The following is a 72,089-nucleotide window of genomic DNA, read 5'->3' on the forward strand; positions in this document are numbered from 1 at the left end:
TCATCAACATCATCATCAACAACGACCGATTGTGTCCCATTAAACTCATTGTGCGAATCGTCATTAAAACATGCTCGGTCAATGTCTAACATATCATCAACTGTCACGAAAATGTTATCTGGCCCGGTTATGTCAACAAGCGGTATGAAATGGTTTGGTTTGAAAGCGCGTACATCAAAGCGGGACATTGTCCACATGAGTGTTAAATCGGTATGCATATCCGTTACTCCCCTACCAACGATTCTAAGATTATAGGGTTGGGAAGATGTGTATGAATCAACCTGTGGCGGATAGTACGAATTTAAAGTTTTTCCCAATACCGCACTAAGAGCGTAAATGTGTGCCAGCTCACATGAAGAATAAATTGTGAGTGCATCCTGAAGTAAAGACTTAAAATTGGCTTGAAACAAGCGTGAATCCTTGAAAAAGTTCTCATTACTGTAATAGTCCGAATGTTCAATTAAGTCTAAAGCAACAAGCAGTCTCAAGAGAATGTGATTGTATTACTTATTTGAAACTAACATACTAACAGTACGAAAAAGACAGTTGCCATCGCCTATTGATTTTAACGGACATTTTTGTGTTAACACTACTGGATGACTGACTGACTGACTGACTGACTGACTGACTGACTGACTCATTTTGACAAAGTTTTCGTTTCAAAAATCTATGAACTCGTTCAATATCATCGGTATTTGCAAAAAACTATCAACCTCACATGCATAACAAAGTAATGGCGTAACATACGAATCAAAAAGATTCAACATTATTTTTACGAGAACATGCATAAAGTAAAATACCTAACAGCGGTCGAGCGCAGATTCATGAACTTGGCCGCTAGATGAATAATGTTATGCAGTTAATCTGGGCAAATTTATAATTTCAAAACATTTTTAGTTCATGATTTTTTTCATGTTCAATAAATACATAAGTTCTTTTATCAGCCTGCTACTGTTTCTTATCATAATAGTATATATTACAATAACTCATCAGCGGCCGATCGTATTACACAAAACTGCTCTTTTATAAATATGTCAAGCACGTCCACTTAACAAAAACAATGCGATATTTCTTTATTAAATGTAGCATTTTGCAAAAGTAAAGCGCTTTATATATAACAAATAATCTATTTTTGGTTGGGTAAAAAACAATAACAATTTATAACATGTATAATTGTACATAATTTATAAAAAGCAATAGAATTAAACATGCTTTTATAATTGTGATAAGTGTGCGTGCCATTGAACGTTGAGTGAAGCGAGAGATCCGAATTAAATTAAACATAATTAAAAACTGATACTATTCTGTCAGCTTGTTCCATCGCGCCAATACATTCATTGTTTCATAAATTGTGTAAAAAACAAAACGATTGAAATTATGTCAGAAACCCTATTTTCACATTAAATGACCTTTATAATAACACCAGCAGACCCGAATGAATACACTATAGAAATACAATAATAAAACAGGGGAAGTCTACAGCGTGTATTAGCAACCTGCTGGGGCGATCCGTATCTTATTAGTTCATATCGCTCAACTACCGAATAAAATAGTGGGAGTCTACGTTGTGTATTAGCAACCTGCTGTGATGATCTCTATTTTATCAGTCAATACACGGGCAACTAAAAATGTATTCGAAAAATAGGTTTACTGCCTAAAGGACTGATGCTATATTGTTATGTCCATTAATAATTAGAAACCTGATACAGAATTATTTTTATTCAGGAATAGCAATAGCCATCACTGAAACTACATCACAAAACGAGCCGATATTTCTTTATTTCCGATTCGCATCTCCCGCTTCCGTCAGTTTAGAAATGATGTTTCTAATATGATGTTTACAATACACCATTAGCGGCCGAGCGCAGAATACTGAATTTTGTCGCCCAAAAAATTGGATTGCATGAAGTATAAGGTCAAAATCCTATTGTATTCCAAAAAAATGCCAAGAACGTCCACTTAACAAAAAAACTATTTCTTTATTTAATGTAGCATTTTGCAAAAGTAAAGCGCTTTATATGTAACAAAGTTTTATTATTTCTTTCTTGTTGATTAAAAAAACAAAACAAACGATCAATGTATAACATAATACTTGTACATAATTTATATTAAAAACTAAATGAATCATTGTTTTATATTTTTGTTAAGTGCGCGTGCCATTGAACGTTGAGTAAAGCGAGAGATGCGAATTAAATTACACATTATTAAAAAATGATACTATTATGTCAGCTTGATTTAGAAATCATGTTCCAGCGCGCCAATATATTCATTGTTTCATAAATTGTGCATAAAAAAACTATTATAATTATGTCAGACACCCAGCTTTTCACATCAAATGACCTTTCTCATAACGCCAGCAGACCCGAATGAATACACTGTATTTATTCCAAACAGGTACATAACAAATACAATAATAAAACATAATCAAAGTGTGAATGTGGATATTAAGAAATAAAACCTAAATTTAACAAATGTATGCCTTAGACACTTATCATTTTATTTTTAAGTGGGACATTATGGAATATTAAATACAGATTATTTATTATTATTTAATTATTATTATTTATTACACAGATTATTCGGAACTGCTGGTTATCCGGAACTGGTTTACAAACTGTAGTAATTATAGCTAGCAATAGTGGCAATAATTTGGTTATGTTCGCGTGCCAGTGAACGTTGCGAGAGGTTCGATATACATTACACATTATTAAAATCTGATACGAATCTGTCATTTGATTGTGCTAAAATCATTATTTCTAATAGTGTCAAATAATATAAAATGCGCGTGCCATTACACGTTGAGTGAATACTGCATAAGCGAGGTGTGCATTAAAACTCATATTATTACACTATCATTATTATAAATGTCAGTTTGAAGTGTGCTGACATCTTTATCCCTATTGTATCAACTATAGTAACGTCTACGTTTCTTTGTGAAGATACACTGTCAAAACCAAAACAGAGTGTGGGAAGAATAACCGACATTGGCAATGAAATACATCACATTGGCTGTTAGCACGTGTACTAAGTAACTAAATTGAAATCGAATGATTTCACGCAAATATTTCGCAAATATTTTTCGCGCAATGTCAGTCAAACTCGTTTAATGATGAGCGTTTTAAATGTTCTTGATTATTATAAGTTTACTGTATGTCACCACATCTAAGACCACCATCGCCATAACTTTATATGTCTTTTTCTGACAAAATTGGGCTTAATGCATGTGCGTAAAGTGTCTTCCCAGATTAGATTGTGCAGTCCGCACAGGCTAATTAGGGACGACACTTGCCGCTTTTATGGTATTTTTAGTTTCAAGGAAGTCCCTCCTTACCAATAAGTTTACGCGGAAAGTGTCGTCCCTGATTAGCCTGTGCGGACTGCACAGTCTAATCTGGGACGACTCTTTACGTACATGCATCATATAATCGCTCATGAATATAATTATACATATGACAAGGCTCATATAATCGCCGACAAAAACAAAAAAGGGGTGGATTATATTGACATTGTAATAATAAACACAATTTTAAAACTAACATTACTAGGAATTTTCGTTGATACACGTATAAAGTTTTCGTCTTTTCCATGTCAATGTAAAAATCAGACCGGCCCTACTGAACAACGAACGTGTACCGTGTGCAATACCTGATCCAAGCAACAACGTGTCAGAACAGGGATTTCGGTAATTCAACCTGTTTTAAATGCGCTCGCTCGGATATCGAAATCACCGTTACTCCGATAAACGATCATAATTTATCATGGTTATGTACAAAGTAAAATCAGTTGAATGTTTCCGATTTTTGAACAAGAAGTCAATTGCTGCATCGAATCCATTTAAGTATGAGTAAGAAACGGGATCTAGGAAATCTAAGTTATTCTACATTTTATAATTACCGAAATCCCCGCTAAGAGGCAGCGTATTGTGTCAAGAGTGCTTAAAAATTAATATTTATATCATTATTTGTACATCAACAGTTATGCAATGTCAAGAAAAATCATACCGATGACATATTGACCCTGTAAGACGTGAATATGGGGGATTTCGGTACTCGGCAGGCGAATGTAGAATTACCGAAATCCCCCCTAAGAGGCAACTTATGCTGTCAAGTGTTCTTAATAATTAACATTACTATTATTTTTTGCACGTAAACATTCAAGCAAATCCAAAAACCAAGAATACAAATAATATTGTTGACACTTTCAGATGTAAATATGGGGGATTTCGGTACTCGGTGGGCGAATGTAGAATTACCGAAATCCCTGGCCTAAGTGAAATTTTTTCAACCTAGGTCACCAAAGGGGATATTGTTGATAGTGTTTTTGTCTTTCTGACTGATTTCCACAATAAGTAAGCAATATAATGATTCTTTTGACTCTTGCAGGTTTGTACGGCGGGGATTTCGGTACCGGCGCGTGTCTATGATCTTGTGTAGAATTACCGAAATCCCCGCTAAGAAGCAGCGTACGGTGTCAAGAGTGCTTAAAAAAATATATTAATATCATTATTTGTACATCAAAAGTTATGCGATGCCAAGAAACAATCATATCAATGACATATTGACCCTGTAAGGCGTGAATATGGGGGATTTCGGTACTCGGCGGGCTAATGTAGATTTACCGAAATCCCCGCTAAGAGGCAGCGTATGGTGTCAAGAGTGCTTAAAAATTAATATTAATATCATTATTTGTACATCAACAGTTATGCGATGCCAAGAAACAATCATACCAATGACATATTGACCATATAAGGCGTGAATATGGGGGATTTCGGTACTCGGCGGGCGAATGTAGAATTACCGAAATCCCTGGCCTAAGTGATAATTTTTCAACCTAGGTCACCAAAGGGGATATTGTTGATAGTTGTTTGTCTTTCTGACTGATTTCTACAATGAGTAAGCAATATAATGATTCTTTTGACTCTTGCAGGTTAGTACAGCGGGGATTTCGGTACCGGCGCGTGTCTATGCTCTTGTGTAGAATTACCGAAATCCCTGGCCTAAGTGATACTTTTTCAACCTAGGTCACCAAAGGGGATATTGTTGATAGTTTTTTTTGTCTTTCTGACTGATTTCTACAATAAGTAAGCAATATAATGATTCTTTTGACTCTTGCAGGTTTGTACAGCGGGGATATCGGTACCGGCGCGTGTCTATGCTCTTGTGTAGAATTACCGAAATCCCCGCTAAGAGGCAGCGTACGGTGTCAAGAGTGCTTAAAAATTCATATTAATATCATTATTTGTACATTAACAGTTATGCGATGGCAAGAAACAATGATACCGATGACATAGTGACCCTGTAAGGCGTGAATATGGGGGATTTCGGTACTCGGCGGGCAAATGTAGAATTACCGAAATCCCCCCTAAGCGGCAACTTATGCTGTCAAGTGTGCTTAATAATTAACATTAATATTATTTTTTGCACGTAAACATTCAAGCAAAGCCAAAAACCAAGAATACAAATGATATTTTTGACACTTTCAGATGTAAATATGGGGGATTTCGGTACTCTGTGGGCGAATGTCGAATTACCGAAATCCCCGCTACAAGTCCATATTTTTTAAAAGAAGTGAGATATTGTTGTTAAGTTTTTGTCTGTACCTCTTCTTTCTAATATCAAAAAGCCACCCAGATGATTTTTTGACACCTGAAGAGCTTTACAGCGGGGATTTCTGTTCCTGATCGTGCTTGTGAAAACATGCACTATGGATTCATACTCGGAATCCCAATAATTATGTATATATTTTAGTTTTTCACAACCAAAAATGGATAAAAACAATTTTTTATCGGTGAATTGATTGTATTTTGCAATATTCTATCTTAATATCCGCCGTATTTTGATAAATAATAAATATTATTGGGGATTTCTGGGGATTTCTGGGGATTTCGGGCTCGGAATCCCAATAATTATGTATATATTTTAGTTTTTTCACTACCAAACATGGATAAAAACAATTTTTCATCAGTGAATTGATTGTATTTTGCAATATTCTATCTTAATATCCGCAGTATTTTGATAATTAATAAATAGTATTGGGGATTATTGGGGATTTCTGGGGATTTCTGTGGATTTCTGGCTCGGAATCCCAATAATTATGTATATATTTTAGTTTTTCACTTCCAAACATGGATAATAACTATTTTTCATCAGTGCATTGATTGTATTTTGCAATATTCTATCTTAATATCCGCAGTATTTTGATAAATAATAAATACTATTGGGGATTTCGGGGGATTTCGGGGGATTTCGGTAATTACGGGGATCTCGGTATTTCTACACACCGCGCAAAAATGATTACATTGACGATACCGATTTTCGATAGAAGTCGAAAAATCATGCTCTACAGTTTTACGACACTGCAGAAAATCATTAATATTCAAGACAACTTGAATATTATTATTTCCTGCAGAAACAAGCAATTTCTGCAGGAAGCTCTCCTTTGCGTCTAAAAAAAGCGATGAATCATGTGAATGCTCCGCGTTTATTTAAATATACTAGTTTTGTTTTAATGTAAATAACGGATACAAGAGTAATTTTACACATTAAAAGTAAAGGTTTTCACAGCAGTAATTTATAGTTTTATGAATCAGTATAGATTTTTTTTAAATTTATGTACGACCAGTCGGACAAGCTAGCCTGCAGTTTTACTAGCCCGACCACCGATCTTGCTAGACAATGTCTGTCGGACGTGCCTTAGTGTCGAACCCTGATGTAAGTGTAAAGCATGTAAACTACGCTATGAAACATAGCTGGTGCAATACATGACATTTCACGGCTAGTTTAGTTCGTTGAGGATAAAGTGTGAAATAACGAATGCGTTCCAACTTTCACATTAAAACATCTTAACTTTCCTATTACTTAAACTTTTTCTTTACTTGTATTTTTGATTCCATATATACAAACTGGTTTTGCGATTGGCAAAGTCGGTGGTTTTCAAAGCCGCAAGTAGTGTGTCGTTTGCTTTGTCATGCATTCACTCCAATCAACAGAAAAATAACCGTGACTGCCACATTGCTTGTATAACATTTCGTCAATGTTGGTTCGATCAGTGAAATTCATAAAATTTCCCATGCATATGCGTCAGCGCCCTTTCGTCTGTACGAAATGCCAAACAACGGAACAAACAGCTCACACTACAAACATGTGACGAACACAATGTTATTTTGCCTATATTGTATATACATGTACAATATTAGCGAACAACTTAAAGTTTCAGTGGTGTAGTTGATCGGAGATCGTTCTTATTACGTTCCTAACAATACGTCTCTACACAGAAGTGTTCCAATAACGTGGGGATTTCTTCACAGTTTACTAAACGGGTTCAAGTAAAAAATAATCATCATCTGTCGTCTATTATAATGTGCTATCGTTTAATCTGTATATGTTGTATTTCATCCGGGTTTTTATCACTTTCGTCTTGATCATAACCTTAAACTACCGCACTGAATCAATATATAAATAAAACTATTTATAAAATTATTTTATATCTTTAAAGTATCTTTACGCTTATATTATTAACTAACAAATAATGGATATTGCTCTTGACATGTTTCCTCTTTTGAAGAGCGAGCTAAGGTGTCATTGTTTTATAATTATTACTAATTATATGCCACGACGTTTTGAAAATGTGTTAAAAACTTTTGCGACATCAAGTGGTTTACTTGATATGGTGTCTGCCTAGGGGTCAATATGTTTTGAGTTCAACCCCGACCAATTTACATGTTTTGCGGTGAGATAAAATTTCTCAAAAAGACGACTAGTTCTAGTTATTCTTGAACTTGAATGCGTCTCAATACACGCGCTCTTTTGACGCAGTCAATCTTTAATAAGTATATTTATACTTTATTCTGCATGGCCTAGGCTTGAGAATTCCCAGTTATAAACACTCCCTTTTCCCGATGTGAGATAAGAGTAGAAAAAGCTCTAATTGTATAGAACATAATTCGATTGTCCAATTAATACAGAACGTATTTTATCCACAACATATTTTCAAGCCTTAGCTAATATATGCGTAACTAATAATTATTTATTTAATTTTCATTTATCAGGATTCTGAGATGTCGCAGAGGGGTAATGGCGTCATCCATACGATATTGAGGTCGTGAGTTCGATCCATACGAAATTAAGCGCTTGAAGGGTCTTTGTCAACACTTAGTTATTGTTACGCACAGAAAAGAAACCTTTTTCTTTTGGCTCAATGTATCGGTAGTCAGTACGTTTACTCTTAAACTTACGGTTAATACTTGAGACGCTAGAAAGGACGTCATACTTTGGAAGTAAGGAGAGATATAAAATCTTGAAAAAATTTATGTGGCACTTCAATAACGAAAAAAGTGTGTTCCAAATTTACCGGTATCCAGTAGCAATTGGCCTCGTTTCCGCAGCAATCGATTTTAAAGACGTACGCCGGCGAAGCGAGATACAGTCTGCACGAGATCCACTAGAACGGTCATATTGGCGACCAAAAATCTCAAAACGGACAAAAATGTCGATAGGAGACGGATCAAGGCTGTATTTTTAGTCAGCTTCATTCATGCATTTGGGGTTAAATAACAGATACATCAACAAGAACAGCATGTATCTTTATTTGCTCACTGTTAAACACACAAATCTTTAAACACCGATATGCGGTCATACAATTTGTGAATGTATGTGAAATAGAATCAGCTATATCAATTAGATCAAATATCGCGGATGATTGTTTTCCCTGCGCAGTTTTTAACTGCATAAAATCCATATCAAAGAGTCCTAAATAAAATGGTGAAGTTGATGGAATAATTGTAATTTAATCAATACCAAACGTTATCGTTCATTGTAAACACATTAAGACTGTATTATGTACTCGCCATGTTATTGGATACGACAAATATCTTTTTTCAATAGATATATGGTCAAGACATATTTAAAGTTTCGCCTTAACACGAAAGCGTTCAAATGACGATTTCCTAACAGGCTGCCCCGCGCATTGATAGTGATTTCGTGCGTGATGCAATGCAATGCATTTTAAGAGAGATCATGATGGTATTGCTGAAATCACGGCTTATGTAAAACTCAATTCGTTACAGGAACTTATTCACAGAGCAGTGAGTGTTTTAAGTGTTAGTCAATTCGCTCAATTGCTGACTTTTAAACACAGGACTGTAGAGCTACGTTTAAACGAAACAAACGAACATAATTTAAGAACAAAAAAGACAGAATAAGATTGACCGTGGCGGGAACAAGAACATAATCAGTCACACTTATTACTCGTTACTATGGTTTCAAGTTTGTAAGGCTTTATAATTTTATCAATATTTATTGATTTATATTCATTAACGATGTTGTCGATGAGGCCTACCGACATTTGCCAGTTTGCTAAAAATAACACCGTATGACCTCAATTTTCTACCTAGAAGTATCGTTGTTTGATGTACAATTTACAAGACGCAATTATATTTTTAAAGACCTGCGTTTTGCAAACATGGGTCTTATGCACTATGCTGCATGCGTTGCTCCAGTTCAGCCTGTGCATAAGCACAGTCTTGTCAGGACATGCACACAGGATAGGCTTCTCCAGAGATACCACGAAACCGTCTGTGTGTTTTATAGCGGAAAGCGTAGCCCCTGACACGACTGCACAAGTACACATGCTTGACTTGAGCTACGTTGGCTGCTTATGCCATACGACCAAATTTCGTATGACGCTGATGTAACAGTGTTATTTGAATGTATGGAAATAAAACGGTGTCGTCATCAAACATTAACATGTTTTGATTACAAAGGAATATATTTATAATTAACCATGTGAGGACACATATGATGTGATCTCCTGTAGTAAAATCTCTATCTACGAACACTGTTTTCTGATGTAATATACCTGCACTTCAAACATTTCATGCGTGGATATGCGACTTTAAAGTGAATAGAAAACACAAAAATACATAAACCTTTGTTTTTAATTAAATAACACACACACACGTCAATTTTCTACCTGCATTTCAAAGTTAGGATATACGCCGAATTTCTTTTTAAATGATATGTCTTGTTTATCGATATAGTCTGAATGTACTTTTAAGTTTTGTTATAGACGTTTATTAAGCTTAAATTCCTATGCAAACAACTACGTCATCCAATAAATGGTATTGGCTGTTTAAGAGAAAAGAAATTGCAAAACTAAAATATTTAGTATACTGTAACTTCTACGGACAAAACACTGGTTATAAAAATAGTGAACCAAAACAAACATGAGTAGTGGAAAGTGCTTTGTTTTTATCACAACAACCACAATGCGACAATTTGCACAATATTTAATTTAATAAGCCGGACAATATAAACACATCTCAATAAATTAAACAGACACCCGGTTACAGTTTAGAGAAACATTTACACTTTAACTATAAACATACCATTAACAATAATGTTACATATTGAATATATTTACAAAAGCAATTAAAATTCATTGGGGGCAGTTTCAATAGAGTTTATACAACCAATATCTACTAATGAAAAATGTTTACTTAAAGTAGATGAACAAATCAAGACGTGATTTAAACATTTCATCTTACAGTATCATATAGTCCAATACTTATATGCTTGTATGATAACATTTTTTGGGCTAAACATGCATACCAATTATTGCACATTTTGTATTTTGTTTTCTATGTATCAATTTGATATATCTAAAAATGAAACACAATGAACACATTTAAAGCTATCTTCAGTTGTTCAACAACAGAACAAACATGTTTTATGCATTCAATACAAATTCAAGATAAACAACCACACTGTTATGTAAATCTGGATTTAAGACATACATGTATGCTGCAATTTTAAATCGGAAGATTTACAGAAACTGGCCCCAGTGAATTCACTCCACTGACAGCTTATGTTGAACGGTCAACGTTACACAAACTGGAATAGGACTAGTACAATTACACAATTCTTTATCAGCAATACATCAAAACTATTCAAGTACTTTGCATACAAGTATACCATTATTATTGAAATATACACATTTCGTATAGAGGTATTTTTTGCAGAATATTCACTTATAATCGTCACAATTACAAAACTCAAAGCACTGAGTAGTCATGTAAATTTAAGGAATTTTAATAAAGGTCATTACTGATGCATTTTGTTATTACACATTGTGTTTGTGTAACAATAAGTACCACATTTTACCTTAACTATTACTTCACGAAACAAGCAAATAATTTGCAAATTGTTTATTCCACAAAATCCTTTTAGACTTTCACTTATTGCCGAGTATATATTGCGAAATAATTTGAAATTCTGTATGTATTTACTCGTTATATCGAGTTGTAAACACAATTATTATCTAACAAAAAAAGACATCTTAATTTGTATTGTTTAAGCAAATAATATTGCTCTGTTATATTACCAATAGAGGCAATTGCTATGCCTGACAATTGTTAACATATGACATCACTCTCCCTTATTTTGTAATTGACTCATTTCTAATTTCAAGGTACTATCGTTGTATTTAGTTAAATTTAAAGAAGAAATAAATTCATTTTAATAGTTGCTCAAATTCATTCGCTGAAAAGCATAGCATATAACAAGGTGTTTCTATTGCCGTAAATATCCTTTGCTCTTCAGAATATTTAATGCTGCATTATTAAACAGTTTTTATACATATATGTGCATTTACACAAGCAATGTTGTTTTATAACAATGGTGTGTACAAATAAATGTAAACAGTGAGTTTATCTTAAACAATTGCAACACTAAATGAATGATTTACATCGAAAATACAATCGCTTTGCAGTTGCTCTATGTATAAATGGCAAAATATACCTATAAACAGTTATCAAGAAATCTGGGTTAAATTACTCACTGATTTAAGAAGGTGCAATCTGGTTGTGTAAATCTACATATGCATATATAAAGCATTATAAACTTTAACATCCAAAATCGAATGTTAACACTTATGAGCATGTAAGTCTATGATCTTACTACACAAATTAACAAACATAAAAATGTGCCATTTTTCATAAAACTCATCTTTTTTTTTAAATATTGTTTTTAATTCTGAGTTTTATTAAAAGCTTTCCAAATAAAACAACAGTCATGCTTTAATTATTTAGCAAACCATAGCAATTGAAATCAACAAAGTACTGGTGGTAAACAAAGAATCAATTAATTTAAGTAGATTAAACACTTTTTCCCAAAATTAATTTATATTCCCTTGAAATAGTATGCTACTTAACAAGATTTTGGATCAAATACCGACCGAATGAGCAAATTGACAAGTATTGTGTTCAGAAAGATTGATATACAGAAAAGCTGAAGTTTCATAACTCTCAACCTCTTTGAAGAATTATTTTAATGAGCACATCTATATTACTGGTAAAACAGAAAACTGAAACATGGACAATACGCCAATATATTTTCAATTGTGTCCAAGTTACCATAAACTTTTAAACAGCTTTGACAATCTTAAAATAACTTTGTTATGATTGTATTTCCCTTAAATTTACCATATCCAGATCAAAATCTGAAGTGAAAGGTTCATGATACAGACACAGACATTGGATATACCTGCAATATGTGTGCTTCAAATTATACATTTTGTAACATACTATATTTAACTAAAACGTCCAACATAACATGACTGACAGCATTATAATTCCCATAAAACATAAACTATTGTTTTTCATTAAATACAACTTGGTTGGTCACAAGAAAATATAAAGTAAACTATTGTGTCTCTTTGAATACAACTTTGCTGGTCACATAACAAATGTGGCTGTTGATATGACTTTTTGGCATTTGAATTATCAATTGTTATTCTGACATTTCGACTTGAACAAGGTCATTTATTTTCCACCAGTCAAACAATTATAAGATGAAACCTGTCAGAGTACGTGCTCAACATACCACAAGGTATGTAGAGACTAGAACACCATAAACAGTATTTATCTCTGAGCTTCTTTTGTTTGACTGGGGTCAATATGGTAATAACTGCTGCAACAGGATGTGTTTCTGATTGGATGGTTTGATTTCGTCATTGGCGTCTGAAAAACAAGAAAAATGCATACGAGTAAATTTTGGTTTTTCATATTTTTTTTTATACCAATGACAAAAAGAACATGAACCGCACGGTCATAGAGTGTTACAACTTTTCTGATTTGAATCCACAGAGGAAATAATGGTCCTGAAACTATTGATGAAATAAGCATCGATAATACATATTAAAGGTGAAATATAACCTCTTTATCTACTAATACGTTGGGATTGGATTTAATAAAGATTCGTTTTTGGCATTGGAAAAGTAGTACCTAATGATTAATGAAAATAGGCAAGGGTTTACTAGCTGATGGCCTCTAAAACATTCATTGGGCAAGAGTTTTTCTAAGAAAACTCATATCTCTTTGGTGAAGTAGGAAAATGTTGGTGACCATTGTCACGGATGCACCCACATTTTTCTTGTGTCACAAAACTCGACTGACGCCAAACAAAAATGAACCAAAATACACAGCAAGGCAAGTTCATATGATGGTACATATGTTTGGTTTCATCACACAGGAAGCAATAATTTTCGAGGTTACAGTAGACAAAAAATACGAGAGTTGCAGCGAACGACATATGGACGGACAAGGGTAAATCTATATTTACCCACCTAACTCTTAAATTGGGGCCATGCAAAAAGCATGCGCATGACTCGTCAACTCACCGAAGGTTCCCTGTGTTCACAGACTGAGGGTCCTGCACCATAGAGATGATATAAACTGAAGACGATGACTGCAGCGGGTTCATGTTCTGTGTCTGCAAATGCTTCCGGAGCAGACTCTGCATTTTGCAATCAGGGTTTTCTGGAAAAAAAGTCAGTCATGTGTCAAACAAGACACATTTTTGAAGACAATGCTAGCTTGACTTTGACATTCTTCAAGACTCCCAGGAATGGTTCAACTTTTTCAACAGGTCACACTTGTGAGTCCCTTAATGAGTCATACACGTAAAATAATCAGGCTTATCTAAAGTCCACGATGTTCTAGAGTTGGAAGCCTCTTAAAACTTAACATACAGTCAATGCTATCAAGACTTAATATTATAAATTAGTATTTTATATGTTGGTAATGACCAAATCGTCTCCAAAGTATTTATATAAAAACAATTTACAAGTGGCGCAGACACAGGTTGAATATACTTTTTTGTGACAAAAGTTGTATACATAGTTGATGATTCACGAAATGCAACACAATTTGAGAAAGTTGATTGACAGAAGTTTGGGACAATCAAACAGAGGGGATAATTACTTGATAGTCAAGATGGTTGTGTCCGGGCTGAGTAATAGGCGTTATTTTGTATTAATACTCGCTCTATATCTCTACTCACTACAAAATGTTTTAGCGGGGACACAACATTACAGATCATGCTAAACAAGTTTGTAGAGAGTGAAGTCGAGATATATGTGTATATCAATACGAAACAAACGATCATCACTTTCTTACGGCATTTCAGAATTAATAAAAGTAATAATTAGTATAAAACAGCGAACCATACCAGTCTCGTCATGGACGTCGCCTTCTTGACTTGCATGTTATAACCCCCTCTGATCACTTCTTCTTTGCCATTGATGCCATATTGTGCAGTCATGTTGTTAACTGCAAATGGTTGAGAAATTTCAACGATAATGTTAAAAGATACATTCCTGTTCTGTAATAAATCCGTTTGCAGTAAAAACATAGTAAGCAATCTTTATAGAGACAAAGTTTTTCTTTCTGCATACATTTTGTTCACTGAGAAAGATTGAGCAATACTTAAAGGAAAATGTTCAAAGATGTTCTTGTAAATGCCTGTTTTGTAGTCATTTTGTTTATTGTTAATTTTACACATTTAAAGGGGAAAGTATGTAGATTTTCTTATGATGCCCTGTATTGCAGTCATTTCCTTTAAAGATACATTTGGAACAATATTAAATAACTTGGTCATCAAGTTGGTTAACAAGTCCCTTTATTATCTTAAATTTTCTTACTACCATGACCATATATGCTGATTTTAGCCTTTAAACCTATTGTGACCTTAAACCTGACTCCCACGTGAGTACAATAACCAGGTCAAGTTGGTAGCAGAAAAAATTATCGCTAGGCACCAAGTGGTTTTGGGTGATCCTCGACCTGTTTACGAGAAGAGAAATCATTGGGAAAATAAATCAAAGCGAAGTCTAAAACATCAATATGTTTAGATATATTTTGAAACACATATTGTTCAGATATATTTTGAAACAAACTTAATAAGTTCTTCATACATTTTTTGAAGAAAAATATAAAGAAATTTATGTTTTGATTTTTGGCATTAATAATTCTATTAGTTATCATGCATATGCATTTGTGGTGTTGATGTATTGTGCTATAAAACATTTCTATGTTAAACAGAAATCAAAAAATATTTTCAATAACTACATTAGTTTTTTTTTAAAACAATCCGCATTGAGCAAAAGACTGCGGCCCTTAGTACTCTTAAATGTTGAAGACAACTTACTTGACTGCTATTATTACTGCTTTGCTGGCGTGGCTTGGTCATTAGACTACTGTTAGACACTGAACAGGAACCGCTGAAAGAAAAATATATTCTGGTAAATGTGTCATAATAAAACATACTAATTCACAATGGTTCCTGCATTGACAATGTTTTATCTCAAGTGACTCTAGTGACTATGCTTCCTTTGTTTTAAACAAAGCTATTTACACAGTTCTGTGGTCAAAATTCCCATGTTTGGTGAGAGATACAGTGTCAGTACATTAATATTGTGCAAGAGAGTGACTTGGCCAATGATAAGTTAGAGCTTTGTCACAAAATGATTACCATACCCCAACCCGCACTTCATGGGGTTCACACAATTGAAGATATAATAAAATCCCTTGAGAAATGTAGATTTGGTTTGATACAAATATGTTTACATTTTATGCAGACAAAAAGCCCCTCTGACTGACCAACTTACAGACATTGACTCCAATAAACTACATGTATCTCCAAAACTTGGTGTGTGGGGTTAAATTATCATTAGTTGTTATCCCCACCTTTCAGGTTATGTTGATCTACTGTTGCTGTGAGATTGAGAAGTTCATGGTGCTTCATTATCCTGTCCCCCATGGCTGAGGCTGCTGCTAGAGCCCCTGTCCCCCATGGCTGAGGCTGCTGCTAGAGGTCATGTTGATCTACTGTTGCTGTGAGATTGAGAAGTTCATGGTGCTTCATAAACCTGTCCCCCACGGCTGAGGCTGCTGCTAGAGCCCAGATTGCTGTCCCCCACGGCTGAGGCTGCTGCTGGAGCCCCTGTCCCCCACAGCTGAGGCTGCTGCTAGAGCCCCTGTCCCCCATGGCTGAGGCTGCTGCTAGAGGTCATGTTGATCTACTGTTGCTGTGAGATTGAGAAGTTCAGGGTGCTTCATAAACCTGTCCCCCATGGCTGAGGCTGCTGCTGGAGGTCATGTTGATCTTCTGTTGCTGTGAGATTGAGAAGTTCAGCGTGCTTCATAAACCTGTCCCCCATGGCTGAGGCTGCTGCTAGAGCCCAGATTGCTTCATAAACCTGTCCCCCATGGCTGAGGCTGCTGCTGGAGGTCATGTTGATCTACTGTTGCTGTGAGATTGAGAAGTGCAGGGTGCTTTATAAACCTGTCCCCCACGGCTGAGGCTGCTGCTAGAGCCCAGATTGCTTCATAAACCTGTCCCCCACGGCTGAGGCTGCTGCTAGAGGTCATGTTGATCAACTGTTGCTGTGAGATTGAGAAGTTCATGGTGCTTCATAAACCTGTCCCCCACGGCTGAGGCTGCTGCTAGAGCCCAGATTGCTGTTCCCCACGGCTGAGGCTGCTGCTGGAGCCCCTGTCCCCCACAGCTGAGGCTGCTGCTAGAGCCCCTGTCCCCCATGGCTGAGGCTGCTGCTAGAGGTCATGTTGATCTACTGTTGCTGTGAGATTGAGAAGTTCAGGGTGCTTCATAAACCTGTCCCCCATGGCTGAGGCTGCTGCTAGAGCCCAGATTGCTTCATAAACCTGTCCCCCATGGCTGAGGCTGCTGCTGGAGGTCATGTTGATCTACTGTTGCTTCGAGATTGTGAAGTTCAGGGTGCTTCATAAACCTGTCCCCCATGGCTAAGGCTGCTGCTAGAGCCCAGATTGCTTCATAAACCTGTCCGCCATGGCTGAGGCTGCTGCTGGAGGTCATGTTGATCTACTGTTGCTGTGAGATTGAGAAGTTCAGGGTGCTTCATAAACCTGTCCCCCATGGCTGAGGCTGTTGCTGGAGGTCATGTTGATCTACTGTTGCTGTGAGATTGAGAAGTTCAGCGTGCTTCATAAACCTGTCCCCCATGGCTGAGGCTGCTGCTAGAGCCCAGATTGCTTCATAAACCTGTCCCCCATGGCTGAGGCTGCTGCTGGAGGTCATGTTGATCTACTGTTGCTGTGAGATTGAGAAGTGCAGGGTGCTTCATAAACCTGTCCCCCATTGAGAAGTTCAGGGTGCTTAATAAATCTGTCCCCCACAGCTGAGGCTGCTGCTGGAGCCCTGCTTCATAAACCTGCCCCCCCCCATGGCTTAGGCTGCTGCTAGAGCCCAGATTGCTTCATAAACCTGTCCCCCACGGCTGAGGTTGCTGCTAGAGCTGTCCCCCACGGCTGAGGCTGCTGCTAAAGCCCAGACTGTCCCCCACGGCTGAGGCTGCTGCTGGAGCCCAAATTGGCACCGATTAGATATTTGGCTAGGAATTCCATTCTCTGAAGGGACACATATGGCACAGTTGCACTGTTCATTAGCTCGGCGAGGTTTTCAGAGAAAGGTGCCTTGTTCATTGACATGTTGTCCTGTGAAATAAAATATCAACAAATGTAACTTCAGTTGCATCAGCAGGAGATCATTCTATTTGTCACATCTACACAGTTTTCAGACAGTTCATTCACCGAATAAACAAGAATGCCAACAATACACCCGCTAACAAGACTGGGTTATATTGATTGTGAGTGAAATGGCGGACACGTTTAATTTGGTCATTTTTTCTTCATTAAACAAAAACATATGTTGGAGGTGCTACATGAGATCTGGTTGGTTACTAAATTTGGTCTAGATATTATGATCAAAAACATATTTCATGATGATCAGATGTTTTGAAATAGAGAGCAGACGCAATAGTGTGTGCAAACCTCTCGACAGCGCACTTACAGCTGCCATAGTCTTAAGTTTGGCGTAAAACAATAATGTGCTATGGCAACAAGGGAATGGAACAATAACAAGGCATAAACATTGATCAGTTAATTTGTAGATATAGTGGGCTCATCAAGTTATGAAAAGGTCACATGGACAGCATATCAATGTTATAATTATAACAATTCACAAAATTGTGTCTCACTCTGTGAAAATGGTTAAATGTATGTGTTTAAAGTATCGTCTCAAATAGGCCTGTGAAGTCCTTGCAGGCTAATCGCTGACGGCACTCCGCCTAAACTAGATTTTTTCCAAGAAGAGACTTTCTTTATACAAACATAAGAGCTGTGATTTAAACATCTCTTTCTTTCTCCCTCCAACTGACATATATCTTTGAACATAGAATGAAAACATAACATGCATTTTAGTCTGAATTTAAATGCGATACACATGTAAGTATTTTAAGTACACTGAACAAAAAAAAAACAATATTCCTTAAATGTAGTGATTTTCTTTAAATACAATCTATAAGTTCTTTAATTGAAACAATGCAAAATATCGTTCTTTGAAAAATATCTGCATCCTGCTTATTGTAACAAAAGGGTCAGTCAGGATGGCCCTGAAGACTTACCTTAGTTCGACTTAAAACTTTGGTAGAAGACTTGCCCTTTTTTACCTCACTTAAGCGAGTTTCGAAAATGGCATTGATTATAAGATGATATTGTCAAGATAAACATTATACCCCAGTTTAAACATGACTGAGTCATAAATGTGGCTTCTAGAGTGGTCTAAGACCTAGTTTATGGAAAGATGTGACCAAATTTCAAAATTTGTCTAGACAAAATAAAAAAAGATGAAGTTTTATCAAGATTGAGTCGTCAATGCAACCTCTAGAGCGGTAACATGATATTTAGAACATTTTACCTAGTTACCCAGTTTTTGAACGCACATGATGTGATTTCAATATCCAGCATTCAAGATCAACATTCTGACCAAGTTTGATTGATTTTGAGTGGGAAGAAAGATTGTACCTCATGACCTAGTTTTTGGGTACATGTGACATAGATTCAAATTCAGACTTGAAAATTGAAAGATAAGCATTTTGACCAAGTTTCATCAAATTGAGTCATAAATGTGTCCTCTGGAGTGGTAAGAAGGCTTTTCTAACTGTTGACCTAAATTCCAAATTGGCTTAGACATTGTCAAGATAAGCATTTTGACCAAGTTTCATCAAATTGAATCATAAATGTGTCCTCTTGAGTGGTAAGAAGGCTTTTCTAACTGTTGACCTAAATTCCAAATTGGCTTAGACATTGTCAAGATTAGCATTTTTTTATCGAGATTGAGTCATACATGTTGCCCCTATAGTGACATGGGGTTTTGAAAGATTTGATCCGGTGACATGGTTTCCTAGTTTTTGGCCAAGTTTCATGAAGATCGGATCAACAAATAAGGCATCTAGAGTGTTAACGAGCCAAAAGTTGACCACACGCACACAGCACATTGATTGACATAGGGTTATCACAATTTCTTACCAGAGCATTTTCTGCTCAAGTAAGCTTGAAAAAGATCTTTAAATGTGTAAATATGTACCACATATCACTAACAATTCTTCTGGGGGCTATAGCCATAAGGCACATTCCTGATGTAGTCAATACAACGCTTCTTATACTACTACTATAATTTGCATATAATTACAAACACAATCACAGTATTGGTGATTAAAATTGCTATCCAGATCTCCGCAAATATAACACCCATCTAACACAAAGGCACAAACAACATTGACCCCTTTGATACAGAAATGGCAGTTTCATTACGATCATTACATTTAATATAGAACGTGATTTTGGTAAAGAGTTAAAAAGTCAGTTTGGTTGGTACCTACAGATAATTTGCATGCTATTGACGTGTTTGAAATAAAGCTCTGGATGTTCAATATAACCCATAATAATAGGGTTGAGCGTGAAGCTGTCTATCTTATTATAATTTGTATCGAAGATGCACTAGTTTCACTTTTAACCCTTAAATTAGTAAGATATTCGTGTCAATTTATTGAAGAGCAGAAAACCCAGTTTTGTGTGCATTTTGGTTTTACCAATTTGTTAAAGCTTGATTGCATCAAAAATCTCAGGCTTATAAAAGCCGCATTTAGGGAAAATTTGGCTTAATGCATGTGCATAGGCACAGGCTAATCAGGGAAATTTTTTCGACCAAGACAGGATTTTCATTCAGAAGAGACTACCTTGGCATTTTAAGACAGGACATTGTGTTAGGTGCTCACAACTGTGCCACAGTTATCCCTTTTCCAATGATAAGGGAACTTACTTCAGTTTTATTTTTTTATTTTAATATTTTGGGCTGTTGTTCGGTTTCATTCCAAATGTAACAAAATATCCATTTTTCCAAAATGACAGATTGAAATTAACAAGTGAAGGTTTCCAAAACAAAGAAAAATATATGCCATTTTCAGTTCAAGTTAAACCATAGTAAATGTAATATTGAACAAACTTTTATCCTCAATATTAAAGTATTTGTTAGCAAAAACAACCACAACACCTATTTCTCAATTTTGCTTAAAACAAGCAAATTTGTTGAATTGATATCCCCCATCAAATAAATTTTGTTTATGGATGGGTGTAGAACAAAAAGAAAAGGTATAAATGAATTGTTGTGCCTTTTGTCAATTATTGTTTTTAACTCATTTGTACCTGTGATGGGTTTGCAGACAATTAAATGCAGATAGCATATTTTTCATGAATCAATTTACTATGGAAAGTTATTACAGAATTTGTTTAATGCATAGTAAAGGAATGACTAAATAATGAATAATTCATCAAGTTTGTGACCATTGACCTCAATGTATGACCTTGACCTTAACACCTAAGATTATGGGTGTTGAATGTGAAGCAACCCAGATGATTGAGAACAACATGGCAAGTTTTATGGCTCTGGCTCATGTGTTAATGGAGATAAAGCTCTAAGCTTATATTAAAAAGCATTTTTTTCAAGATACAAAGGGCCATAACTCCATTATTAACAGATGTTGTACAATGCCATTTGGCGTGCATCATCATCTTATCCATATATATACTCATACCAAGTTTCAATGAAATCCACCAAAGCACTTCCAAGATATGGCTCCGGACATAAAAGTGCCGGCCGGACAGATAGACGGACGGACTGACACCGCCAAAACAATATCCCTTCGCCTATGGCGGGGGATAATAACAACACAGTTTTTTTGGCGTAGCTGTTTAAAGCCACTTTTGAACTTACCTGACCTGACCGCGGCTAGACACAAATGAATACACGTCATTTATTCTATTGGCTGATTTTAACATACAACCAAAACATTGAAAACATGTCCACGTCTTTTTAACACTGTTTTACTGCGTGTTCAGCATGAAACAACTGTATCTCTAATGAAAAGGCTTGATAGATAGAAAAGTTTTACACTCAACTCTTGACATCAATACGGTTTGTGCATGCACCTTTTATTTCCAGAGGATTGTCAGCGCCATAGCATTTGTTTTTAAAGGCTGCGTTCTCATATTTAGTTATTACTACCGTATTGCATTCTGTGATCACATATATTTTAGATCATATAAATATTGTTGTTCCATATCCTGATATTTGCTTTGACCAAAATATGTTAAATTGTTTTCGAAACATCGAAAATAATATGTAAAAGTATAAAGCTTTAAACAAACCATCGTTCCGGCATTATAAAACGTGACCTCACTTTAACGCATTGCATTCCATCTCACAAGGTATAAAGTTCAGTTCGCGGTCAGTACAAGACTCATTATATAAACTCTATCGCGTTAACCCGGTGAACATGACCGGAAATATCTTCATTGCAGATATTCGGCGATATAATTATGGTATGTTAATAAAGGATTGTTTTTCAATAGTTCCATGATATGTACTAGCTTTGATTAATTTAATAAGAATTATTCCACCATAGCAACCAATTTACTAAGCATGAGCCCAATGATTCACGATACTATTAACAATCAAATCAAATAACTGTGTCCGAAAAACCACTACAACAATACCTGTCTGTTCGAAGAACGCGTGTATTAATATTTCAAATATGTACGGTTTGGCCATATACTCGTATATAATCATTTAATTTATATTCTTCTTGTATATTTTTGTTCTTTATCAATAGAATCGAGAGCGTTTATATAAGCCTAAGGCTTTCGATGCAATCAAGCTAAAATTAATAGGTTTAAACTATAGATATATGGTCAACAATATCTAATAATGCGAAGTAAGCCACAAAATCTGGCGCAAGGTTATTGATTTGCATGTGATGCTGCTATAGAACTGCGTAGAAAAAGGAATTTGCTGTCTCATTAATATAACTCTTTATCTTTCATCAACCACAAACACAATCAACGCCGTATATCTTTTTGAAAGATATTTCTTGTTCGAAATACAAAGAGTCCAAGCCCCATTCTAAAAGTGGTGAAACAAACTATTACTGTTGAGATGTAGTGGCTGGGTGCAGTTGAGAAGCATGGTTTCCTGGGCCTGAACTTGTGAGGATATGGACCCTATAAACATAAAGAAATATCTTAACAAATCCCAACAAGATGCGTTTATGAAACACAATGTCCCCGTATATGACGTTTGACCTTGAAGGATGACCTTGACCTTTCACCACTCAAAATGTGCAGCTCCATGAGATACAAACGCATTTCAAATATAAAATTGCTAGCTTCAATATTGCAGAAGTGACATTACATGAGCAATTTCGACCCATATATTTGACCTTGAAGGATGACCTTGACCTTTCACCACTCAAAATGTGCAGCTCCATGAGATACACATGCATGCCAAATATCAAGTTGCCATATTCAATATTGCAAAAGTATTCATAAAATGAGCGATTTTGGCCACATATATTTGACCTCTGACCTTGAAGGATGACATTGACCTTGACCTTTCACCACTCAAAATGTGCAGCTCCATGAGATACACATGCATGCCAAATATGAAGTTGCTATCTTCAATATAGCAAAAGTTATTGCAAAATGTTAAAGTTGGCGCAAACAGACCAACCAACAGACCAACCAACCAACAGACAGGGCAAAAAAGAATATGTCCCCCACTACTATAGCGGGGGACATAAAAATATATTCAATGAATTCAGAAATGTCATCATTTACATGGACCAAATATGAACCCTTGGGGCTTTGCTGTAAACACAATGTTTATATGACGGTTTTACCAGGATCAGTCAATGATCACTAGGACCTAGTTTATTAATAAAACAAACTGTGAAAGGGACCTCTATATTATGGTCCATATCAAATATAAAATCCTTGTAAAACTGGGAAATCCTGGGGGTAAGCCAGTTTTGACCAAAACACATTATTTGGAAACATTTGTCGATGACTCACTTTACACTGTTGCACACCAAACATTAAATCTCTTGGCTATGCAGTTTCAAACAAGAGATGTGTTCGTCAGAAACACAATGCTCTCTACTGCGCCGCTTTGAAATAAAATGTATATTTATCATTTGGCAGGTATAGAAATCATATCAATTTCAAGCTTTTTACTTCCCTTGGATTTTGTCCAATCCAACCTGGGGGGGGGGGGGGGTCTGTAGACTGTCACATATGACCAAGTCAGACATCACTGACAACCAAGGCTGTGTTTTATCAAAGAGACCATAGCCAGAGTTCATCATGTATCTTTGGACATAAGTCCACATGTATGTAATGAACCATACCATTCACACATAAGTACAGGAAAGACATGAAAATTATATCATTTAAAAAAACTTTGACAAATCAATCATTTAAGTTATAAATAATCAAAATAAAAAATCTGTACAGTAATTGTGAAAAGAACTTAAATTGTTGGTAAGGAAATATATAATCTGACATTTATAATTATATAAATTACTTCCCTTAAAAATAATTGTCTCTAACAAATCTCTATTTTAGTAGCAAATAATTAAAAGTCCCTACCATGACTGTAGATTCACCACTCAAAATGTGCAGCTCCATGAGATACACATGTATGCCAAATATCAAGTTGCTATGTTCAATATTGAATAATTATCTCCCTTTAAACCTTATTACTTCCCTTGGATTTGTTTGTTTGACCTTAGACCTTGAAGGATGACCTTGACCTTTTACCAAGATGTGTTTGCGCCGCTTTGATTTATTTAACAAAAATATATAAATTGGCAGGTCAGATAATTATGTCCATTTAAAGCTTATTACTTTCTTGAATTTGTTTTTTCGACCCCGTGACCTAGTTTTTGAGCCTGCATGACCCATATTCGAACTTGGCCTAGATATTGTCTACATACAACTTCTGACCAAGTTTGGTAAAGATCGGATGAAAACTATTTAAATTAGAGAGCGGACAGAAAAAGTGTGACAGACAGACTGATAGACGGACAGTGCTAAAACTATATACCCCCTTTTCTTCGAAAGGGGGCATAAAAAGATGAATAATTCGAACACCCAAGGATTATTCCTGTGAGGTTTCATTAAATTATGTTCAGTGGTTCAGGAGGAAATGTCCTTTAACGAAAACGTTGACAGACGAACACAAACACGTCGCCAACGGATGGACTGTGGATTCCAAAGTTTCCAAAATTCATCGAAAGTTTCAGGTCTCTAGTAGCGAAAAGTTTAAGTTAACCGCTACACGATTTAAAAAAGGGGGTTATCTCTCCAACTATGTCAGAAAAATCTAATAAAAATATGAACTTTCACAAGTTCACATGCATTGTTAAATAAATGCAAAGATTGAATCCCTTTAGCACAATACGTTTTTAGTTAGGGCGGCCACACAAGAGTATGGGATCAAAGAACGGATGAAAGGATGGACACAATCACGAATAAGGGTAAATCGTTATATCCTCCTTACCTCATATAGTTGAAACATCAATATATCCGTAGTCTACCAAAAATTATTTGAATGACTGTGAAACGTTTTGCATTACAACCTACCTTGTAGATTAGATAATCTCTGCCCCTGAGCAGGAAAGTGTGGAGCCCCAAGGTTAGAGTGGCTGTACCCTGGGGGTAGGACTCGTTGAGCTTTGCCCCGAATTCCTGGCCCAAGAGCTCGACACCTATACTCAGGTATTGTCCTTGGGCGTCCAGCTCCAGCTCACCAGAGAGCATGTAATTCAGCTGAGTACCAAACTGTGAGTGTATGGGGTCCTGTAAGAACTAGAAAAATTAGATTCCAGTAATGTTTTCAGTTTTTTATAGACCCCTACACATAAAAATACATTTCAGTCACAGTAATGGGGTCAGTTAGCTTAATGTTCCTGGCTTATTTAAGCGCATATACTGATGCCAGCAAATGACAACTGCCGTACCAGAATAAGAGAGAGAATGGTCATATAATTTTTTCATGACCATTCAATTAACAAGTTATGTGGATGACACAATCCCAAAATATGGGTTTTTCAAAATTCTAAAAAGAAAACAACATCTTCTAATCCTTTTAAAATAAATTGTAATTTACATATAACTGAAAATGCTTAATCATCTATAAAAAAGTGTAATTGCTGTCTAGTCAAACACGAATTTGTAACAATTGTGACGTAGGATATCCCCCAATGCCGCAAGTCAGAATATGTAGCATGATGTTATAGAATGTCTCAGTTTTGTAATTTTTAGTGTAGAATGATACAATGTATATACACAACCTCATATGAGAAGGAACAATACCTGAAAGTTTGAAAGCTGAACGTTAAATTGTTAAGTGAACGCCCACAGACAGATGGAAAGACAGACAGATAGACGTCCGTCCAAGGGGATTCCTTTATACCCCAATTAACAGGGGGTATAATTAATAAATATCTTCAGGGCATATCATCACTCCAGTTGCATATTTGTATACTGAAAACCTGGACAGGTGGTAAATTGTAGTTTATAGATATTCTTATTTAAAATAAATGCAGATAATTATTTCATAGAATGTTTACTGCATTTCAATAATTGTTTAACTTATCTTAAACAACATTTAATAAGTATCATGTTTAATTTATGAAAGGGGATTATTTGTAATATACAAGTGAAAACAAAGAAACAACTTTTGGTCTAGAGGCTGAATTTTGGCACAAAAATGTATGAAAATATGCCCCGACCTTTTATGATTAACACTGATATCAAATCAACACTTATAAGTATTTATTTACTCAGTTTGACCAGTTAAAAAAAAGAGTCGTTCCAGATTAGACTGTGCTGTCTGCACAAACAGCCACGACACCTTCCACTTTAATGGAATTTTTTGTTTTAAAGGCATATTCAGAACACGTGGTCACTATTAAGCCTGGGCAGACTTAACACGCTTATCTGGGACAACACTTTAGCACTGTTTTTCCTGAGCGCAGCTAATATACTACCTGTTTTTGTTGCTTATAGGCAGAGATTGTGTGAGTCCCGACAGTGAAGTCGCCAACCAAAATCTGGGAATGTTGGACAGCACTGTTCCTCGTGCGTCAGGTTCTCATTATTCGAGAGCAACGTATCGAGGTCAGTCAAGTTAACAGACGAGTCACTCAGCACCTGCTCTGTCTGTTAGATCCGATTATTTTATCTTGAGTGACTTGTCAAGACAGAAGTCAGACTCACCAAGCCACCATGCAAGATGTTCATAGGGGACACGCTGAATAGCTTGAGCGACTTGTAGTATTTGTGCAAGATGTTAATACCTGGAGTGCTGATTTTCTTGAGCGACTTATAGTATTTGTGAGATGTTCATAGGTGACGTGCTGAATTTGTTGAAGACTTGTAGTATTTCAAGGGGATGATCATACGTGGCGTGCTGAATGTCTTGAACAACTTGTATTATTTGTGGGAGATGTTCATAGGTGGCGTGCTGAATTTCTTGAGTGACTTGTAGTATTTGTGAGATGTTCATAGGTGGCGTGCTGAATTTCTTGAACGACTTGTAGTATTTGTGGGAGATGTTCATACGTGGCGCGCTGAATTTCTTGAACGACTTGTGGTATTTGTGGGAGATTTTCATAGGTGGCGTGCTGAATTTCTTGAGCGACTTGTAGTATTTGTGCGAGATGTTCATAGATGGCGTGCAGAATTTCTTGACCGACATGTAGTATTTGTGCGAGATGGTCATAGGTGGCATGCTAAATTTCTTGAGCGACTTGTAGTATTGGAAGATGTTCATAGGTGGCATGCTGAATTTCTTGAGCGACTTGTAGTATTTGTGGGAGATGTTTATAGGTGGCGTGCTGAATTTCTTGAGCGACTTGTAGTATTTGTGGGAGATGTTCATAGGTGGCATGCTGAATTTCTTGAGCGACTTGTAGTATTTGTGCGAGATGTTCATAGGTGGCGTGCTGAATCTTGAGCGACTTGTAGTATTTCTGGGAGATGTTCATACGTGGCCTGCCAAATTTTTAAACAACTTGTAGTATTTGTGCGAGATGTTCATACGTGGCGTGCTGAATTTCTTGAGCAACTTGTAGTATTTGTGGGAGATGTTCATAGGTGGCGTGCTGAAATTCTTGAACGACTTGTAGTATTTGTGGGAGATGTTCATAGGTGGCGTGCTGAATTTCTTGAGCGACTTGTAGTATTTGTTGGAGATGTTCATAGGTGGCGTGCTGAATTTCTTGAACGAGTTGTATTATTTGTGTGAGATGTTCATAGGTGGCGTGCTGAATTTCTTGAGCGACTTGTAGTATTTGTAGGAGATGTTCATAGGTGGCGTGCTGAATCTTGAGCGACTTGTAGTATTTGTGGGAGATGTTCATAGGTGGCGTGCTGAATTTCTTGAACAACTTGTTGTTTTTGTGCGAGATGTTCATAGGTGGCGTGCTGAATGTCTCGAGCGACTTGTAGTATTTGTGTGAGAAGGGGGTTTGGACTGTTTTCAACATTTACTTCAACAATGTTCTTCTTCTTGGATAATAATGTAATCTGAAAAGGAAATGGCAAGTAAACTAAAAATAGAAAAATAGAGTGTTTTTAGTAACAAACAAATACGTCTTGAATACATGTATATATGCTGTAATTACACCTTACTTAACACACCTGTTTGTTTAATGCCAAACATTGCTTCTATAATTGATATTTAGGATAGCGAAATGATTTTTGTGCAAAGTAGCACTCATAATAGCATTGTTTAAATGAATAACGTGAACCCACTTGAAATGTTGTAGCAAGTTGCCATAATTATCTTTTTTTTAAACAGACATAACTTCAAAAATGTGAGACTATACCACTTTAAATGTTACACAATACAACTTTTTGCTAATAAATTACTTAACAAGAGCTACGCATTACGAGTGCAAAAGCTCGGCTAGGGTGCAGTTTTTAATAAATGAAAGCTTGTCAGAAATTATTATTATTTTATAGAGGTCACAGTGACCTTAACCTTTGACCTAGTGACCCAAAAATGGGTGTGACATGTAGACCTCATCAAGGTGCATCTACATATGAGGTTTCAAAGTTGTAGGTGGAAGCACTTTGATTTTAGAGCAAAATGTGAAGGTTTTAGCACGACACCGGCGGACGACGAGCTGGCTATGACAATACCTATAGTTTTCTCCGAAAACGCCGAGCTAAAAATTAAGAATAAGTGCTATCAATATAAAGTGTATTACTATTGTAAATTTAATATTAACGTTCTACTTATAGATGTTACAACCTATTAAAATCAAATAATTGTTTTAGCCAACCGTCAATTGTGAACTTTAGACAGTAATTATGGAAAAATTTGGAATAGACTTTTTAAGATTAGGAATTGGGCTGAATTGTTGCCCCAACTTTGACAGTATAAATAACTCTTTAAGGTCATACCAGATACTCAAGAAGCTGAGATGACATGCAAGCCTAATTGATATTGCTTATGGCCGAGTTAAGAGTCGAAGGGCATACTGGTTGACACATCCAAACTGCTGTTATTTTTTTACGCCTTGTCTATTGCCAATTCAATGTGTGGTCAATTGGGCTTGGAGTGCAAAGTAACAAACCCTGATGGGTTAACCTTTAGCACCTCGTTTCAGATGTCCGAATTCACGCCTGAGGCATGCCCAGGGATGTACCATGAGTGTTCAAAACGAAGTCGTTACTGCCCTTGTACAGGTTATCCAACTTTTTATTGTTTTGATATTCTTTCTGGTGTCCAACAGCGAGAACTGATTGTTAGCTTTAACATAACTTTTGCTATAACTCCTCGTGTCTGGAACACTTGTTCCTATCCCGGCACTCAACCTGAACTAACTCAGGCTCGAGTTTGGTTCACTCAACAAGGACATTGCAGTTGTTGAGAACAGTTCACGAGTACTCAACGTGCTCAGAATTTCCTGCAGACGAATGGAATCGTTCAACAAAGCTGACCTTTTGAGGCCGTAGGTCAAGGTGGAGGCGCTAGGGTCAGGTCGAGTGGAAGGGTCGTCGTGGACTGAGGCTGCTAGGGTCAGGTGGAGGGGAAGGTTCGTCCTTGACTGAGGCTCATGCGGGCTGGACTGGTGCTGTTGCTGCGCCAAATCAATATCGATGATGGTGCTCTTCTGAAAACAACACAATGGGTGATATGAACTTGAAACAAAGGTTTGTATTTTAATTTATTAAAAAATCAAGCAATTTGATTGGATGTGAATTGTTTAAACAGAAAATCTTCATTCTTAAGACTTTTTAATCTGGCATATCCTTGGTTACATGTCCAAAACAGCATACACATGAATCAAATCAGACCATTATATATTTAAACATTTAAAGTGTTGGCTAGTGCTATATAAACCTGTAAATTCATAAAAAAAATTCTAAACTTGCAGAGATTTAATTTCATAAGCCAATATGTGGCTCATAAATATTCAAAACTAACACAAATTTCCCATAAGCTAATCAGGGGGGACACTTTCCGACTAGACTTAATTTTCATAAAGAGGAGACTTCCTTTCAACAAAAAATACTTTGAAAGAGTCAGTGTTATCCCTGATTAGCCTTAAAGACTGCACCGGCTAATCTGGGATAACAATTTAAGCACATGCATTTAGCCACATTTTCCCACAACACAGCTTATTAATCTTTTAGCAGCTCCTTACCTGCATAACAAAAAAGGGAAAATCAACTTGTACAAAATATATGGAGGATATTTATTGGATTCTATGGGATATCAATTTTATTTCACGAGTGATCATATAAAATAATATTTTCATAAGTGGCGCTGCCACGAGTGAAAATATGTATTTTTTATGATCACGAGTGAATTAAAATCGATATTCCATCGAATACAACACATTTTCTTTTTATTTTATGCTTTTTTCACCGCTTATTTATATTGTAAAAGAATTAAACTGGATAATTTCGTAGGATTTATTACGTCATTTCGTCGAAAAAAATGACGTCATTTCACAGTAAAACAGTGAAAAATATCGATATTTTTCACTGCTATTTTTCACTGTTTAAAACAGTGAAATACCAGTTTTATTTCACTGATATTTCTCTATAAACCACCGGAGAGGTTAAAATAAAATGTATTTTATTGGTTCTCATTCTATTAATCACTTTACTTTTACAATGCTTTCACTGATGTTTTACTGTAAATATATGTTTCAATAAATGGGAGGCAAACATTTGACATAAATGTCTTCCTAAAGTTGCAAAAACATTCATACATTTTTACCATGTCTTTACAGATCTTTGAATGTTAAAATCTATTAAAATTCACAAAAGACAAAAAATCAAAAGTAAATAAACATGTAACATGTAACAAGCTGTATACATGGGTGAAATTTAAAAAAAAGGAAAATAAGGAAATATTTTAGCTGGGGGCCGCAGGGCCGAAGGCCCCCGGAAGCTCCTAAAGGATAGCAAAATGATTTGCAAATAGGAAGCTATCCTCAAGTATAAGACCAACATATGTTGACAGTAATTCTTGCAGCTTACTTCACATGCATGCAATGGAAAACAAACAATGTTTATGTTTGTACATGTACAATAACTTTATTCAGTCATTTAATCTATTAATTTTGTTTATTAAGCATACACTCTTAACTTAAAGAATTACTATAAATGTTTAATTATGAACACTAAAAATTGAAAATAGATTAGATACGTCTGGAATCGATCGTATTTTGTTTATTTTGTGTGTCGGCATTGCTGGACACATGCCCCCCCCCCAACAAAATCTTATCAGATTTAATTGATTCACGAAAACGACAACTATCCTTATTTGTAATACAATGTAAATATGAACTGCTGAATATGTTATAAGTTTTAGAAATTTGATATTATGCTTATTTTTGAACAAGTCCAAATAGGTTCTCTCCATACATGTTTTATTGTATTATTGCATTTGTTCTGTCTGTCTTTATTTAAATAAATTTCTCTCTTTATTAAAATAAATTTTGAGTCCACACTCTAATAAGAATAAGTGTCCTAGTTTGAATACCGATTTACTTTCATGGCTTTGATAAAAGGTTAACAAAGCATGAGAACCATGCAATGTTAGCTCTGTAAATTATAAAATAAGATTGCTTAACAACTATTGTAGCTCTGTAAATTATAAAATTAAATGGCTTAACAACTATTGTAGCTCTGTAAATTATAAAATAAGATTGCTTAACAACTATTGTAGCTCTGTAAATTATAAAATAAGATTGCTTAACAACTATTGTAGCTCTGTAAATTATAAAATAAGATTGTTTAACAACTATTGTAGCTCTGTAAATTATAAAATTAAATGGCTTAACAACTATTGTAGCTCTGTAAATTATAAAATAAGATTGCTTAACAACTATTGTAGCTCTGTAAATTATAAAATAAGATTGTTTAACAAATATTGTAGCTCTGTAAATTATAAAATTAAATGGCTTAACAACTATTGTAGCTCTGTAAATTATAAAATAAGATTGTTAACAACTATTTTGAATTGGCATATACACGCACGTCATTGTCTTAATAACCACTGTTTGTTATACCATATTTGTTCTCATCAGAATTTTGTATAAGACTCTTAAACAAACTGGAAGCAGAATTAATTTTAGCCTCGTTCTGGGAGAAATGGGCTTTACTAATGTGCATAGTGTGGTCCAACATTAGCCTGTGCAGTTCTGACAGGCTAACCAAACACAACACTTTTTGCCAAGACTTGATTTTGGTTGAGAAGAAATTTCCTTTTAACAAAAAGTCCCTCAACAGCGGAATGAGCTGTCCCTGATAAGCCTATGTATGCAATGCAAACGCTAATCTTTGGATGGCACATAACATGAATTAAGCCCTGTTTTCCCAGAACAAGGCTCACCTTGTATCGCCTTATAAAACCCTGTAACAGCTTGTAGGCAGACTTACTTTGAGCCTCACTATGGGATAACAGGGCTTACTGTAACAGATTTTAGGCAGACTTACTTTGAGCCTCATTATGAGATAACAGGGCTTACTGTAACAGATTGTAGGCAGACTTACTTTGAGCCTCATTATGAGATAACAGGGCTAACTGTAACCGATTGTAGGCAGACTTACTTTGAGGCTCATTATGAGATAACAGGGCTAACTGTAACAGATTGTAGGCAGACTTACTTTGAGCCTCATTATGAGATAACAGGGCTTACTGTAACAGATTGTAGGCAGACTTACTTTGAGGCTCATTATGAGATAACAGGGCTAACTGTAACAGATTGTAGGCAGACTTACTTTGAGGCTCATTATGAGATAACAGGGCTTACTGTAACAGATTGTAGGCAGACTTACTTTGAGGCTCATTATGAGATAACAGGGCTAACTGTAACAGATTGTAGGCAGACTTACTTTGAGGCTCATTATGAGATAACAGGGCTTACTGTAACAAATTGTTGGGGGACTTACTTTGAGCCTCATTATGAGATAACAGGGCTTAATACATGTTGCCTTATGAGTATTCCTAGATAAGCATGTACAGCAGCACAGGCTAATCAGGAACAACACTTTTCGCCTAGACAGAATTTTCGTTTACAAGATATATTTCTTATACAATATATTCAATAAAAGCGGAAAGTGTTGTCCCTGATTTGCCTTAGTGGACTTCTTTGCTAACCAATATTATACAATGGAGAACACGTGTTTTAAATATTATATTTACTAAGGTTCAAGTTATAGAGCTGTATAGGATGATGAACTTGAAATTGTGATTTATTTCTTTTTCTTTATCTTCAATTGGAAATTTAAGGATATCGTTTTGAGAAAAATACATAGTTTTGGGTGGGAATGGGGTCAATTTTGGACCCAAAATTTGACAAAAAACAACAACACTGTAAACCCACCAAGAACTAAACACCTCCTCGCAAACAGGCTCTATACAACCAAGGCATTGGATTGAATAGATACATATCTAACAAGACTACACTGCAACGCCGATATATCGCGGTTGGTGGGGTCCAAAGATCACGAGCGCGATATATCCGGCGCGCAATATAACTCTAGAAATGTCTAACTTTTTTATTGCAGTTAATTTGTCAAATTTCCCAATGTTTTAATTTTATATACGGCGCTGCTACATATTTGTATAGTAATACATGTAATTGCAAACCAATTCTACAATCAACATTTTCATAACTACATACGTACCGGTATCTGTAATTATCATGAAAACCAAAATGTAAATTATATTTTTTATTTTCACGTAAAATATTGCTCGCGAATCAGCTAAAAATAAGAATTCATGCCATAAAAAAACATATAAAAAACAATTGTGCATAGATTCGAATGTACCCTTATAAGTAGTCCTAATTAAGAAACTGAAACAGCGTAACGGTAACGATACAGTCTGTTTGAATTTTAGTTTATTAAGAGGAAATGTCAACGTCACATAATTCGCGAGATACCGCGGTACTGTAGTTGAAATTTACAACGAAACTTTCAATGGAAATTAAATTATCTCAATGTTGTACCCGCTACGAAATTATTATTTACAAATAAATACACTCACGCCAATTTTCGCGAGCTTTTTATCACGACAAAGAAATTCATGACTAGTACCGAAATTTAACGATTTATATACCAGTAAACTGCCAATATTACCTTTGCAATGACACTTGAATTGGTTATTTCTTAAGTGTTAAAAACAAATTTTTAAAGTAAAATTCATTTTAATTATTAAATACTTACCTACTATCTATTAGCTTATAGCTTTCCAAGGGGAATTAACTCATCCGGAATTTTAACTGGGAACCGGCCACCTCATTACCGTAATACAGGCCAGGTTAAACATTACTGCAACGCAACCTAGGCAAAAATCGGTAACCAATCCTCAATATTCTTTCAATACATATACAAAATATTAATCGAATAGCGGGGTGGGAGGTGGGACTTACCGATAGTAGGTAAGTATTTAATAATTAAAATGAATTTTACTTTAAAAATTTGTTTTAATGTCATAAATACGTTACCTACTATCTATTAGCTGATTTTGAAGCTGAGGTGGGAAGGCTCGTAAATATTTTCCCATCACAGTAGAACCCATAAAAAGGGTTACCAGCTAATGACAGCCAAAACCCAAAACAAGGTTTATCAGGTTATCTTCGTTAAAACGGTATTAATTTTGACTCATCAGACAGAGTAAATATGTCTATGTCAAAAAGAAGACACTTCCGTTATTGAAATTACAACAAGACCAAACACATACAAATGGTTTTGTTGGCACTTCAGAAAAAGAAGATAAAAAGATGAAAAAGGTGGTCGGATTCCTACAGAAAAAAACTTGGAGCATGTCAAGAAGTGGGGTGTGATTAATATACGCCCACGAACCAGACAAAGCTCTTACTTCATGCGGTCAGATCCTAAAAAGGAATGAATCCTTAGATAAGAGATAAGAGTAAACCTTCCTTGTAGAGGTCTAACCTTAGTTAATAGAAACCGCAGACACATCTCCCCCCCCCTTTTTTAGGGAAATGAAGAGTGTCTTTTTAGAACCTCGAATGTACTAACACTGCTGAGATAGAACTTCAAAGCCCTGATTGGCCATAGAAGTTTATCCTTATCTACATGTCTACCAGTTTAAGAAAACTTGGAAACTTGAAGATTTTGAGAAGTCATATAGAGTTGATATAAGCAAGGAATCCTGGCTGACACAATAAAGTGAAGACGACATCAGATCGAACTGAAATTGGTCTTATTCAACAGAAAAAGCATGAATTTCACTTCTCAGTATGGTAAAGACATAATTAGAAGGAAAAACCCGTCTTAAAAATTATATTGGAACTGTTAATAAGGCTGATGAAAAAAATTCATAGGAAGCTCATCAAGCAACCCAATAACACAAGCCAAAACCGCTTAAGAACGAACAACATAGTGTTAATGTTCCATAGCTTGGATCAGTTCCAAATTAGCACAGAGTTGTGATGACTAACACAAAACAAGGTATACGAAAGCATAATCTCTATCCTTGATGGAAAGAAGAACACATTTCTTATCATCAAAGAAAAAGATGTATGCATCTAGCAGAGTGATTAAGGTAATAACTATGCTCTCAAATACCCAGTCAAAAAGAATTTCCAGGGAACCTCATATACCGTTCTGATGGAATTATCCTTTCAAAAGTAACAAGTATTGAAGTTCTAACAGAAATATGTTCTTCTGCAGAAACAACTAAATAATGGCCAGACATGTAGTGGCACATGTTTGGATCTGTATACATATTTCTCTCTAAGATATGATATTTGACCTGTGCAGAAGTTCCTGAAATTAATTGTACAGGAGACTTAAAAGGTCGTAGAACCATAATCACATGATTCACTAAGTAGATACCATAAAAATATGGCAAAAACTCACTAAGATATTCCAAAACTGGCAAAATAATAGAATAACCTAAGTATCCAGTTTATGTCAAGTGGACGAATGTATAACAATCGCACACGCTGTTGATCGATTTCTACGAACTGCATTCGCGGTGTAGCATTAACACTGCGATCTATGATCGCATTTCGCGATCTATGATCGCATTTCGCTCATTACTAGCGTTAGATGAGAAACAACTTTCCTCGAAACATTTTAGCATCTACGTGTAAGCGATTTGGAAAAACACTGGCGCGCATGCGCAAATCAATTTTCATTTAACCGAAAGGAAAAAGAACTGCAGGCGTTGAGACGACCTGCTATCTCGCAAATAACGAATAAGTTCCTGGAATACAAATACAATGAGTGATAATATGTTCACCTCTGTGTCTGGAAATAAACCACGACCGATGTGTGCTAGTTGAAATCATCACAAACGAGTCGTGAAAATGTTTATAAATGAAAAAGAGCTAAAAAGAATGCTCGTCTGTATCCAACAGGTTAAGGTGTGTTAAAATTTAACCTAAGGTTCTCGAATATAATTCTAGATCAAATAGAAATGTTCGAGCCCAATATAAGATTTCGAGCTCGCTTCAGCCGAACAAACTGCAAGACCAATAGTCTGCATGTAGTCGGCGGAGATAGAAGTAGAAATAACAGATAGATGTATTTCATATTCTTATAGTATAAGTAATTTATATCCAGCACCAATTTGGATTAGCTGGTAAGGAAATTCAACCATAAACCAAATCAGCGTAGATGATTTGGCAAATAACGGTCATCAGTAGAACATGAGTATTAAAAAAAATACAAAATGTCATGGAAATTGTTCAATCCATAAAATATTGGATTCAATAGAATCATAGCAAGGGTTATACAACTAGAAAAGTAGAAGATAACCGTTGCTACAAATTATGACCGATGAAAACACAAGTTAATACCGGTGATTGGTAACTGTTAACCTAACCGGAACGGTCCTTAATATGACCGGTAACGTTATTGGTTTAATGCCAAAATATGATGGAATCCATATGGTCTGACATGAATTCCGAGTATTGCTCGACAAAGAAGAACGAGCCAAAACTCAATTCCGATGGCAATGATGACGAACCCCCTCGATGACGAAGAAGAGGAGGAAGAAAACGACTACTTGTTTTGATCGGTGACTGGTGTCCGGAGATCGGTGCGCTGTGATCGGAACGAATCGGTCCTAATAAGACTGCGTCAGGATGAAAATAACTGGTGCAGAAGTCATCTAACTGATACTGTAAATCGGAAAACAATGTTAGATTATCAGTATGATAGGCACAAAGTGTCCAATGTAGTCGTGGTGGCAATATGACCTAATCCCGAAGCCTGAAATTTAAACGAACTAATGTTCGTATACAAATAAGGTTCGGTGACTGCAACATGTGTGGATGCCTAAGAAAACCAACACATGTGTAATGGTGATATGATATTCCGTAAAGGAATAATATAGAAAACGTCAATATGACCAGTAGGTTCGGAAATCCATACATGATGAATGGCGAATTCCAATATACCTGCGATGCCGAAATATTGTTTGGCTACGCTGGAAATAAAGTCTCCAAAATAATGTCTACATGAGCGTTGACGTGAACGCTTACGAGAACTGCTCATTGAAAGCGAGGTATTTTCGATGTCTATCCTATCCGATGATGATGAACGACTTCTTCTTCTGGCCAGTGCTCGATGAAGAATAGCGTGTCCGTCTACTGTTGTTGTATCTGTGGACGAATAAGATGAATAAGAAGTCAGATGATGTTTACTTATTCTTACCTTCCTTATCTTATATACCTGACTGAGACATTGACCGACGTACTGTTATAGCTCCGTTGTCAACATGTCGGGCAAAGACCGATGAATGGTGTGCGCCATAAGGTCTAGCAACGATCGACGGAGAGTGAAAAGCCGTAATCCACGTCTTGCCCGTTTCTTAGGTACCGGGAACCGGCGACTGAAATTTCCTCTCGATGACAAGATCAGTCCCCGGAAACTGGTGTTCGGTGAACGGACCGATCATGAAATATGAAACAGTGACGTCACCTGCAATGTTAGATACAGTATGTCTCATAAAATACATACCTGAATAGACATTAATCACCGTGCAGTTGTTGCTCCGTGGTCAATGTCCTCGGGCAAAAACCGACGTAAGAAGGTTCTTCTTAGGTACCGAGAACCCGTGACGGATATTCTTCTCCATGACAGGATCAGTCCCCGGTAACTGGTGTTCTGTAACGGACCATTCATGAAACAAATATGAAATGGTGACGTCACTAGTGTGAACCTCCGTTGGCAACGTTAGGTATACTATGCTACAATCATACATACCATAACAAACCTGAATGAGACATTGACCCACGTACCGTTGTTGCTCCGTGGTCAACGTCTACAGGCACAGACCGGTGAAGGCGAAAGCACCATGATCTGAAGACGATCGACGATGCGATAGTTCTGTGTTCCACGTCTTGTCCGTCTATGTTAATGGGAACCGTTTCCTCAACGTGTTACAGGAACATCTCTGAAACTGTGACGTCACTAGTATTGAACCTCCGTGGTCAACGTTAGGTATATATGTTATAATCATACATACCTCAACAAACCTGAATGAGACATTGACCGACGTACCGTTGTTGCTCCGTGGTCAACGTCTACGGGCACAGACCGGTAAATGGCGAACGCCCCAATGGTCTGACGACGATCGACGGAGAGGTAGCTCCGTGTTCCACGTCTTGCCCGTCTCGCCTCAATTAACGGGAACAGTACCCGGAAATTGTTTTCCGGTGAACGGACCGTCACTAAGTGAACAGTACTGTCACCGGCGATGACCCTCCAAGGTCACCGCCAACGGGCAGTTACCGACGTATGGCTCTTCTTCCCATCTTGGTGCCATAAGGTGTGATGTAGATCTACTTTCTAAGCAATATTTACTAATAGATCTCATCCTGCCCGGGAAAGAATAGCGAAGGCTATATCATCAGATGTCCTCTCTGCAGACATCGTGTAGTTGAATATGAAAAATAAGACTAAAACATATTCAACAATCAACTGGTCCTAGACCAGATTGTCATATGGCACAATAATTATTAGCATATAATACAATTAACTAATATTATCTTAGTTACTATTGTAAAAGATAAAATCAATTGTACGTATATTCAAAACAATTTAAAGACCATCATCCAGTGAAGTCACCGGACAATCAACGTCTGTTGTAGGTTCGTTGCGTTGTGGCTGATCGACGTCCGTCGGCGACCAGCTGTGTCATAAGCCCACAATACGCACACCGCACATTTGTGAAGCAAGTGCAACCGGTACATGCAAGGCAGGTGTAGTGGAAATTCCACCTTGTCTTGACATGACCACATGAACCTCTATTTTGTAAGTTCATTTCTGAAACAAAAGAAACAGAAAGAACCTACAAAAGACAAAAACAATGGTTAAAATATTAAATAAAAGTTAAACCACAATATGTAAACAAACAAACGCTGTACAATTGGCCTCAATAATCTTTTGATGAAAAAGGCACGAAATCCTAGTTGGATTACCTTCTCAATTATTTATTGAAGAGGAAAAACGAAAAACTCGTGCTCAAGTGCATGAGTACGTACAAAAACCCGGCAAGGCTGAAACAATAAAGTTTCAACAATTTGAACATGAAATAAGTCATCCATGATCTGCGACGTCATCGGGTTTTATCATCTCTTGTATCTGCGACCATCATTAAGTCGATTATATGAAAGACAAGAGCAAAACATATTCAATAATAAAATGGTCACAGACCAGATTATCATGCGGCACATAAAATCATTATTTGTCCATAATGAAAATAATTAACATTCTCTAAGTTATTATTGTAAAAGAGAAAGTCAATGGTACGTATAATACCACTGCCGTAGATCATAAATTAAACAAAAGTTTAATTCAAAACAGATGAAAATATAATGATCATCAATTAATATTGTCATATGAAATGTAAAATCATTTTTGCACACAATGGCAAATGATAAACAATCTGTCAAAGAATTAGAAGAGCACGCTTTGCACGATCTCGTAACGCATTAGAAGAATATTTACACTGTACAATTTTCCTCAACTGCGTATTGACGAAGATCACGATATACACGTGCTCATGTACATGAGAATGTACCTAAAACGCAGCAAAGCTGAAAACAAGTTTCACGCATTAGAAAAAAAACGTTTTGCACGTGCTCTTTCGCGCCTAAAACACCCAGCATGGTAGAAATAAACGATTGTTCAACAAAAGCAAGCATGGCTTACCTTTACAACTGAAACAAAAGTCCATAAAATCCACATAAAATATTCCGAATAAGAAGTACAAAGATAAATAACACAATTTATCTATGAAAAACCCCAATCAACCAAGTGAAATAAATCGAAAAACAATTTTCAATTCAGAGCTGTAAAAGACACGTCTACACCTGGTCGATCCGGAAAGAATATTGAGGATTGGTTACCGATTTTTGCCTAGGTTGCGTTGCAGTAATGTTTAACCTGGCCTGTATTACGGTAATGAGGTGGCCGGTTCCCAGTTAAAATTCCGGATGAGTTAATTCCCCTTGGAAAGCTATAAGCTAATAGATAGTAGGTAACGTATTTATGACATTAAAACAACCCCAGCCGTGTGTAAACAACACTATCACTTATCGACTGTTGTTCACGCTTCACTGCATGCCATAGTAAGCCGCGACATCAATTGAACCAATGTTTTGACCAACTTTCATGATGATTGGGCAAAAATTGTGACTTCTAGAGTGTTAACAAGGTTTCTCTATAGCCAAAGAAGGAAAACTGCCCCGCCCACTGGCGGCCATGTTTTTCAACGGATCGGAACCACTTTTGAACTCATCCAATATATCATTAAGACAAATATTTTGACAAAGTTACATTTAGATTGGGCATGAAATGTGACTTCTACAGTGTTCACAAGGTTTTTCTTGTTTTTGATCTAGGGACCTAATTTTTGATCCGGCACAACCCAGTTTCAAACTCGGTCGAGATTTCATTGGGACAAAGCTTCTGACCAAGTTTCATGAAGATGAGACAAGAAATGTGGCCTCTAGAGTGTTTAGGAGCAAATGTTAACAGACGGACGGACGGACATACGATGGACAAAGACCGGTCACAAAAGCTCACCTGAGCAATCAGGTGAGGTAACAAAATGTCAAAACAGTAAACATGGACTCACCAAGGCTCTGCTGTTCGAAGTGTTGATGTAGCCAACATTGGAGAAGATGTGGTGTGCTAGGCTGCTGCAATACGTCTTCGTACTTAAATTTCTTGAGCGAGTTGTAGTATTTGTTAAAGAAAGGGGTGCCGCCGATTTCCATCGACATTTACTTTAACGATGTTTGTATTGTTGGCTAATAATATTTGCTGAAAAGGAAAACATAACATGTGAGATTAAACAACTTCAAACGATAGACTGCATAACTTTTAAAGGGGCCGTCCAACAGATTAAATTGGTACATTGACAAAAAAGTTGTTTCAGATTCGCAAATTTTCGTTTTTTTATGATATTTTTGAGGAAATAGTAATACTGACAATTTACAATGCTTTTAAATATCCATTGTATGCATCTTTTGACGATTTGAAAAGACGAATTAAAAAGCGTCGTTTGATGCAAAACGATTGAATAATTTGGAAAGTTCTGTTGTTGTAGTTATATTTTGGGAAACTACGAGGATTGCTTATATAGGTAAAAATACATCGCTCTAAGCATGCGCATGGATGGTCAAGTGGTCTAGGCGGGAGACTTTTAACTCCAGGACTCCAGGGGTCAGTGGTTCGAGCCCTGTTGAGGGTTATTTTTTTCTTTTTTTAAAGTTGTATTCTTGTGTTTTTTTACAGGAGATTTTTAGGTCAAATGTTTAAATTTATCAACATAAAGCATTTAATGACATGCTTCATTCAATAATGCCAAAATCTGTTGGATGGCCCCTTTAATAAGAGACTGAGCAATACAACTTTAAATGTGGCACTACAAAACTTAAAACATGAGAATGTGCAGACTTAAAGTGAACATATACAACTTTACATTTGAGACTACCGTATACAACTTTAAATGTGTGACTAAACAAATTTAAATGTTACAATGTACACCTTTAAAGGTGAAACTATACAACTTTAAATGTGAGACTACATGTATACAACGTTAAATGTGAGACTTTTTTCAACTTTAAATGTGAGATTTTACAATTGTATAGCATATCTTAAGAAACAAATAGATGTGAGTTGAATACTGTAAGTTTATGAGTACTTGATCACACACGTTTGGCTATGGATTAGACACAGATAAAGAAATACAGATTGACGTCTGTGGTGAATTCAGTGTACCACATCAGGGCTATAGATTACAAGCGTATGTGCGTTATTACTTAATTAAAATAACCAAAAACGTAATTAAATTCAATATCAAGCGTACAAAAACGCAAATATAAAGTTAATTACGTATTTCCCATAAGAAAACCTTGCGTCACAAAATGCAATCCTTACAAACACGGGACGTCTTTTTTTAGACTGGTTATTTCCCGTACAAAAATGTACCGAATAGTTTATACATGTATGCCGTCCTATGAAGAAAAGAAGGCAGTCTTTCCAGCGGTTATCAATCTTTACTGTAATTATTCGTACACCCATCCGATATCTATTTTCATTTTCTTAAAAATATCAAAATGGCCACTCGTGGCTGTAGAAAGAGAATCCTCACACAAACAAACACTTTCGACAGGTATTTAGCCAGAATATTGGGGAAACCGAAAACTTTTGTGCAGCTTTGCTGAATGATCTGTTGCAAGATGTGATCATTTCTCCAGAGAATTTAGTTCGCCCGTTATTATCGGAGATTTTGAACGAAGTTGTTAAACCCAAAAAACACGTTTATGGGCAGCGATTTTCCTTGTCCAATTGGGAAAAGTACCCGTACCGGTCCAATTGGGAAAAATCGAGTCGTGAAAACCTCAAAATTGGGAAAAATCGAGTCGTAAAAACCTCAAATTGGGAAATTGGTGTATTTGATTTTTTGCTCCCAAATACTTAAAAATTGATAAACAAGTGTTTTCAAGCTGTCAATATTATATAAACCTAGGTTCAAGCTATAGAGCTGCAAAGGGAAACTAACTAAATGTTGATTTAAAAAAAAAAAAAAAAAAAAAAAATTTTTTTTTTTTTTTTTTTTTTTTTTACTTTAATTGGGAATTTAAGAACAGCAATTGGGAAATTTGTATTTTTTTCGTCATTGGGAAAGTGCCGTTTACCGGTACTTTATAAAGAAGGAGGAAAATCGCTGATGGGGAGTGTAAGTGAAAAAAATTTAATAGAGTGGCGAAACAAACACCCGTTGCTGGTGATGGATATGGAAAATGGAGCTATGAAATGTACATTATGCACAAACATGAAAAGTAACTTAAAACTAACTAATGTTGCTACAAATGTTGATTTATTTTTCACCTGCACATAATTACATAGTAATCTTAGTAGATATTTATTATATTATATATGTCATTCCCTAAATCACCCAATTGAGTTAAAAAACCGGGGGTGAAAAACCCAATTAAGCTCAAAAGTAGGGGGTAAAACATTTTGCTGAAACTCTATTGAATTTACAAAAACCCTATTGTTGTCAAAACAGGGGGTGAAAAACCCAATTACCCAATAAAATTATCTATAGCCCTGCCACATCTTTCTACAGGGGACTTTTATAATTTTAATAGTTATTATTGCCTATTCTGGCTAAAACTATGCAATGTAAGTGATATTCAATAGATACAACATGTAGTTATACAGTTTATCTACATAATATGGCATCTTTTTGTAGGACACACCTTATATTTAAAGTTCCACTTCAAGTGTTGAAATTGTGTGCATTAGCATATCAAAGCAATAAGCCCCATTGTTTCTTGCAAACATATGGGCTTTGATTTAAACAATAATCAAATCCAATTACAACCCAAAAGCTGTATCAAAAGCATTGACTTCACTAAGGTACAATAGTAATGATTAGCGCTAATTGTTTACAACTGTATTATCCGTTGTGTGTTTTCAAGTGTTGCAGGCAAACGGCGGATCTGGATCAAATACAATAACGCTTTATGATCAACAACTGACTGATATACATTCTGAATTTTAATTACAAAGAAATAAAAAACGTATGAATGTGTGTTTGATTGTTTGCGTTTACCTACATTTACTATAATCTAATGTTTGTGTATCAATTCAAATGTGTTTAATTAATTGACATAATCGTCTGATATACATGTAGTTAAACTGTCTGTCATAAATTGCTAGAATTAAAACTAGAGCTTTGTCACAGACAATACCACCACATGCCGCATTGCCACAGACTTTGTTGCATGCTGTCTTCACAAAACAAGATAATCTAATTTATGTCGATTTTTAAGAATTATTATGCCATTATTATTTATGGCCATTTTTACCTTTGAACTCTTGAATTCGTTCGCATGACAGGCCGTCCAATGACTGTGAACAGAAATAATGTAATGAGTCATTTAAAATCTCACAATGAAAGACATAGTTATGGCCCGGACAAGCTCATTTATGGCCATGTTTCACTTTAGAACATCAAGTGTGACCTTAACCTTGGAGATATTGAAGTAATTCTTTTGCATGACACATTATCCAATGATTGTGAACAAAAGTACCAAGCAATTTTTAAATCTCACAATGAATGACATAGTATGGCCAGAACAAAAACATTTATGACCATTTTTGACCTTTGAACTCACAGTGTGACCTTGACCTTGGAGATATCAATGTAATTCTTTTGCCTGACACACCGTCCAATGATGGTGAACAAAGGTGCCAAATGATTTTAAAATCTCACAATGAATTACAGAGTTATGGCCCGGACAAGCTGATTTATGGCCATTTTTGACCTTTGAACTCAAAGTGTGACCTTGACCTTGGAGATATCGACGTAATTCTTTCGCACGACACACTGGCCAATGATGGTGGACAAATGTGTCAAATGACTTTAAAATCTCACAATGAAAAACATAGTTATGGCCTGGACAAGCTAATTTATGGCCATTTTTGACCTTTGAACTTAAAGTTTGACATTGACCTTGGAGATATCAACGTAAAATTATTTCACGTGACACACCGTCCAATGATGGTGAACAAATGTGCCAAGTGATTTTAAAATATCACAATAAACGACACAAGTTATTGCCCAGACATGATCATTTATGGCCATTTTTGATCTTTGAACTCAAAGTGCGACCTTGACCTTGGAGATATCGAAGTAATTCTTTCGCGCGACAAACCGTCTAAAGATGGTGAACAAATGTACCAAGTTAGTTTAAAATCTAACGATTAATGACATAGTTATGGTCCGGACAAACTTTTGGTTTAAAACACACCAAGTGACCCCGTGACCTAGTTTTTGACCCGGCATGACCCATATTCAAACTTGACATGAACATCATCTAGATACAACTTGTGACACCAAGTTTGGTGCAGATCGGATGGAATTTCGGGACAGACCAACAGACCGACCGACAGACCGACAAAGTGATTCCTATATATAGCCCCCATTACTTATTAGTGGTAATGGAGGTATAAAAATGATGTAATTATATTTGATTATAGGATATATATTTATTGTAGAAAAATAATATGTAAACAGTTATTCAGTCCCACCAATCAGCTTAATTCATAACAATCAACTTGTTAATGGCATACAGTAATAAGGGCCAGTTATTACAGGGACCTTAAATAAATAAAAAAATCATTCACCTGATAATAAAAGACTAGTTAATTTACATGTGCTAAACATGGTTTACCTCCTGCAAGTTAATCTCAGGGGTTTTCCCATTTTGCCCACAGCAATTTATCGCGGATATGTACTACAAACAAATCGGGCATTGACTTACACAATTTTTTTTGTTTTAATCATAAATTACATGTAATAAATTAAATTGCTGATGCAATAGTCATTTTTCTTTAACAAACAATTTCGAGCTGACGAAAATAAATGGTTTCACAGTTTTTGTGAAATAAACAACATAAACAATTTTTATAACATCTATAACTTCAAAATAGTAATAAAACTTAGTAAAATAAGTATATTAAGCCAGTAATTCTCATAACGACTTAAAACATGTGCTAGAACTAGGGGCTAGCTCTGTGAAAAGTGTCCTTTTTATGGCAAACCGTCAATTGGGAATTTCAACCAGTAATTATGTTAAAATATAGACGTTAAGAGATTATGAATGGGACTTGATTATTAGCCCCTATTTTCAAAATAAATAAAACTGTAAGGTCTCACCTGAGGCTCAAGAAGGTGAGATGACATGCTGGCCTCGCTGTGATTGCTAAGGGCTGAGTTTGAGTTCTACCTAATGTTGGGTTGGAGTCAAAAGGCATACTGGACCACACGACAAAACTGCTGTCATTTTTCAACGCTTTATCTAGTGTCAGCTCAATGCGAGGCTGTTTTGTCTTGGAGTGTGAAGTGCTCGTAACAAACCATGATGGGTACACCTTAAGCACCGTGTTTATGTTGTTGGGAAGAATTTGCGTCTGAACCACACCGATGTATTCATCGTGCTACGAGTGTTCATACAAAGTTTTTTTTGTCAGCAACTGCGTAAAAAGCATGTTCACTTTGAACATTTTGGATGCATAAGAGGACAAACCAGGATGGTCCATAATGCTACTACTATTGAAAGCAGAAGTAGACCCCGTGGATAGCTTATGCTTCGATCTATAACTGTTTAACTGTTTCTAGATTTTCTACCATTATTCCATGTGTTGCTCTGTTAGTCCAACAAAGCATGGAAAAAGTTATCCAACTTTTTATTCTTCGTACTATTCGTTGTGAAGTCCACAATCAGTGACTGTTGGTGTTACCATAACTACTGCTATAACTCAGCGTGTCTGAAATACTTGACCCACCTCCGGCACTGGAGCTTAACAAACTACTTAGGCAGGAGTGTGGATCGATCAACAGGGACATTGCAGCTTGTAAAAACTCAACATGCTCAGATATTCCAGCAGACCGTTATTGTTCAATGAAGCTTTGAAGCAGGAGGTCAAAGGGGAGGAGCTAGGGATCAGTGGAGGGGAAGGGTTGTCCTGGACTGAGGCTCCTGGGGGTCCGACTGGTGCCGTTGCCATGTCAACTCAATAACAATGCTCCTGCTCACCTGAAAAAAACAACACCATGGGTGATGTGAAACAGTTACGAAAGTGTTTATACAACAATCTATAAGAAACTAAGCCTCTTGATTGGATGTGAAGGTTTTCAACAGAAACATTTCATTCTCATTAATTTTTAATCAGGCATTTCATTGTTTCCTTGTAAAAAAAAACATGAAATTTAATTCAATCAGACCATTTCGTATTAAATCAGAAGTTTTGGTCAATGTTATATTAACATGTAAATTCATAATAACGATTTTTTTTTTCTCAACTTGCAGAGATGTAATTTCATAAACCAATATGCAACTCATTAATATTCATAATTGTCATCTCAGATAAGCATGTCAAGTCCACATAAGCTTATCAGGTAGGACACTGACTTTACTGAATTTTTATAAAAAAGAGACTTCCTTTCAATAACAAAATAAAGAAGAAAGTGTTGTCACTGATTAGTTTGTGCGTACTGCACGTGCTAATCTGGGATAACAATTTCAGCACATGAATTAATACCCATTTTCCAAAAGTGCAGCTCATGTACCTTTTAAGCCATTTCTTTCCTACATAACAATAAATAAAAAAATCAATTTGTTAACAATTTAATAATTTTTAATGGTACTCATTCTATCAATCACTTTACTTTTGAAATGTCTTCACAGATGTTTTACTGTCAACATATGATTCAGTAAATGGCAGGCAACAATTTAACATTAATGTCTTCCTGAAGTTTCAACAACACACACAACTTTTTTAACACACCTTTACAGATCTTTGACTGTTAAAATCTGCTTAAAAATTTAAAATAGACACAAATTCAAAAGTAAATCAACATAAAACAAAAGGTGTATACATAATTGGACAGCAAATACAGTGCAACAATTAACTTACTGCTGATCTTAAGTTCTCTCCCTTGATATTGTATGCGCAATAAATTGCGCAATAAATTTAACAGCAACTAAATGGCAACAACTCACTACAGGAGCAGATTTTAAATTCTCTCCTTTGTAAGTGTAAGCTAAATTAATTAAAAAACAACTAAAGGGCAACAGCTCACTGCTGGCAAAGATCTGCAGTTCTCTTCATTGTTAGTGTCAGCAAAATTAAATAAACAGCAACTAAATGGTCACAACTCCCTGAGCATGGTTTAGGTATACAGTTCTCTCCCTTGTTAGCTAAATTAAATACACAACAACAAAAGGGCAACAACTCACTGCTGGTGCAGATCTAGAGTTCTCTACCTTGTGAGTGTCATCTAAAATGTCCTTCATGATGCAATCCCCACACATGGAACGACCAAGTCCCCCCATATCACAGGACTTTGATACAGCCGATCCTTTCACCAGACAGTAGTCTTCTGTGCTGAGCAGTTGCTGTAAAGTTGAGAAAACCAATCTGAAACATTTTGTCCCAGTCAGTCTTTTGAATTAGTATGTACGAAATAAACCATCGATTTTTTCCCAATAAGGGAAAGTACCTGTACCGCGTCCATTAGGACTAATTAGTGTGATAATACCGGACATTAAACAAATTTGCAGGGTGAAATCTTTCAAATGGAAATTATAATGGATCTTTTTAATAGCACGGAACTTACTTTCACAAACCCATCAAAATATTATTTTACATGCGTTTTTGATTAAATGTTTAACGTAAACTGGCATATACGGAAATGCATTTTAAATGTACTTTTGTGAAAAACTGCCATTCCGTAGAATGAAACATAGCTCTGAATCATGTCCATTCCAGACAAGAAACTATTTCAAAAAAGGCGCTGACTGATACAACAAATTGGGTCGCCCAATGGCAATCAAATATCTGCTAAGAGAAAGGCTTTAATCGCCAATTCAATGGAATTCTGCACCCCAGACACTGTAAAATCATTTATATTCGTTGGCATAATTTTTTTTAAAATTACTTTTTCATGGACATGTACATTTGTGGATGTCTGATTCTGGATAAACAAGGGCTGTTTGTAAAACATGCATGCCCCCCATATGGGCTGTCCATTGTACTGGCAGCCATTGTGTGAATACGACTTTTGTAACTGTGACCTTGACCTTTGACCTAGTGACCTGAAAATCAATAGGGGTCATCTGCAAGTCACGATCAATGTACCTATGAAGTGTCATGATCCTAGGCAAAAGCGTTCTTGAGTTATCATCCGAAAATCATTTTACTATTTCAGGTCACCGTGACCTTGACCTTTGACCTTGTGACCTCAAAATCAATAGGGGTAATCTGCGAGTCATGATCAATCTACCTATGAAGTTGCATGATCCAAGGCATATGCGTTCTTGAGTTATCATCCGAAAATCATTTTACTATTTCTGGTCACCGTGACCTTGACCTTTGACCTAGTGACCTCAAAATCAATAGGGGTCATCTGAAGTCATGATCAATGTACCTATGAAGTTTCATGATCCTAGGTCCAAGCGTTCTTGAGTTATCGTCTGACAACCACCTGGTGGACGGACAGACCGACCTACCGACAGACCGACATGAGCAAAGCAATATACCCCCTCTTCTTCGAAGGGGGGCATAATAAATTTCCTTTAAAACATACATTCCTCAAAAGTGGAAAGTATCGTCCCTGATTAGTCTGTGTTAGGCTCATGAGGATGGCACTTTAAATGCATTAAGCCCCATTTTTCCCAGATCGATGCTCACCTTGTAAAACTATGTTACAGACTGCAGGCGGACTTACTTTGAACCTCATTCTTATATAACAGGTCTGTATAAATGTTGCATTTAGTGTCGTCCTAGATAAGCCTGTACAGCAACACAGGCTAATCAGGGACAACACTTTCCGCCTAGACTGAATTTTATTTTAGAAGAGACTTCTTTTGCACAGGCTTATGTGGGAAAACACTTGATACAAATACATTCCATCCTGTTTTTCAAAGCAAGGCACATATGTTTTTTGAAACAACTCAATAACAGACTGGAAGAAGACTGAAGGTGAGTAGAATACTGCTGGGTTTCTTACAGTGCGTAAAATGTTGCTGAGTTTCTGCCTTGTTCTGGTCCATCTCAACTGACTTTGATGACTGATTGATGGGACGGCCTCTTGTATTTGGTCAAGCACCTGACGAGTACAAGGGACAGTGATAAGGCTCAAAGGCTAACGAAATGTAAAAAACACTTGAGTTGTTGTTAAAACAGTGATTGTTCACTCTAACTCAAAAGCAAATTTTGGTAAAAATTGGATTAAAAATTGTTGCAGAGTGAAACTTGGTAGCAATTAGTGACAAGAGATAAATCTCTTATTTAGTTTATGACCTTAATTTTCTAGGTAGGAAATCATTTGACCTTACATTGTTGCAGTTGCATGCATACAAAAAACTGACTGTAAAGCTCTTTTTTACTGTTTTAGGAAAAAGGGCGGGGCCCTTCCAATTGGGAAAAATTGATTTTTTTCCCCAAAAATTGGGACATTGGTGTTGCTGGTTTTTTGCTTAGAAATACTATACACTTGAGAATAAGGGTGTTCAATATTATATTAACTAAGGCTCAAGTTAGAGAGCTGGATAGGGAGACAAACTTGATATTGTGATAAATTTCTTTTTCTTTGAGTGGCATTATACACATCTAACAGTATATGCTATGTTTATAGGTGTCTATCGCAACCGTTGTTTATTTTTGGTGTTTCACTTCATATACACTTAGATTTGTTAATGCAGCATCAAAATACTAAAACAATATCCCAGAAAGATAAAAATAATGCATTTTATTAACAACCGTATTTTTGTTTGACAACTGACGACAGAAATGATTCGTTTTCCTGCAACGATATATCTATTTATATGACTCACGAACACTAACTCCGATCCTTATAAAAATACAGTTCCGCTCACCTTAGATGACTGGGACAGTCATGTAAAATATCGAATATAATATATATTTTTTATAAACATCTAGTAGCAAGATAAGTTGCAGATAATTGGTCAGTTACCACAATTTTAACTTACTCTTTTGAACTGTTAATTCTTTTCAGCTCAATTCAACAGTGAAAAATGACCATATTTTCACTTTTACATTCAATTGAAAATTTTAGACAGTCGTTTGAGGAAAAAATATAGTTTTAGGATTGCGAATGGGGTGGAGTTTGGACCCCAAATTTGACAAAAAACAATACTGTATATACACCAAAATTTAACACCGCCTGGCAAACAGGCTCTATAAAACCAAGGCATTCGAAGTAATAGATTCAAATCATATTAACCATCGCACAACTGTGTAAAACCTCAAGGCAACATGGCAGGCCTTTCCCAGACCATTTTGGGAAAAAATGCTTTTTCAAGATTGAGATTTTTTGCGCGAAACATCCAAAGGCCTGCATGGGGATGACGGAAACTCTTCAGGTTTTGTGTTACTGTCAGAGGTTTGAAAAGCTTTAGGCTGAAGATGGGTTTGAGTTATTGATACTCAAGTAAAACAAGTACTAAGAAGTAAATTAGTGCTATTAACAGTGATATACACAAGAATAGACGCCATTTTACCTTCTATGATATCATGCAATTCTTATCCACTTCATTTTTGGTATTCTTAATACACAGGTACACTGTCAAATCAGTAATATTTGTGGGACATTATGCTTTGTTGATTTTAAGGGTTGACCGATCCACAAATTTAACACAAACACATGGGCATTTAACTGACACAAATTCCTCATTTATTTTTCCAAACTGAGCATACATGCCATACGTCTCGGATTGTCCGGGACAGTCCCGGAAATGAAGAATTTGTCCCGCTGTCCCGGAAATCTGTCAAATGTCCCGGAATTTACAAAATCCATAAATTCATGTACCTTATCATAGGCTTAACTGCACCCTGAATCAGTGTATTTCTGCAGCGTCTCCATGACAATGCCTGCCCGAATAGGAAGACAACGCTACGTGTCAAAATTGATCAATTAACAGGGGACCTGTTATCATATCGATTGTCTCACATTCGCGGTCAAACCGATAAGGCGGCATTGTTTAATGTGGTTGTTAATTGACTTTAATCTACTACGTCATTATTTCCCGCTGCGTAAGGGCAAAGGATAGTTGTTCACACATCTGAAGTCCAACATCGCTGAGTAAAAAATTAAAAGCAGTTTATGTTCGTACGTTTAACCGACAAAGAAGTTGTATTTGTTTTATTGTGATTGGTTGTATGTATTGTGAATTGATTTGAGTTGAGGATCTAACCATACTGTATTGTTGTATTTTTTTTTATATAAATGTTATAAATGAATAAAGGTGTATCAACAACTACGCGTTACACACCGGTCTTAATAACAATACCGCAGTGACGTCACCATCTATGTTTAGAACGCTTACACTGAAAACACGTAGCTTGTATCTAGTAACTGAGGTAGTAATGTTTAATTTGACGTTAATAGATCAAGTGTATTTCGGATAGGCTTTCAAACATTTGCAATTAACGATGCGATACAAAAAAAAACGTACCAAAAATGCATATGTCTATAAATATCGCTACATTCTATACATGTCCCGGAAAATCGGCAAAAGTCCCGGACAATTTAACTCAATGTCCCGGAATTGGTCTGAAAAATTATGGCATGTATGAAACTGAGAAATCCACGAATATAAATGATTTTAAAATATAAAAAAAACAATTATAGAGAAAATTGTATGTTATGTAAATTCATACTGTTCTTTTCCACCTCATCTTTTTTGCATTCTTAATACATAGGAAATACACAAGCAGGCCTTTTTCTGGCATATTTATGGGTCTGTTAAATAGAACCATACACAAGCGTGTTTTTTTTTATGATAAGTTCCTCATGATTACTATATCTCAATTATATTTAAATTAGATGTAAACAATATAGTACTATCATTATATCATTTTATTATTATAATTTGAAGTATAAGAAAGAGTTATATGAAATATTTTTTCCAAATCAATGGATTTTTCGTGTGCAAAAAATCCAAATTCCACACTATTTGCATTTTCCCCAAAAATGGCAAGGAAAAGGTCTGACAAAGGGTCTATGTTACCTTCTGTGTATTCAGGTCATCCTTGTCCACCACATCCTCAGCAACCTTGTCCTGACTCAGCAGCCACTGGAGCAGCAGGATAGATTGATGTATTGCTTGTATGTATGCTTAGGATTCACACACGTTTATATACATGTTATAACAATCAATAACACATGTTAAACAGCATAAAACAATTTAAATTAATAAATCTCACATCCTGTGTTAATATTCTGTAAACATTACACAAAACATCAAAATATATTCATCCAAAGATTACTTAAACTAATTCATATTTTAAACAAGAGCACCGCCTTGAGGGTGCAGACCGCTCATCTATTTTCTTTTTAAAGGTGAAGGGACTCTCATTTTCAATCACAAAGGAGGGAGGAGTGGAGTGAAGAGGGGTGTATAGTGTGGGGTTGTGGACATTTATTACATTATCTTCCAAAAAAGCGAAAAAAAAAAAAAAAAAAAAATCGGGGGGGGGGGGTATAGTGTGAGGGTGTGGTGATAATTTGTGAGATGATCTTAAAAAAAAAAAAAAAAAAAAAAGAATCAAAAAAAAAATTGGGGGGGGGTGTGGTGGGGGGGGGTGGGGTGGGGGTATAGTGTGAGGGTGTGGTGGTCATTTATTTGTGAGATGATCTTAAAAAAAAAAAAAAAAAAAAAAAAATTAGGGGGGGGGGAGGGGGGAGGGGGGGGGGAGGGCACAGGGGATGGTTTGGGTGAAGTCTATTGTGGTATGTCAGGTAAGAGTAGTTTCATCAAAGTATCAATCAAATCTAATCATAAATAAAGAAGTTATGGCAATTTTAGCAAAATTTAATAATTTGACCTTGAGAGTCAAGGTCATTCAAAGGTCAAAGTAAAATTCAAGTTGCCAGGTACAGTAACCTCATGATAGCATGTAAGTATTTGAAGTTTGAAAGCAATAGCCTTGATACTTCGAGTGGATCGAAACACAAAATTTAACCATATATTAAAAGTTACTAAGTCAAAAAAGGGCCATAATTCCGTAACAATGACAACCAGAGTTATGCAACTTGTCCTTTTACTGTACCCTTATGATAGTTTGTGAGTGTTCCAAGTATGAAAGCAATATATATGATACTTTAGGGGTAAAGTGGACCAAAACATAAATCTTAACCAAATTTTCAATTTTCTAAGTATAAAGGGCCCATAATTCCGTCCAAATGCCAGTCAGAGTTACATAACTTTGCCTGCACCGTCCCCTTATGATAGTTCATAAATCTTGCAAGTATGAAAGCAATAGCTTTGATACTGTAGGAATAAAGTGGACCTAAACACAAAACTTAATCAATTTTCAATTTTCTAAGTATAAAAAGGGCACATAATTCTGTCAAAATGCCAGTCAGAGTTACATTACTTTGCCTGCACAGTCCCCTAATGATAGTTAGTAAGTGTTGCAAGTATGAAAGCAATAGCTTTGATGCTTAAGGAATAAAATGGACCTAAACACAAAACTTAACCAAAATTGTCAATTTTCTAAGTATAAAAAGGGCACATAATTCTGTCAAAATGCATGCCAGAGTTATCTTACTTTGCCTGCCCAGTCCCCTCATGATAGTAAGTAAGTGTACCAAGTTTGAATGCAATAGCATTGATACTTACTGAGAAAAGTGGAACTAAACGCAAAACTTAACCAAAATTTTCAATTTTTTAAGTATAAAAAGGGCACATAATTCTGTCAAAATGCACGCCAGAGTTATCTTACTTTGCCTGCCCAGTCCCCTCATGATAGTGAGTAAGTGTACCAAGTTTGAATGAATAGCATTGATACTTTCTGAGAAAAGTGGACCTAAACGCAAAACTTAACCGGACGCCGACGCCAACGCCAACGCCGACGCCGACGCCGACGCCAAGGTGATGACAATAGCTCATAATTTTTTTTCAAAAAATAGATGAGCTAAAAAACTATTCATCAATATACATTTCTTACATGGCATGGTGCTTATAGAAATAACAGTCTAAAAATAGCCTCAGTTGCTATGTACATTTCCATCTATGTACAAATATTAAATTTTCAGTCGAAATGCTTTGTTTTTTCATGCATAGTTTACATTAACTAAATTTTAGGACAATAATGACACACATATTATGAATACATAACATAATATGTTTTAGATGTGATGTTCAACCAAAAACCCTTACAGTGTATAAGCATATAACAATATGTGTACATAAATTATTTGTATCTTTAACTACACACTAAATGTTGTATTGTAACATCACACACTACTATGTTCGTATGATAAATAACACATTGTCATTGAAATACTAATCACTAATTACAACAACTAATACATACATGTACACACTATTCCACTCTGAACACCAGGATGTTGTCCCCATACAGTCCCACAATGATGGATGATGTGGTGCTGCTGTAGCAGACTGACCATGGCCACACCACTCCATCTTCCCAAGTAGCAAGATTAGCCAGCTTACTCTCTCCCTCCCAGCCCACCTGTAGTACAGTGTGGGACAGGTATCCACAGACCAGCACCTGGCCTGCAGGGGTCACATGTAGACCACGTGGGCGCACTAGTGCTGGGTCTGTGTATGTAGCCAGGAGTGTGCCATCCCTGGCCAGGGTGAGAAGCTTGTGCCAGTTGGTGATGTACAGCCTGTCTCCTGTGGGACTCACAGCACACTTCCATACTGCAAAACAGAGTAACATCAAGATATTGAATTACTGTTAATGTTAAATAATCTTATTAAACATACTGCAGTGATATTGTATTACGCATATGTTGTTATAAATAAGCCTTTACACATCTAAAATATATGCATAGATTCCAATAAAAAAATAGTTAAGTGTGACAATAAACTTCAGTATCAGTGTTATTGTGTAGAAGTTTGACATGTTGAAATGTGACTGAAGAAATATTGATGCGTTTTTATCTATTTTCTCACAAAACCAATAACAACCGCATAATGCTAAAATTAATTATTAAAATTATTACCTACCTTTGAACACTTTTTACAATCCAACCACTTAAATTTTTAAGAGTACTTATTTATACAATGTTTTGAAATTTCTCAATTAATTGCATACATACGTTTGAAAACTTCTTAAAATCCAACTATACCTATTTAAAGAGTATCTATTTTACATAATTTGTTATTTGTTTATTTATAAAACATATTGCACTGTACAGTAATCTTAAAACCACACATAAGCAAACAGGGTCAGAAAGTGTCTCTTTCCCAGGAACTCAGTTTCTATTTATAGACATGCCATGTAGTGACAGTCAAAGTACTTCATTACTCATGTTTATAAATCAATAATTCTGAAAACATGTATTATTTTGGCTACTGTAGCAATAAAATGGCACATATACATTATTGGACAATTACTTTATATTATATCAGGGGGTTTCTGCTATGTAAAAATTGTCCTAAAAGGTACCCGATTCCAAACCAATATTGAACAAAAAAAATGCCAATTTCCATTGTTGTTTTTTTTTTTTTCTTTTTTTTTTTTTAAATAAGAAGTGTCTAATGCTTATTATATATGAATTGTATTGTATAATAACTTTACAAGCATATAACTATAAATTATATGATTTTTTCCAAACTGGCAAGGTAAAGGCCTGATGTGGGACAATTTGGCATATATGGCAAGCATGTAACGCTGCACAAAATGCCTAGAAATCATGCCACGAAAACCGCATGGTTTAGAGCTATAAGCAGGCAAGATGCGATGCCAAACGGGTAGGTATCATTAGTGTATCGATATCTTATATGTTGATGTACATAAATATCGTATTTGTAGGAGTATTACACCATGTAGATGGCAAGCAGTATTATTATAAACATTTTATTAAGTATTAATTGGTAAAAAAATGAATTTGATTTAATATGGACTACTGTGTTGACATTTTACACCATGATTTGCTAATCACAAACTTGAATGATTAATTTGAGCAGACTGTCATTGAATATTTATGTTACCAGAACAAACCAATGTAAATACCAACAATCATTTCTTCTATTCCATGAATGCCCAAAATTGTATTATAATAAAATTAAATGCCATTTATATTGAAAACGTGTTCTTATTAATACAACATTGAACTATTTATATTGCTTGGTTCACTTACAGTAGATACAACACCAACACCCTGCCCCACTGTAACATATTAAATTTGTGGCCATGTTACACACAAACTAGCATTTTTCATTTATCACTATGGCGAATTTAAGGTGTGCTGGCTGTTAATAGATTTTTTTTTCGGTATTTATTTAAACCCTTGTGCATATATTGATGTTACAGATACACCAGGGTATGCTCTAATCATTGGTGGATAGAAATGGTCCAAACTCCATGAACAGGAACAAGGTGCCAACAAAATACCACGGGCAAAAGATCATTTCTATCTAGAAAGTAAAGACATGTAAATCTTTAATAAAGGTGATGAATTGCCGTTTCAGCCTTTCAACCCGTTTTAAATTATTTATCCATCTCATGCTGTTCACAGTATGTGAATATAATATAAAAAAGGGCTGTTTGGAAAAAATGCATGCCCCCCATATGGGCTGTCATTTGTAGTGGCAGCCATTGTGTGAATACATATTTTGTCACTGTGACCTGAAAATTGACAGGGGTCATTTGCCAGTCATGATCAATGTACCTATGAAGTTTCATGATCCTAGGCCTAATTATTCTTAAGTTATCATCAAGAAACCATTTTACTGAGTCACTGTGACCTTGACCTTTGACCTAGTGATCTGAAAATTAATAGGCGTCATCTGCCAGTCATTATCAATGTACCTATGAAGTGAAATGATCCTAGGCGTAAGTGTTCTTGAGTTATCGTCCAGAAACCATTTTACTTTTTCAAGTCACTGTGACCTTGACCTTTGACCTAGTGAGCTGAAATCAATAGATATTATCTGCCAGTCATTATCATTGTACCTGTGAATTTGCATATTCCTAGGCATAAACATTCTTGAGTTATCATCCTGACACTATTTTACTGTTTCGAGTCACTGTGACCTTGACCTTTGACCTAGTGATCCGAAAATCTGTAGGGGTCATCTTCCAGTCATGTTCAATGTTCTCATGAAGTTTCATGATCCTAGGCGTAAGCATTCTTGGGTTATCATCCAGAAACCATTTTACTGTTTTGAGTCACTGTGACCTTGACCTTTGACCTAGTGACCTGAAAATCAATACGGGTCATCTGCCAGTTATGATCAATGTACCTATGAAGTTTCATGATCCTAGGGTTAAGCATTCTTGAGTTATCATCCGGAAACCATTTTACTATTTCGAGTAACTGTGACCTTAACCTTTGACCTAGTGACCTGAAAATCAATAGGGGTCATCTGCCAAGCATGATCAATGTACCTATGAAGTTTCAAGATCCTAGGCTTAAGCGTTCTTGAGTTATCATCCGGAAACCATCTGGTGGACGGACCGACAGACAAACATTTGCAAAACAATATACCTTCTTCTTCGAAGGGGGGCATAATAATATATGCAATCAAAATTAATTAATTATAGACCACGCATTTTTCCTAAAACTTTCCATTAGAAAATAGTGCAAAAACAGCAACAGTTAAAAAAAGTATGTTATATGACACTCAGATCATGAATAGTTATACATGTATGTAGCCATATTATTCAATAACATTTCAGAACATCAAACCTTTATTTCTAGCTTATCACTTAGGCACTGATTATTTGAATTTGAGTATGAAGTACCTCCTTTGAATTTAAACTGTATTGTTATTTGCATTTAATCAGTATATTTGTTTGTTGTTGTATTTATATAAAAGAAACATGCATTTATATCTTGCTATTACTTTTTATAGGTGTTTGAAAGTGCTAATCAGTCATGATGATTCTTTAAGTCCACCGAGTTAGAGTAATTCCAGGGATCAGATTGAATGATTTCATGGGTAATAATATCAATATATATCGTCTCCAAAAATGGCTATTTATTCTTTATAAGGTTTGGCATTAATGTATATATTTATGTAGATATAATTTTAACTAAACAGTAACATGCCTCTAGTTCAAAGATTCTTATGATTAACAACCACTTTTTTAATTTGGACGTGAATGGTTTTTGTGAGAACAAAACATAACATACTTTATGTGGTAGGACTAGGAAATTAATATTAACTTTATTGAAAACCATTCAAATAAACATTAAGATTAATGTATGTATAATAATAAACTTATTTATTTTAGCTAGACTGCATCCAAAGCCTTAGGCTTATTGAGATACTCTCAAGTCTGTTTTCTGGGAAGAACCAGTACATAGTGTTTTTGTAAATATCATGAGAACCCTCCCCAAGAAGAGATCAAACCTGTGGCCTCCCAATGGCGAGGCAGGCACCATATCTACAATGCCACAACAAGATTATTAAATAATACAATATATAAATAAATAAATAAATATACATGTATACATATAAGAGTTATGTATTCCATTTATGCCAGGTCACATGCTGATGACACCAGTGTCGGTGATGGCAGCTCTGAAAGTGTCGGTGGGCAGGCATCTCCTGACGAGCATGAAATCTCCACAAATAACAAACAAGAGGGCCATGATAGCCCTGTATCACTCCACTGCTGAAGAAAAGGCTGAAACAAATATTCTTGGCATGTGCAAATACTTAAATATAGGCCCTAGTTAAGCACATGTACACTTTTGTGACACCCTGGTCTGGGTCAAATTTAACCTCAGGGGCATAATTTGAGCAAACGTTGTAGAGGACTACTATATCTCACTACATACAAAATGTGGTAGCCCTAGGTCCTATAGTTTAGGACAAGAATATTTTAAAACTTTTCACAAAATAAGCAAGATATGAGCGTATATAATGTTCAATTGTGTGACCCGCGGGTCAAATTTGACCCAAAGGGCATAACTTGAACAAACTTGGTATAAGAGGACTATAAGAATGATGTAACTGCATACCAAATTTGGTAGCAATAGTCCAAATGGTTTTTGACAAGAAGATTTTTTTAAAGATTTTACAAAATAGGCGCTTTATACGCATTTATTCAATTTTGTGAATCCCCGGGGCAGGGTTAAAGTTGACCCAGAGGCATTATTTGAACAAATGTGGTAGAAGTTTATTAGATGTCTATTATATATGTAACATACCAAATTTGGTAGCCCTAGGCCCAATGGTTATGGACAAGAAGATTTTTAAAGTTTTCGCAAAAAAGGCCCCATTAGTGTATGGTCAGTATTGTGACCCCCCGGGCATGGTAAAAATTGACCCAAGGGGCATAATTTGAACAAACTTGGTAGAGAACTATTAGATGTCACTACATACCGAATTTGGTAGCCCTATCATGCCTTGTAACACTTTTGTCCTAGTAAGCTGACTGAACTCAATTCGAACTATCATACATGTAGGGATGCTCTTAAGCCTTGGTTATTTGGCAGTCAGACCGATGTTAAAACGGTCACGAACTGCTTGTTTACTGGAGTTAGAATAAAATACTCCAATTAGACAGGGTGATGGAAAGTTTTGTTTACTTGCTGAGATCACGTTTTCTGGAACATGACCGTTTGTATAAGCATTTACATAAGCATTAGTATAAAAGAGGGGTATTTTAAATCGAGCCATTATTGATAGCAACTCGCACAGTAAACATTATAATTTTACGGCTTTACGGTAAGTGCAGGAGAGAGGGACATTTACTTTCTTGACGGATTATATTTGTGTTGGAGTATCTTGTTTCTTTCTTGTTTTGATCTTGTTCAATTTCTTTATAAGAATTACATACATTTACAATACAAATAAGAATAATATACATTTACAATACAACATATACAAACATTTTAAACAAGAATAAAAGACTATATATGCTATAAAAAGACTTGTTGCATTCTTTCGCAAACTGATGAGTTAGTTAAACGAACCTGGAACATTTTAGTAAAAACAAAAAATTACACAACGCGACTTAAACGAACCTTTGAACACTAATATATTCAAATAAGGGTAGAAGTGCCACAGCCTTATGATTAAAGGACAGGAAAATTTTGTAAGTGTTCACAAAATAGGCACTATATAAGCATATAATCGATTTTGTGGCCCCAAGGGCAGGGTCAAATTTGACCCCTGGGGCATAATTTTAACAAACTAAATAAAGGACTATACAATGTCACTACATACCAAATTGTGTAGCCCTAGGCATAATTGTTATGGACAATATTTTTTTTTAGTTTTCACAAAATAGGCATTATATAAGCATATGTTCAATTTTGTGACCCCCGGGGCAGGATCAAATTTGACCCCATGGATAAAATTTGAACAGATTTGGAAGAGGACTATTAGATGTCACTACATACCAAATTTGACAGCCCTAGACCGGATGGTTATGGACAAGAAGATTTTTTAAGTTTTCACAAAATAGACCTTATATACATGTAAGCATGTGTTCAACTTTGTGACCCCGAGGCAGGGTCAAATTTGACCCAAGGGATAAATTTGAACAAACTTGGTAGACAACTAAAAGATGTCACTACATACCAAATTTGATAGCCCTAGGCCCGATGTTTATGGACAAGAAGATTTTTAAAGTTTTCACAAAATAGGCTCCATATAAGCATATGTTCAATTTTGTGACCCCCACGGCAGGGTCAAATTTGACCCCAGGGGCATAATATAAACACACTTAGTAGAGGACTATACGATGTCACTACATACCAAATTTGGTAGCCCTAGGCCCAATGGTTATGGACAAGCCATTTATAAGCATATATTCAATTTTGTGACCAACGGGCAGTTTTAAATTTGACCCAGGGGCATATTGAACAAACTAAGAAGAGAACTATTAAATGTCACTACATGCCAAATTTGGTAGCCCTATGCTAGACGGTTATGGACAAGAAGATTTAAAAAAAAATCCCACAATAGGCCCTATATAAGCATATGTTCAATTTTGTGACCCTCGGAGCAGGGTCAAACTTGAACCCAGGGGCATAATTTGAACAAACTTGGTAGAGTACTTTAAGATGCTACTACATACCGAATTTGGTAGCCCTATAGGCCCAATGGTTATGGACGAGAAGATTTGTAAAGTTTTCACAAAATAGACCCTATATAAGCAAATGTTCAATGTCGTGACCCCTGGGGAAGGGTCAAATTTGTCCCCAGGGGCATAATTTGAACAAATTTGGTAGAGGACTATTAGATGTCTTTACATACTTAATTTGATAGCCCTATGCCCAATAGTTATGGACGAGAAGATTTTGAAAGTTTTTACAAAATAGGCCTTATATAAGATTTTTTTTTATTTTGTGACCCCCGGGGCAGGGTCAAATTTTACCCCAGGGGCATAATTTGAACAAATTTGAAAAAAGTTTACCTCAGGAACATTCCTGAGAAATTTCATCAGAATTGGACCAGTTGTTTAGGAGAATAAGATGCTTAAAGGAAAAGTTAGCGCACGGATGGATGCACGACGGACACAGGACCATGATATAAGCCCGCTAGCCCTTGACCAATGGAGGCAAAAATCAGAAATAACCATCAAATATGTTAATGCCTCAGACGATAAAATCATGATTTATACTGGCTTGCCAACTTTCGTTTTTTTTTAATTGTTTGTTTTTGACATCGATTGAATTTGGTGCCTACGAGTTATGTTCTGAAAAACTGAAAACTGTTAAGATTGAGAAGGGCGTAAAAAAGTTGACCTGTTGATGAGTTTCAATGACATAAAATAAATAAACAAATTATTTGAATTGTGATTCAACAAAATGAAAAAAAAAACCTCTTCATTGCAAGTACTGTATTGATAAATAAAACATTTGTTAATTTTTAATGAGTTGTATCTTTTCATTGTATTGTTGTTCTTTGAGTGCTATGTACAGTCACATGTGACAGTAACATATACTTTTAAATCACATATATCACAGGCCATATAAGTATAGATTGATATATTTATCACAACAGTCCATATTTATTTCCCAATTGATTAAAACTAAACAATTGGCCATGTGTTTATATAATGAACCAACAAAGACTTGAAGAATAATATGAAAATAGTTTTTATTGTTACTGTGCCCATATGAATTTATAAATGTATTTCTTTTGTGTCAAAATGAAACACTTCATGTATCTGTAAAAAAAACTGTTGGAAACTTTCTTGGTTCATTATAAATGAGCATATATCTAATTACATAATTTTGCAGACATTTCTAAAAATTATGGGATACAGAGATATTGCTCATTTTTAGAATTTTCCACTTTTACCACAATTATTCCTAATTTTAATTGTATCTCTATTGATGGTTTTACTTTATATATGAAGAACAAAAATTAAGGAGACACTCATCAAAAATATTCATAATCCAAGCAATTTAATTTCACGTGATTAAATCAATATCAGTAAAAAGCATTAATATTAACCGACTGGAAATTAAATCAGAATCTTAAAGCAAGCAGACAAATAAGGCACTTACTTAATAAATTAACTCTTTTTGGGAGGCACAAAACATTTGATCTAGAAAGACATTCTCCTAGCAGAGTTGTTGTTTGTGCCTCAACATACAACATCTCTATAGCGGGCTCAATTCCAGAAATCTTGGCGAAACACATCAATGTAATTTTACGCTCTTTCATGGAAATATCTAGGACACCAAGCATAATATTTTAAGTAATTACCTTTAAAAACTGCATATATTGTTAATTTATTGAGATATTTAATAACAATTATGAGAACAAATTTCATGCCCATTTACGCAGATAGCGTCACTCCGCTAAAATGTAAACAAAGGCCGAAATTGTAATGAAAAGCAAGTGTTAATCTACAAACACATTGAAAGTTTCGTGTATGTTTATATAAATGTGTAATCAAATGAATTAGCTAATTATGGGAACATATCGTAAGTTTGCAATTTGAATAGATAGATAATAATTATTTTTGATAATTAATAATGTATCATTGTATGAAGATAATGATCAATGTTTTTGTTTTGTTTTGTTCTGCTTATTTGGCTAGGCTGGTCTTGGTTATTGCTCTGTCATATATTTGTATACTACCATGTGCTTAATAACCATTTGCAATGCTTATTTTGTGTCTTTAATTGTCTTCATTAATTTGTAATTACTGTTTAGATTAGCGCAAATCTCTCTGTTATTATTTACTTCTATTAGTTGCTTATCATTTTGCTTTATCTTTTGCTTTGTGTTGCTTATTTGGCAAGGCTGGTCTTGGTTATTGCTCTACCTCATATATATATATATATATATATATATATATATATATATATATATATATATATATACTACTTTGTGCTTCTAAGGCCAGCATTTTTTTAAATATTGGTTTTACGGGAGCGCCCGACCCTATTTTTCGACAAATAAAAATAAAAGTCACTTCGTTTTATTTATTTACATTTCACCCGCCTACCTGGCATTTTATCCAAAACTAGAAAAGAAATTGCGAAGATTGCCAAGAGTGTTGTTCAAAATTTGTTTACAATACGGGTTGTTTCGTTGTGCCAAGTCGACTTGTAAAGTGTCAGCGATTTTCATTGGCTATTGCAGCCAATACCACACGCTATTAGCCAATCAGTGAGTATTTAACAAATGATTTTCATATTGCATTTCTGAAATGACGGACATTAACAACAACTAGACAAATGTAGCATATTTTAAAATCAAATTAATAAAAAACGGAGCAGAAACAAGTCAAGTTGTGTTTTCCATTTTATTTTTTTACCTTTGACCTTGAAGGATGACCTTGACCTTGAACTTCCACCACTCAAAATGTGCAGCTTCATGAAAACGCTGCTTTGAAATATATTTTGTTTACCTTTGATCTTGAAGGATGACCTTAAAGGATGATCTTGATCTTGAACTTCCACCACTCAAAATGTGCAGCTTCATAATAACGCTGCTTTGAATATAAAACAAGGGACAAAATTGTCACAAAACCAGGTTTTCATTGTGAAAAAAAATCTGATAAAGGGAGAAAACTCAAACTGAACTTTTGAAATGACCAAAAAAAATTAACCCCCTTTGTAATTTTTTTTTTTTTTTAAAATCTATTTTTAGTCGTGGCGACCTTGACATTGGAGATATTGACGTGATTCTTTCGTGGGACACACCGTCCCATGATGGTGAACAAATGTGCCAAATGATTTTAAAATCTCACAATGAATGACATAGTTATGGCCAGGACAAGCTCATTTATGGCCATTTTTGACCTTTGAACTCAAAGTGTGACCTTGACCTTGGAGATATCGACGTAATTATTTCGCGCGACACACCGTCCAATGATGGTGAACAAATGTGCCAAATGATTTTAAAATCTGACGATGAACGACATAGTTATGGCTCGGACAAGCTCATTTATGGCCATTTTTGACCTTTGAACTCAAAGTGTGACCTTGACCTTGGAGATATCGACGTAATTATTTCGCGCGACACACCGTCCAATGATGGTGAACAAATGTGCCAAATGATTTTAAAATCTGACAATGAACGACATAGTTATGGCCCGGACAAGCTTATTCCGCCAGCCCGCCAGCCAGCCAGCCCGCCAGCAAGCCAGCCAGCCCACCCGCATTCGCCAATCTAATAACCAGTTTTTTCCTTCGGAAAACCTGGTTAAACATGACATTTGACCTTGAAGGATGACCTTGGCCTTGAAGGATGACCTTGGCCTTGAACTTCCACCACTCGAAATGTGCAGCTTCATGATAACGCCGCTTTGAATTTGTGTTTGACCTAGAAGGATGACCTTGACCTTGAAGGATGACCTTGACCTTCAACTTCCACCACTCAAAATGTGCAGCTTCATGAGATACACATGCATGCCAAATATCAAGTTGCTATCTTCAATATTAAAAAAGTAATCCCCAATGCTAAAGTTTTAGGACAGACACACACCATATATTTGACATTTTACCTTGAAGGATGACCTTCAAATTCACCTTTCACCGCTAAAAATGTTCAGCTCCATGAGATACACATGCATGCCAATTATCAAGTTGCTATCTTCAATATTGAACAAGGGCTGTTTCTAAAACATGCATGCCCCCCATAAGGGCTCTCCGTTGTAGTGACAGCCATTGAGTGAATATGTTTTTTGTCACTGTGACCTTGACCTTTGACCTAGTGACCTAAAAATCTATAGGGGTCATCTGCAAGTCATGATCAATGTACCTATTAAGTTTCATGATCCTTGCCATAAGCGTTCTTGAGTTATAATCCGAAAACCATTTTACTATTTCGGGTCACCGTGACCTTGACCTTTGACCTAGTGACCTGAAAATCAATAGGGGTCATCTGCAAGTCATGATCAATCTACCTATCAAGTTCCATAATCCAAGGAATAAGCGTTCTTCAGTTATCATCCGGAAACCATTTTACTATTTAGGGTCACTGTGAACTTGACCTTTGACCTAGATACCTCAAAATCGATTGGGGTCATCTGCAAGTCATGATCAATGTACCTATGAAGTTTCATGATCCTAGGCATAAGCGTGCTTGAGTTATCATCCGGAAACCATTTTACTATTTCCGGTCACCGTGACCTTGACCTTTGACCTAGTGACATGAAAATCAATTACTGGTCATCTGTCAGCCATTATTAATCTACCTACGAAGTTTCATGATCCTAGGCATAAGCGTTCCTGAGTTATCATCCGGAAACCATTTTACTATTTTGGGTCACCATGACCTTGACCTTTAACCTAGTGACCTGAAAAAAAATAGGGGTCATCAGCGAGTCATGATCAATCTACCTATCAAGTTTCATGTTCCTAGGCATAAGGGTTCTTGAGTTATCATCCGGAAACCATTTAACTATTTAGGGTCACTGTGACCTTGACCTTTGACCTAGTGACCTCAAAATCAACAGGGGTCTTCTGCGAGTCATGATCAATGTACCTACGAAGTTTCATGATCCTAGGCCCAAGCGTTTTTGAGTTATCATCCGGAAACCACCTGGTGGATGGACCGACAGACCGACCGACAGACCGACCGACCGACATGTGAAAAGCAATATACCCCCTCTTCTTCAAAGGGGGGCATAAAAAGTTATGACCAATGGTAAAGTTTTCGGACGGATAGACGCCATAAATTTGACATTTGACCTTGAAGGATGACCTTGACCTTTCATCACTAAAAATGTGCAGCTCCATGAGATACACATGCATGCCAAATATCAAGTTGCTATCTTCAATAGTGAACAAGATGTGTTTGTGAAACACAATGTCTGCCTATATGACGTTTGACCTTGAAGGATGACCTTGACCGTTTGAAGGATGACCTTGACCTTTCACCACTCAAAATGTGCAGCTCCATGAGATACACATGCATGCCAAATATCAAGTTGCTATCTTCAATATTGCAAAAGTGTTCATAAAATAAGCGATTTGGGCCACATATATTTGACCTCTGACCTTAAAGGATGACCTTGACCTTTCACCACTAAAAATGTGCAGCTCCATGAGATACACATGCATGCCAAATATCAAGTTGCTATCTTCAATATTGCAAAAGTATTCATAAAATGAGCGATTTTGGCCACATATATTTGACCTCTGACCTTGAAGGATGACCTAGACCTTGACCTTTCACCACTCAAAATGTGCAGCTTCATGAGATACACATGCATGCCAAATATCAAGTTGCTATCTTCAATATTGCAAAAGTATTCATAAAATGAGGGATTTTGGCCACATATATTTGACCTCTGACCTTGAAGGATGACCTTGACCTTGACCTTTCACCACTCAAAATGTGCAGCTTTATGAGATACACATGCATGCCAAATATGAAGTTGCTATCTTCAATATAGCAAAAGTTATTGCAAAATGTTAAAGTTGGCGCAAACAAACCAACAGACCAACAGACAGGGCAAAAACAATATGTCCCCCACTACTATAGTGGGTGACATAAAAAGTTTTTAATTTTTTACCTTTGACCTTGAAGGATGACCTTGACCTTTTATCACTCAAAATGTGCAGCTCCATGAGATACACATGCATGCCAAATATCAAGTTGCTATGTTCCATATTTCAAAAGTTATTGCAAAACTTAACCATATTAAAGTTTTAAATTTTTGACCTTTGACCATGAAGGATGACCTTGACCTTTCACCACTCAAAATGTGCAGCTCCACGAGATACGCATACATGCCAAATATCAAGTTGCTATGTTCAATATTTCAAAAGTTATTGCAAAACTTTACTGTAAGGTTAAAGTTTTGGGACAGACTGACAGACAGAAAGACAGACAGCCAGGCCAAAAGCAATATACCCCAGATCATTCGATCCGGGGGCATAAAAAGTATTAATTAAGGACATTCAAATTTACACCCCACCATCCCTTTTTCTCGTATTGCTTTCTATTATTAAACTCATCCTCTACACTTGCGAAGAATACCTAAAAAATCCTGTTATATGTAATCAAGTTTGTTTAAATGTGTGTACTTTGATGCGTTGCTGAACCTTCTGAATATCCTGAATAATGATATTGACATTGAACAAAACAAGGACATGCACTACTGTATCAGCAATGCAGGTCTTTCTCCAGAAATTTGCACAGGGGAAAATATGTGTGATTTACAGGGTACTGGGTTACTCCTTTGAATTTATTTAATGTTAGGCACTTAACCAAATGTTATTGTACTTAAGAAAGTGCAATAATTGAACAAATATATATTTAAACTAATCAGCCTTTAAAAACATGATGAACCTTTAATGTCTTTCATGATATTGAAGAATTACAGCAACACAAATTGGTGAGATAAAGTAATAAATTAACTTAGAATCAGGCAGTAAGGTGCTTAAAGAGCCGGAGAAAAGGCATGAGTATTACAAGTATTGCAATTTATTATTTATTTAAAAGATCATGTAAAGAATTGAATGTATGTTATAGCAGCTTAATTTGATTCTGTGCAGTTTTGATTCTGTACTTTTTTGACAGATTGTCATATTTCTCTTATAAAATTTTGTATTTTTTAAACATTATTCCTGAATGAACTTGTAAGTGTATGATAGATGCTTCCAGTTGTCCCCTTTCAGGATAAGCATGCGACAATGAAATGTATATTGTTAAAACAACAATAACAAAACAACTGTACTGATGTTGGCCTGCAATTTATTTTAAGATGTGTATTTTACCATAGAATTAGTTTGAGTAAACATCTTCAGGGTCTATGTGTACCAAACTGGCATTGCATTGGTAAATCATTAACAGACTGTTTACTTTGGTCAATATTTATATTCAACATTTCTCATTCACTCAAAATCTAGTCAAAGCAGCAACTAATTATTGATGCTTCTGTATAATTTTATATTATTTTCTAATACAGATATACAGCTTTGACTCATTGTTAATATTGCAATATCTTCATTTAGTTAAATATGTGCATGAAATAAAATTTAATAGCTCGCGCCCAGTTGTAAACGTCAAATACTATCAGATAAAGCAAAGCCGATGGGCGCAGTCATTTTGAATATGCCACTAAGATCATGTGACTAAAAGTCACATGCTGTAGAAAGTAGTCTGTGAGCCCACGACAGAGGTGAATGTAACAAGGGCTGTTTGTAAAACATGCATGCCCCCATATGGGCTCTCCGTTGTAGTGACATCCATAGTGTGAATATGTTTTTTGTCACTGTGACCTTGTACTTTGACCTAGTGACCTGAAAATTAATAGGGGTCATCTGCCAGTCATGATCAATGTACCTATGAAGTTTCATGATCCTAGCCATAAGTGTTCTTGAGTTATCATCCGGAAACCATTTATTTTGGGTCACCGTGACCTTGACCTTTGACCTAATGACCTGAAAATCAATTGGAGTCATCTGCCAGCCATTATCAATCTACCTACGAAGTTTCATGATCCTAGGCATAAGCGTTCTTGAGTAATCGGAGTATCCGGAAACCATTTTACTATTTCGGGTCTCTGTGACCTTAACCTTTGACCTAGTGACCTGAAAATCAATAGGAATCATCTGTCAGTCATGATCAATCTACCTATCAAGTTTCATGATCCTAGGCCTAAGCATTCTTGAGTTATCATCTGGAAACTATTTTACTATTTCGGGTCAGTGACCTTGACCTTTGACCTAGTGATCTGAAAATCAATAGGGGTCATCTGTGAGTCATGATCAATGTACCTATCAAGTTAATGATCCTAGGCCTTAAGTGTTCTTGAGTTATCATCCGGAAACCATTTTACTATTTTGGGTCACTGACCTTGACCTTTGACCTAGTGACCTCAAAATCAATAGGGGTCATCTGCGAGTCATGATCAATGCACTTATGAAGTTTTATGATCCTAGGCCCAAGCGTTCTTGAGTTATCATCCGGAAACCACCTGGTGGACTGACCGACAGACCGACCGACAGACTGACATGTGCAAAGCAATATACCCCCTCTTCTTCGAAGGGGGCATAATGAACCGTAGTGTAAGAGAGTGCTAGAAGGAGTGCTGTATATGAAGAAGAACCCGCTCAATTAATTTTGTCAGTGGATAAATAAACAACAAAACACTGAACTATGACCTGCAAGCACAACACTCTCACACAGTATTATAAAGAAGCTATTTATAACCCTTAAAATTCCCCGATAGATGCGTATAATCCTGAGTCTATCGATTCCCCGATACATGCGTTTATTACCGTCTCTATCGATTACCACATACATGCGAATTTGGCCGTGTCTATCCATTACCCGATAATCCCGTATATTCCCAATGTCCATTTTCAAATGCAAATTCTGATTGATATTGACGACAAAATTGCTCAAGAAAACTCATAAACACAAACATCCGACATTTTTCTAAAGTGTCAAATAAATTTCGGCATACCGTATTTTACCATGCATAGCGCGCAGTTTTTTACCTTCAAATTTCAAAATAAAAATTCAGTGCGCGTAATACATTGACACAACGCTTTCCTGGTTGCTAAATTGCTAAAAATCCATTTCGTAATCGTAAATCTTCACAATTGCCGCCATTTTTGTTATTGCAAAGAAACTACACCCTATAAGGTTATAGACTGAAGGGGCCGTTGTCGAAACAACAAATAGCGGGAAAGGTTAGGAATGACCGGGGTAGTAACAGTTTTGACAAAAATTAAAAGATGAAAAAAATGTCTTGTTGGTGTTTTCACACTTCTTCATTGATTGTTCATTAAAAAATCGAGGTATATCGATCCCCGTGCGCCGCGGTATTGTTTGTTAAAGTTTTTGTTGTCATGAAAACTCGTTGATTTACAACGCAAAACGTCTTATTTGAACTGAGGCTAATTATTTCAATAATATTTCTCAACTTCACTTTTGCTTTATTTTGATAATTTAATCCAAAGTTTAATGTTAGCAATTCCGAAAATGTGCACTTTATGTGAATTGACAGTTTGACGTCATCAAAGGAAAGCCGCTTCCTGTCTGAAGCAATAAAGCGACAAGTTTCTCGCCGACAAAATTGGCTTCCTTTGTCTAGCAATCAACATGCCGAACCAATCGTGTGTTTGTTCCTCAATGGCAATCGTCCAATTAAATAATAGCACATGCAAAGCTCCGCCTTCGAACCTTCTGCAGAGAACGGAGGTGGAGTTCAACGGTTAATTGAGCAAGTGTTTTACGTAAGTTGAGTTCCGATTTGCCGAAATTACTAGGCCCTAAGCATTGAAACGACGAATACATTTATCAATGATTTTCCGATCTCTGCATAAATATGCTACTGTGCGAGTATACTACGTAGGTTACAAACCAACAATAGAGATATAGACTCGTTTTATTTTCTTTCAATAGAGACAAACAAATGAAATTTGTCAAATGGCTTTACGCCGATAACGCCAACTGTATGGAATTGAGCGTTCGGGTGTATTCTTTGTCTTACTATAAATACTTATCAACTAGACGCAGTGCAGGCGCGAAATACCGGGTCAAACTGGATTTATTGGGGAGCATCTCTTAAAGGGGAAATATTTAAGTCGATGAAAAATAAAATGGGATCAACG

The 72,089-nt window shown here is 35.9% G+C and overlaps 1 protein-coding gene and 5 long non-coding RNA genes across 13 annotated transcripts; 2 read left to right on the forward strand and 4 right to left on the reverse strand.

Moving 5' to 3' along the window:
- Positions 1–9,920: 9,920 nt before the first annotated feature.
- LOC127833840 (uncharacterized) lies at positions 9,921–27,276 on the reverse strand. 7 transcript variants are annotated; one of them, XR_008027620.1, is made up of 8 exons: positions 17,358–17,554; positions 17,136–17,221; positions 16,484–16,949; positions 16,022–16,203; positions 15,483–15,555; positions 14,505–15,118; positions 13,675–13,813; positions 9,921–13,015 (listed from the first exon to the last, which is right to left on the reverse strand). XR_008027620.1 is itself a non-coding variant. In XM_052359331.1 (6 exons), the coding sequence occupies exons 3-5, from the start codon at positions 25,307–25,309 to the stop codon at positions 17,636–17,638; spliced, it is 423 nt and encodes a 140-aa protein (XP_052215291.1). In that variant the 5' UTR covers positions 25,310–25,348; positions 25,865–26,043; positions 26,542–27,276; the 3' UTR covers positions 16,251–16,533; positions 17,580–17,635. The 7 variants fall into 7 exon arrangements, 1 of the variants encoding a protein (XP_052215291.1); XR_008027619.1 differs by lacking the exon at positions 17,136–17,221; XR_008027622.1 differs by lacking the exon at positions 16,484–16,949.
- On the forward strand, positions 16,323–17,354 carry LOC127833855 (uncharacterized). Its single transcript, XR_008027651.1, has 3 exons — positions 16,323–16,428; positions 16,895–17,030; positions 17,167–17,354. It is a non-coding gene; the product is annotated as an uncharacterized LOC127833855 (long non-coding RNA).
- LOC127833858 (uncharacterized) lies at positions 27,200–27,875 on the forward strand. Its single transcript, XR_008027654.1, has 3 exons — positions 27,200–27,277; positions 27,437–27,542; positions 27,812–27,875. It is a non-coding gene; the product is annotated as an uncharacterized LOC127833858 (long non-coding RNA).
- On the reverse strand, positions 27,329–46,932 carry LOC127833847 (uncharacterized). The gene is made up of 5 exons (XR_008027639.1): positions 46,245–46,932; positions 44,392–44,434; positions 41,145–41,332; positions 29,504–29,676; positions 27,329–28,081 (listed from the first exon to the last, which is right to left on the reverse strand). It is a non-coding gene; the product is annotated as an uncharacterized LOC127833847 (long non-coding RNA).
- Positions 38,067–39,258, reverse strand: LOC127833845 (uncharacterized). 2 transcript variants are annotated; one of them, XR_008027635.1, is made up of 2 exons: positions 39,112–39,258; positions 38,067–38,925 (listed from the first exon to the last, which is right to left on the reverse strand). It is a non-coding gene; the product is annotated as an uncharacterized LOC127833845 (long non-coding RNA). The 2 variants fall into 2 exon arrangements; XR_008027634.1 differs by having other exon boundaries at positions 38,067–38,961; positions 39,112–39,251.
- A 17-nt stretch (positions 46,933–46,949) lies between the features above and the next one.
- On the reverse strand, positions 46,950–55,774 carry LOC127833852 (uncharacterized). Its single transcript, XR_008027647.1, has 5 exons — positions 55,433–55,774; positions 53,122–53,187; positions 50,100–50,198; positions 48,355–48,486; positions 46,950–47,124 (listed from the first exon to the last, which is right to left on the reverse strand). It is a non-coding gene; the product is annotated as an uncharacterized LOC127833852 (long non-coding RNA).
- Positions 55,775–72,089: the final 16,315 nt, after the last annotated feature.

The sequence above is a fragment of the Dreissena polymorpha genome, chromosome 6 (genome assembly GCF_020536995.1).
Source record: "Dreissena polymorpha isolate Duluth1 chromosome 6, UMN_Dpol_1.0, whole genome shotgun sequence".
Taxonomy (NCBI): domain Eukaryota; kingdom Metazoa; phylum Mollusca; class Bivalvia; order Myida; family Dreissenidae; genus Dreissena; species Dreissena polymorpha.

Excerpts from the sequence above, each read along its gene's own strand:
- LOC127833840 (XM_052359331.1), bottom strand. The coding sequence starts at position 25,309 with ATGCTCTCTGGTGAGCTGGAGCTGGACGCCCAAGGACAATACCTGAGT. Across the intron at positions 22,712-25,132 it reads GAGATTATCTAATCTACAAG|GGTCCATATCCTCACAAGTT; the intron begins GTAGGTTGTAAT and ends TTATGTTTATAG. Across the intron at positions 17,810-22,639 it reads CCAGCCACTACATCTCAACA|GACAACATGTCAATGAACAA; the intron begins GTAATAGTTTGT and ends TTTATTTCACAG.